At 37.9% G+C, this 72,089-nt stretch overlaps 1 protein-coding gene across 1 annotated transcript; it reads left to right on the top strand.

Annotated features, from left to right (window-relative positions):
* Positions 1-48,513: 48,513 nt before the first annotated feature.
* Positions 48,514-52,515, top strand: LOC121318168 (28S ribosomal protein S30, mitochondrial-like). The gene is made up of 5 exons (XM_041254567.1): positions 48,514-49,163; positions 49,701-49,846; positions 50,108-50,213; positions 50,374-50,550; positions 52,191-52,515. The coding sequence occupies exons 1-5, from the start codon at positions 48,545-48,547 to the stop codon at positions 52,457-52,459; spliced, it is 1,317 nt and encodes a 438-aa protein (XP_041110501.1). The 5' UTR covers positions 48,514-48,544; the 3' UTR covers positions 52,460-52,515.
* The last annotated feature ends 19,574 nt before the right edge of the window (positions 52,516-72,089 follow it).

Raw genomic sequence — 72,089 nt, 5'->3', positions numbered from 1 at the left:
TTCAACTCCTCTTTTAAGGTAATAAAGTTGGTCATAGTTGGAAACAAAAAGAAACAAAATAAAAGGATGATGGGAATTTAGTTCAGGCTCATCATCTGAGAGGTTCTGAAAAGGAATGTGAATCACAGGTCAGGACACAGGTTAACAGAGCATGGATTTCAATTTGTGTTGTCGTTAAAACTGGAAAACTGTTCCAAGTCAGAAGCAAATATGGGAACCAGGTTATAATAGGTCTAGCAAGGCTCAAATAATAGGCTATCCTTTACAATACATGTCCAAAATTGAATATATAGTATATTTATGTATTTGTTTATTTTGAGACAAAGCTATATGGTGGACTAACGCAAATTACTAGAAGTGCCATCTGTCTTTTAAGCAGTAATCCTAGATAGATATGCACCACAAGGAATGTATCAGAATGAAAAATTACCTCTTTGAGCAAGTGTACTGCAAAATCTCCACAAACAAATGTCAAGGAAATTTAGGACTTCTTAATGACAGTTTGAAAGGTTAATTTTGGGTTATTAAAACTACCAGTTTAGTAACAACTGCTAACTATAAAACTATGACAAGCTAGCCACTAGGGGTACTCATAATCATACTCACAAACAAATACTCATACGAATACTCTTACTCGGATCACCATACATGAGGGGGGCTTACATGGAAAGTACCAGATATTGTAATGAGTTGTGTAGTCCAAGATGGGGCTGTGCCATGTGGTCCAGCCTCGCCGGCAGCAACAACAGCACTGCAGGGCATTGCAGGGAGGCTGCTTGAGATCGCTCCCAGGTGTTGCACACGGGAGCTGGAGTCTGCAGTAGTTGCAACAGTCTCCTCTGAAATGGCTGTGTTGATGCTCCCTTCTTTCCTCTCTGGATTGGTTCTTGATCTCTTGACTTGAGATTGACAGTCTAGTTACGATTATCCGTTTATACGCGTTGCTCGGTAAAGGCCTACTAGCCGCTAGGGGGAATATGGAATATCACTAGTGTAAGTAATATTCTAAATTGTAAAGCCTGATGCAGAAATCCAGTGACGTCTGCCATGGTTATGATTTCCATTACATGAGAGCAGGTGTTAAAACATCATGCTGATATCGGGTTCAGCTCTCGCCAAGATAAGCACCAACTAAGATATAGCTTCTTTTACTGTAAACTAATGTGATCCATCTGCGTTTCCTTCCATCTGAATGTGTAGATATCCTTCTGTCTGGTGTTGATGGCTGAAGTGTAATGCTGGCTCCAGGGATCAGCCTATTTTGCCTCCCTGGTGGATCAGTACACATAACGGCTGCAATGCTGGCTCAAGGGATCAACGACACTGCCGCCTCCCGAGCGCATCAGAATGACAAATGTCTGGGCTGAGCTGAGTAGGGTACCGCCCCCCACTCAGCGAAGCCTAGCTTACTTACCTTCCTTTACATCGACGTTATAATCATACACATAAATAACATTAAGCTTTGGAGCAAACTTTTAACCATGGACCACACAATAAAGCCACCATCATCTTTGGTTGCACTAATCAACTATAAAATGCACACCAAATCACCTTAGGGATTGTGATTGTGTACCATCTCTGTCATGGTACATGTTGGCAAGGCAGTAAAAATGCACACACACACACACACACACACACACACACACACACACACACACACACACACATATATAACTCTGTGTGTGTGGGTTATATCAATATGTATGGGTTATATCAATACTTGCAACGTGTAAACAGCCCTTGTGTCGATATTTCCCTTAGGTTCAGCATCCTATAACCTAGTGTATCATATAGGGTTAAAACAACAGCAAACTAACTTCAGACATCATCATGCTCATGCAACTTATCGATGTGATTTACCACGCTTCACTATGAACAGACTTTGCTATACTTTTATGTGGATATAATGCAGAAAACTTTAAAAGGTTTCTATGTTGATTCTCCCTTTTTAAGGGTTTTACTTTTGGAAGTGTTGACACAAACCATACATTAATTCATGACAATCCAATTTCAAGCTCATACAAAGAGGAGAAAAACTACAATGTGTAAAGAAATCTAAGAATAAAAATAAGATGAATGCTTGTGTACAGTTATTTCTATACTATACATGCTGTCCTATAAAATTAAAAATAGTGTATTAAATTAACAGGTCATACATCCACTACTAACTTTAATAAGCTATAACAGATGGATATCTTGCTTCAAGCTAACAGCTCATGTGTCAATTAGACTAGAAAATAAAGAGACTGACCGCTTGTTTATTGTCATCTGCATGTTAATTCTGTTGCTACAAACAAGTGGATATACTGCTACTTGGTATGGCTGACAACTCTAAGTTTTCAGTCAATATTCTGAGTAAAAATTGTTTAACAAAGTATATCATGGTAGTACTTTCACCATACTTGTATCAGGCATATTTCCTGTCTTTTCAGTATGTCTGGTCTGGTGTTTGCTTGAAAAGCTATATCAGGCTGAGGCCTGTTTGTTCCCATGATATACCCAACAGTTAAAAGCTGTCCCTTTGCCTTGAGCCCCTTCTCAAAGTGTCAGTTGGATACTATTTCAACTGAGTAACTCAGCTACTCCAGTTTACACTTCTGAGCAGCCAGATGGTGTGGAATTGTAAGGAAATTATGTTTCTTTTTATAAAAAAGACTGTGGAGGTGATCTTCATGAATTATGTTGCCATGTAGAATAATAATGTATACTATTATAATAATTTAATATTATACTAATAGCAATATAAAGGCAAGATTTTCAAAATATTGTATAACGTAATTATGTTCATATTTTACACTACATTAAAATGCAGGTTTTAAACAGGATATAAAGCAGTGATAACTGGCTGTTTTCAAAGTTTTATATATTGCATTCCTATATTGATTTGTATAAAGAGTTACAATAATTTTTAGAATGAAAACAACAGTCATATTAAACAAAATAGGATACTGGTAGTGAAAACAACATACCCTTAATACATTTTCTAATGGAAATACATTTCCTAATGTACATTTGTATTGAAGATGTGGGTTGTTATCACACTTTAACCAGGCTGTTTATAAAGCTTGTCATTCACCAGCTTTTTATATGAATGGACCATTGAACATTATCATGAAATACAGGAAGCATACATTTTTCCATGACCCAAAAGTGTACTCAAAATTAATTACATTTCTAATACTATATCCACATAGCCACCATATTTCATTATCTTATTATAGCACTGGAATAAATTAAAATAAAAAAGGTTATCCTCAGGCTATATCTAGATATATCCGATCACAAACTAAACTAAACATCAATGGAGTTCACTCACACAGCACACAGACCAAATGAGTGATCCAGTTTTTTTCACTTATGCATAGAAACAACAGCAACAACCACCAGCTTGAAAAGTTGTAATTGTTAATACTTTAATAAAAAAAAATAAAAAAACCTACTTGATTAAAAGGTTTCATGTAATTAAATGATTTTTGCAAAAAGCTTGTCTAAAAGATTTAATTGATTATTATAAAAAAGAAACATAGTTATACAATTAGACAACTGGACGATAATTAGGATTGTTTCTCTAATTTCTGCTAACTATTCTTTTCAGCTTCAGGTATTGAGTCTTATAGAAATGTAATTGATACCTATATATTGCTGTCTTCTGTGCTGAAAGGGAAACTTACTGTCTTATTTTAAAACGTTTTATTTAAAAACATACAGTGAAATGTGCCTATTAATTTTCAGACGAAGTGTACTATAATAATTATACACAAATACAGAATGAAGAAAAATGTAAGAAAATGCCTAAAATAACAGAGCTTTAAAATTGTAATTGAAATACGCAGTACAAGAATGCAGCACTCCTCTTACTCTCCTGTCCTCACCTCACTCATTGTGTATGCTATTACAAGGTAGAATTGATCAGTTTAAACCTGAGGTCCACAGAACACATCTTGGAAAAATAACAACCTCTGATTGATTAAACAGCATCACATGACCGTGCGTATATATAAAGCTGTGGTGGAGTGTCCCGCCCCTATATACATGCGTGCGCTGTTTTATTATTATTATTATTATTATGGTTAGTAATTTTAATGTATATATTAGTGTTTTGTGCTGTCCGTCTTTACTATCTGAGACCAGCGAAAAAGCTGGTCTCATAAAGTGTGGATGGGATTGAATCCTCATCCCTGTAAAGCTCATGGGAATGTGGCTGGAGCCTTAATAAGGTCATTATTTAATAGGTCATTAAGGCTCCAGCCACATAAATAAAAGCCTCACTCCAAGCTCATTGCGGGGGGAGCGTGTCATAGGAGCTCAGTGATGAACGAAAGTGGAGACAGGAGGTAATGAGCATAAGAAAATAACAATTGCTAAAGGTGCTGGTTCTAAAACCAGCATGATACTTGTTATTTGGAATTATTTGTTTGTTTGGCCAACGCGCCCTTTATTTTGTGTATGTTTGTTTTGTTCAATCTGTTTGCTTTGTTTTTCATTTAATAACTATACTGAACGCCACAGCTCAGTTTTCACCTGCCAGCAAAAGCGTGTTTTTTGTTTCTGTTCCTGGTTCTGACGTCACCCGTGCAAAGCAAGCCTGTCACATGGGAAACAAAGACAGTCCGTCCGCACAAAACACAAATACATACATTACAAATACTAACCATAATAATAATAATAATAATAATAATAATAATAATAATAATAAAACAGCGCACGCATGTATATAGGGGTGGGACACTTCGCAACAACAGCGTATAGCACTACTTGCATACTAATGAGCAGCTTCACACTGAATAAATCACAACGCACCACTACATTCTACATTCCATGACAAAATGCCATTTTATTTGTTATTAGTTACAAAGCCACAGCCAAAAATGAATGGCATTGACCTATTTCCTTTAATATATTTGGGGATGAAACTCCACATTACTGATACAACACCAACTTTCTGAGTGAAGACAGCAGTCCATCTGAAATAAATAAATAAATAAATAAGTGCACCAGCAAGAGTAGACACATAACAGTAGATAAGGAACAGCTAAATGAAATTTAAAAAATTAAGAATGAAAAAAACATGCAAAAAAAAAAAAAAAACTACAGCATAGGCTGGTTAATGTAATTAAAGACAAAAATATAGACATTCATTTTATGGAAATGCACTAAGTTCAAAAAATCTTAACAAGATTAAGGGAATTTTATGCCAGTGCAAGAAGTTTAGCTGGGGACCAGTATTCAGTCTCCTCCAGTTTTATAACACTGAGCTGGACTAAATACATATTTTAACAGTAGACGTTTTAACATCTCTGCTGACAACGAGTTTACAACCAGCTATAATGTATTCCTGTCAGTCAGGAAAAACGGTTAGAAAAGTAGGCAAAAACAAGGTCAGACACCACCCACTAATTGCCAGCCTGTATTTGAAGTGTCTGTGGGAAAAATAACGTAGTCTCCTGACACCGCGGTCAGATTGGTACATAAAGTCTGGTTCGATCGTAAACTTAATCTGGCGCGACGGTACCTGACAACTAACAAAAACATATTTTGACATCCAAAAGGATGAAAACATTCTAGAATATGTGTACCTCGCATATAATGAGTTAGCAAACTCACTTCAAGACACTGCTTCAGTCTTCATCGCAGCTGCTCTCCCTACTTCCTTAGTGTCATTTGAAACTCCGCCAATCATTACAGCTTGTACTCAGTCCTCTAGTTTCTAATAAGATTGCACTTTTGATGCAGAATTTCACAATAAACGAACATGTGCAATTTATTTTTAGTAAGCAATGAATTTAATTACATTTTGGACTATATTACACTGCAGATGTATACACAACAAAAGTTTCTGGTTTTGTCTTAATTTAATTGTGTTTTAATTATTTAAATTATTTTTCTTCCCACAAATGACAGGTAGCTGTGTTATAAGTGGTATAAACCACTTCGGGCTGTGTGGTTCCGATGATATATACACTTCTAGGGTGGTTAAAGGCGTGGTATATATCATAGGAATCGCCTGGCCCAAAGTGGTTTATACCTTATATATATATATATATATATATATATATATATAGAGAGAGAGAGAGAGAGAGAGAGAGAGAGAGAGAGAGAGAGAGAGAGAGAGAGAGACAGTTTAAAAAAATGAGAAAAACCACAAAGTGATTTCTATTATTTCAAATTGTTATATTGAAAGATATAAATTAGAGATTCATCTTTATAATAAAACAACAACTTATTACATATCATGCATAAAATGAAAAATAACATGCAAAACCTAATTTCATACTTGGACAAAAGTATTTGGGCAATCAACTTATTTTGTATGAAACCCATTTGTTGCTAATTTTTGACAATTATCATGATTAAAAACCAACACCTGATGATAATTCTAGAATAAACAAATACATAATCATCAAGTGCTGAAAAATAAATTGGAAATTTGGGGTTAAAAAAAGCAACAAAAAAGGTTCAAATTAAAGAGTACAGCAATGATCTCAAAATGGCAGTGATACAACTAAACAAAAAAGGAGCAGCCTGGCAAAATCCTTGGATTACTGCAAAAGATTTGACACAAGAATTGAGAGAAGATGATCAAGAAATTCGTGAGCAAATTAATTCAACGATACCTTAACAAGATGAATGTCCACGGGTGAAAAGCAAAATGCAAACCTTTGTTAAAAACAATACACAAAAGAAAGCGTTTGGAGTTTTCCGTTGAATACTTGAAGAAGCCTGATGATTTCTTCAACCAAACTTTATGTTCAGGTGACTCCAAAATATAGCTTTTTTTTTTTTTTTTTTTTTTTTTTTTTACCAAGAAAGCAATAATATGTTTGGAGGGAGAGAGGATAAGAATTTTTCAAGCAGAAGTAAAACAAGGTTAACCGTGAAATATTCAAAGAATGTTTAAATATTTTTAACTGAGAAAATAAATAACCACTAATTTCATATTAAAATATGTTTTGCTTTGTTATACATGTGGTTAAATATTACTAGTAACAGGCTTAACCAAAATTCTTATTATCCTCTTTAATTACATTCCTGAACAAACACTACATATTGATTTGCTCTTTGAAAACAAATTGCTATTGTTTGTATGACAGTCATCAAATGAATGACATTATTATACAGAATGGTAGCTTTAATATGGAGAGTATGTGCTTGTTACCATTAACCACACATATATCTCCATGTGAACAATACAAACATTGTCTACTTTTTTTAAACATGAACATTATAAAAAGCCGGCACTTCTTTTGCAATAAAATTTGAACTTCCTGTTAAATAACCTTAGATGTGTATTACAGTAATACATTCATCTTGTGACCAGTACAGGATGCATCTGCGAATGACCTCTCATATGCCAAACAGTAAAACAAACAAAAATAAATAAATACAATTTAAAAGTTAAATAGTAAGCTACACAATAGCACTGGAACATGTCCCATAAAAGTTGAAAAAATGCATTTGATGAAAAAAATAAAATAAAATGATAAACACGCCATGGATATAAAGAAATGTTTGTGTTCGTTGTCTGGCTACTAAAATAAGTTATGCAAATTTTACAATAAACAGCAAAATGTTGTATTTCTTACATGTGTGCAATGACAAAATAAAAAATAATTTTGGATCCAATCCAATGTACGTCAAAGGTTTGTCTTGAACTTTAAAATGTTCTGTGTTTGTATCAGTCATGTTTTAGATGTTTTTGGGTTGAGAGTTTTATTATTGCTCATTACATGGTCTATTTTGAGACTAAACTGACATGTTTTTGGCTGTACAACTTCAAAATGCTCAATCAAAATTTAGGTAAACAGAGAAAAAATGTTTTGCTAAGAGACATGTTATAGCCTACCCATAAACTGTACTAGAGATTTAACTTTTTTCACCCCCAGAAAAAGAAAAATATTAATAAAATGTACACTATAGCAAGGTTTCACAGACACCGATTAGCGCTGAGCTTGGATTACCTAATGATACCAATAAAATTGTCATTAATCATGGTGAATTTTTCTCATAATTCTATGGCTATAGTTGTCACAGGTTGTTAGGAATCAGCCAGAAGTTACTAGTAATGATCAAATGGTATTACTGATTTTCCACAGAACTTACAAATATTGTCTATGAATATTAAAGCATCTGTAGTAAAACGAAAATAAACGTTCTCTCTTAAAGACATTGATAAAGACTTCTAAAATGTTTTTGTATTTCTACATATTTTCCCATTGTTTTATGCTTGGTACATGATTTTAGCTTTTAACTTCATTTTTACATTATCAGTGTGAAATTGTGTAGACACACAACCACAGTAATCAGAAATACTGCAAATAAATAAATAAAAAACAGATACAAAATAAATAAATAAATAAAAACAGCCAGCAGTATGACTTCTTTCTCTTCTGTTAGACACTTGCTTTTATGTCCCTGACAATTATAGGCACAGTCCTTCCTGTCCCCGGCGAGCAAAATAGTAATATAGTATATCGAACCAGACCTTGTTTAAAAGCCCAACTGCTGTGTCAGCAGAGAGAGCAGGAAATAGTTTAATTTTGTTTAAATCTGTTTCTGATATCGGAATGTGCTGGTGGGCTGTATCTTTGACAGATTTTCTGCAATTCTTAGCAACAGACATAAAAATACTGTTGGACGATTTAAACTCAGTTTCAGATATAATGTTGACATTTCTACCCACAGAAACACTATTCAGATGATGATTTATGCCAGCTCTCAAACCCCAAAAACTTGAAATGCTATATTAATTTCCTTTATACAAATGTCTTAGGAGTTTATTTAAGTGAACACTTGTTTCAAGCAGTCATTAAAAACATGTATTATTATTAAGGTGTAGTGATATTAATAGATCAGTTAAGTGAGTTAGTTTATGATGTCACAGCCGCGCAGTAAGACAATTATTACTGCATGGTCATGTGATCTTGTTCAGCCAATCAAAGCACCTTCATTTATCTAAGCCATTTTAGAACAAATAATAATATCACTCTTAAAGGCCATTAGTTGGAGAGGTAGTTTGAGAAGTTAGAATAAAGAATGGAGTATAAAGGATAAATAGATTCCTGACCGGCGGAAGCCCTCTTGGCCAGAAGAGAGAGAGCGTCCTTGAAGGCCGGCCGTACAGCAACCCCAGGAACCTGTAAACACATAAGACTGGCCCGCTGATCCCGTGACAGGCTCATTTAGGAGGAATAGGTTCTTGCGCTGAAGGACGTAGAGAAGGAGTGGTAGTAGAGGGAGCTGGAGATAGAGCCCAGTCTTAGTTAGGGCAAGAGCAGGAGCTGCTAAAGAATAGAATGAGTGGCCGGGGGTCCCCTCTGACTCACACGGTGAGACCGCTCCTCAGTGGAGGTGTGGATGGCGGTGGCCATAGAGGTCGGGGAAGTGACCCTGACTTACCCCCCAGAGAAGACCTTTGAAGCAAGGGCAACGTGGGAAGGAGGAGGGGAGGAGGAGGAGAAAATGAACTGAAACGCTAGACAGCAAGCTTTGTGTGATTGAGATTTTAATTACACATTTAGTATTTTATGCACTTACTGTAGCTACATGTTGTTAGGACTGCCACCAGATATACTCAGACACACAGCCTTTGTACCCTAATCCTTTGTAAACCTGTTAGTTATTGTGTGTAGGCCCAGGTGCCAGGTTTGTACAATCTTTGGTGGGGGCCAGATCCTCCTATACGAGTGGGTTATTTGATCCTTCTACACTTTTAGGTGAAAAATTAAAATCCTTGTTTTTAAATATCGAAATGTAACATTTTTAGAAAACCCAACACCTACCTTATGTAAAATGATTGTTGCTGTGTACTTACAATAGCTCATTGTTGTGTCTACAGTGCTTGTCTATGATACATTGTTTGTACAATAAATCGGTATACACAGACGATAAATGACAAAGCTCTATAGAATACGGAAAATATACAGCAAAGCTTGAGTGGATTATTTGATCCTTCTGCACTTTGTTGTGTATTTTAATGTATTATATTTATACCACAAGACTAATATTTAATAATAATAATAATAATAATAATAATAATAATAATAATAATAATAATAATAATATGCAGAGTAGATTTAACACAAACATAATATTGAATACAAAAATAAAATACACAAACACAATATTGAATATGGATATGACAAAAGAAAGTGGATCCTGACATAACCTGACCCTTTCTGGTTCCGTCACTTGGCGAGAGCCGGTGGTATGCGAGACATGAAAGGCTTGTGCAAATAAAAAGGGCTCAGAACTTTCACTTTTAATGAAGGAGAAATAACACCGATTTCCCTGTTAAACTAATTTGATGTGAAATGCTATTCGAGAAATATGATGTTTCTTACTTATTTGATCATTACAAATCTCATGTATAAAGATATCGCTCACATCAAAAGGTACGTACAATTATTATATCTACTCAAACATTGGTGGTAATGGGTCCGCTTTCCTAATATTGGTGGAGGACGGGCTCCACAGGCCCATATAACCTGGCGCCTATGTATATACAGCTAAAATTAAACTAATGGTGATAAACTGAACAGCTGCAAAAATATCAGAAGAAAATAACATGTTTGTTGTGTTCTGGATGAGGCATGAACCTGGAATAAACTGTGAACCGGGCGAAGCTGCAAAATAACTGTGCCCAAGTGAAAGTAATGGCATGGGCACCCTCAACCAAAAACACCTTGATAGTAATTTGAGGAAGACCGTGTTTACTGACCAGTTCCAACAATTAGTAAAAAAAACAACACATTGCAAAACAAATTTTTTGGGAGGCTGGCGGTGGGCCTGCATGTAGCCAATGTACATGTATTTTGAAGTGTCACTTTTTGTCACAAGAAAAAAAGTTTCTGACCCAGTAGGATTTAACCTATTGCCTCACCTTTTCTGTTCAATCTGAGGACCTCAAAGAACAACAACAACAACAACAAAAAAAACAGATATCTGAATTAAAGATACATAGTATCTTGGATTTTAGAAAGGATAAATAAATAACCTGGGTTGAGGTAGAACCCAACAGGCCTACAGTATTTATGCTTCCAATGGGTTACTGCAACAAACAGACAAGACAACATTCCTCTGGTTTTTCAGATGTTCTGAATCTCTAGGGGAGCTAATTAGAATCTTCAGTAAACAACTGGATGAGCTGATGATGAGTTGAGTGCTTCCTTCTCTCAATCATGTTGCAAAGGACTTTTGTGAACCCTGGTGGTCTTTGTTAATATTTATTTGGTAAAAGGTTTGGGAATACAGCAGAAACATTTCATTTTCGCCTTTGGCTCGGGACACAACTCTAGTCTTGGTTAACTACCAAGTGGTAGAGACTTATTTTGTGTATACGGTATATATGTTTGTTTTGCATTTTTATTGCCTGTAATTTATATACATTTTTTTTCTTTAAGTCGCTTTGGATAAAAGTGTCTGCTAAATAATAATAATAATAATAATAATAATAATAATAATAATAATAATAATAATAATTTCATCAGCTACAGTATAACTTTCAAATTATTTTATTCCTTACTTCAAAATCAGATCCTTGAACCTTTCATCTTTTTATGTCCAACTATTGCACTAGCAGAAATATCAATGCATTTGTTGTTTTATATCTTTTTGAGTGGTTCGGAAACAGCAGTCAAAAAGCCAAGAGCAGTAAACCCGGGTTCTAGCTCAATATCACCTCAATATCTAAATGATTTTTTAATGAAATCTTGAACAATTTATAGATGTGTCACATCTGAAAGAAACTGGTGTAGGTCATCCTAAAAGTAGACACGTTAAGTGGAGTCCATGCTGTCATTCAATGTAGGAATAGTATTAATTTATCAAAGGGTAGATGCTCAGTAGGGGTACCACAGTAAACCAATGTAAAACAGAAGACTTATTTCAGTCATAAATGTGCAGTCACCATTTACAAAGCACAATCCTAATAGTAGGCAATACAGACTTCTGTCATGTTAAAGACTATAAAATGTCTGTTCTTGCAAAGGTGTGAATGGTGGGTCACATAATACACTTGAGAGGGGACACAGGAATGTTTCAAAGGGGAAACAAAATGACACCTCTGACAGATGAAAGAGCACATACTAGAGCTCCACCTTCCCTAAACCGCTGTCTTTATCTGATGGATTAATGTGCTGTTACCATTTGCCATGACAAGCTGCTACAAATAAAGCAAACAAAGGTGCCCACTGCATCTGGTTTTAAGACCAGGAAATGAAAAAATGCATGAACTTATTTTTATTCTAGACAAGCTATTGGACATGGTTTATCTTAAATGAGCTTCATTAACACAGGCAGTGGATAGAAAAGTAGACTGCAAGGGCACTTAATGACCTTTTAATGCCAATTCAAAGCAATTGAACAGAACAGCTCTAAAATAAATGGCGCGTTAAAATAAACTCAACAAATCATACCTGCACATTAACAGAATCTCTTAATAAACTTCTCATGAAAATAGAAATTATTTAAAAAATAAATAAATAAAATTTCCATCATTTATCCTTTTATCTCTTAAAATCAAAATATGTTCCACGTTATTATTTTGATTTCCATTACATGAGAGTAGGTGTAAAAACTTGTTGATTTTGGACTCAGCTCTCACCAAGATAAGCATCAACTAAGGCATAGCTTCTTTTACTGTAAACTAATGTGATCCATCTGCGTTTCCTTCCATATGATGATGTAGATATCCTTTTGCCTGGTGTTGATGGCTGAAGTGTAATGCTGGCTCCAGGGATCAACCTATTTTGCCTCCCTGGCACATCAGCACACACAACGGCTGCAATGCTGGCTTCAGGGATCAACCACTGTGTGGCATCCCTAGTGCATCAGCATGATAACCATCTGGACTGAGCTGAGTAGGGTACTTCTCTGGGGTCTTCAAGTGGGCACCTTCCATCTTTGGTGTTTCATCGACTAGCCCATGACACCTTAAGAGGGCTTGACAGTGATTTTGGTGTCCCGACATTTCCCCCCTCGGTCCCCCCCACTCAGCTAAGCCCAGCTTACTTACCTTCCTTTACATCGACTTCGCTTTCTTTCTACTGTACTTGAGGCCCCACCCAGAAACTTTTCTAGCCAGTTACTTCTACTCTCTGCTGCTTCAGATATGCGTTCTTCACTATGCGTCACAACTCTTGACCACTGAATCAGATGTCTCTGAGAAACCAGGTTGTGGAGTGTGCCACAAATCCTCAACAACCCACCTCCACTGGGTAAACCTGGACTCTCCATCCTTGCTCTTCCACTTCAGCAGCCAGTTGAGCGTACCAAAGTTTCTTCCTTTCATATGCCTCATCCACAGCATCCTCCTATGGCACTGTTAACTCTACTAGGTGAACAAGGCGTGCTGATCCAGACCACATGACAATATCAGGTCGATGGTTAGTGGTGGCAAGCTCAGGTGGGAAAATAAGCCGTTGTCCAACATCTGCCGGCATTTTCCAGTTTCTAGCAGCTTCCAGTTGTCCTAGATGAATTTTGGTTTTAATACCTGCTGCCTCCCTCATGCATTTGTTGTGCGACTCTACCAATGTCATTTCCAGTCGAACCTTGGTGCACTTAAACTCCTCGGTTAGAGCTGAGACTGGCAGCTGCAGTATCCCTTTACCATACAGTCCCACTCTGCTGAGGCAGTGTGGAACTCCTAACCATTTCCTGACGTATGAACTGATTAACACTTACAGCTTCTCTACTGTTATCAAAGTAACCTCATGCCGAGTGAGTGGCCACAGGAGTCTTGGCAGTAGACCAAACTGAAAGCACCAGAGTTTAAGTTTGCCTGGTAAAGCGCTGCTGTCTATGCTCGTCAACCCTTGCACTGCTTGTTGTCTCACTTCTCCCACACAAACTGTGTCCTTTAGGTCCCCATCATACCATCTCCCAAGACTTTTCACAGGCTTGTCAGACACTGTTGGTATTGCCTCACAATTAATGTAGAACCTCTTATCCACTACTCTACCTTTAATTATAGAAAAGCTCCTTAACGTAGTGGGCTTGCATTCGTGCCCATTCAATGTTATTGATTAGTTTGGCCATTAACATACATTATTTATCCCTTTGTATGAGTAAAATGTTACTAAACAAATGTAAGCTTTTGGTGCAGTACAAAGCATTGAGCCACAGTCATTATGTATCTGTAACTGTCCATATTGTATTACTCTCCAGGAGAGCCTTAAATGCAGAAACAAATCCCAATAGCAAAACCTAAACAGGCACTATAATTTAGTAGGGGAACCTGCTTAATTAGTAATGTGACAGTGCACTCCCAGGCTGGTTAATGTACTCCTACAACTTCTACAACTGAGCCTGACAACCTCTCTCCCGTTGAGAACTAGCTTCAATCACGCTGTCCATAAGCACACATGCAGACACTATAGGGGGTACCCCATCTGACATGTTGCAATATGCAAGCTTAGTTGAGTTTGATTTTGGTCACATTGCTTGAGTAAGCTGATTATTGATATTGGACAGCTGCAAAATATAATACACTGGTATTTATATTTTTATAGCTGCAGATTACTTTGAGAACTTGATTATCCCCATCTAGTAGTTCTTTACTGGCACACTAGCCAGACATCAAACATTTTCACGGTTCTGTTATCTGTGTTGGTAAATGTAATTGTTAAATAGGCAACTTCACATGAATTGCTGTAGACAACATACATCTGTGTATTGTGTTATTATTTTCTTTGAATCTTTTTCTGTCAGTGTTATGCAAACCATGTGGACTGTAGCGCATATACTGTCTAGATTGTTTAAAAGCAAACATTTGAAACGGAAACAATAGTGGGTGACCAACTATTCAGAACTTTCAAATCCCAGACAACAACTTCATTGTACCTGGAAAATTAAAGAAAAATGGTAATAAAGGTGCAATAAATGTGCACATTCACTCAAATGCAGGTTTTTGTGCAAGCAGTATTGACCAGAACAATAATGGAGACTTGTACATGTTTGATTGATCACATCCTGCAGATTGTGTCTTGTACACTTCAAAACTAGCAAGAAACTACTTCTCTTAGAACAAACAGAACTGCTCTGTATCAGCATGACACTGTTTCTTGCTAGTTTTATAATGATTTAATCCTCCAAGAAAATTAACATTTTCCTTTGAATGAGCTTCAAAATAGGGCCTGTTTTGTTTTCAAGGTTTTGTTTATAAGGTTTTACTTAAATTCTTAAATACTGTATGATACATTTTATTTTGTTTTTCTGCAAATGTATCATATGTAGTCTATTTAAAATCCACACTGCCCTTTCATGGTTTTGGCAATTGAATGCAAATAACAGTTAAAACCACACTTTATTTTATTTTTGATTTGCTATTTTCAAGATACACTGCAACAAAATTTTGAATGGAAAATTTCAGAGCTGGTGTGTTACTGGTTGCAGATGGATGTGCTGGTTCAGGAGACATGGTGCTGGTTGGGGAGCTAGTTAAATTACTCCAAGAAATTATAGGTCCATTAAAAACCCATTCACTGTAAAGTCAAATGTTTGGTGTCTATACTAATACATTCTTGTGGAGTCTAGTTTAGATTAGGTCAAATTTGTGGAAGTACAGTTACAACAATGGACTAGACTTGTGATTTAAACTCAAGATGTAAATTACTTTGTCATTTACTTAGGCAGTGACTTTACACCCTGAGTTTGAATAAATAACTTTCAGCACCTTTTCAAAACTGCTCAAATGTCTGTATTAAATTAGCATTAAGTGCTCATTTAAAAAGTCTACTGATTTTAATTCCAGGTACAGCTGATAGATGTTTGTTTTTAATCATATACAGTACATACTGTATTGGTGTGTAGGTTGTTCAAAGCAAAACATTAAGAGAAACAAGTTTGCTGCAGAGGGTTGGGATCATACCAAATAGATTAATGAATTGCTAACAGACAAAGCAAGAGAAAAAAGTTAACGGTCTAACAAGGACAACCCACCAGGTTTACATTACAGAATACGGGTTAGATCAAATTCCTAGTGTCTTGTCCTACCATTTAAATGAGGAAATAACTCATAATTTTGGTGAAGAAGTTTTGGGGAACACAAATCTGCCATCAACTTGCTCACCAGTGAGTAAGAGTTTTGTTGTAACACAATGACAACAGAGGACACCCCCATTGCATAGCAGCATAGTCTTTTCAATGAATAGCATGCTACTGCCCCCTGCTGTGCCAGAATATAACTGCAACATTAGTACACCGTTGTGCTGCAGCCATCTTTGTCATTTAACATCAAAACAAGTTACAGTTGCATTTTCTGACTCAAGAAGCAAGGTAGGGGGGCCTAATCATCACACAATTTCAGTGATCGATCAAATCTTAACCTAATGTGCATTTAAACAGCTACATTTTCTTACAGCAAAATAATTAGAGCTGTAGTCATCCTTCTGATGGCTGAATAACTGCTAAAATGCAAGCATTTGAGTAGAAAGTGAGGAGGTTGTGAAAAAGGTCTTTCTCAGTTTAAAATGAAAAAACATAAGGTTAAGCAACAATAGGAACCATGTACAAGAAACCATGGGGTGCCATATGTAAAGATAAGTGTTAATATTTTTCTTTTTTTCCAGATTTAACTTAAATCTTGTATTTTTTTTCCCCCAGATTTATAAATGTTGTGAAAATACTTTTTTTTTAATGTGTACATTCAGATATAATTTATAAATCTAATTACAAGATTTAACATTTAGCTAAATATTAACCTAAATCTTAAATCTCTTAACAAGATGAAACATTTAGCTAAATATTTAACTGATTAGTCTGATATTACTCTGTTTTGGAGCAACACACATCTCCAGGTTTCTGCTTAAAGGAGTAATGCTGTGAAAAAAAAACATATTCTTTTCTCTGATCTGCAACAATCTCACCTGTCCACCTTTAATCGTACTGTTTTAGTTTTTTCTGTTTTTGTTTTTTAACTTTAATTGGAGATGTGCAGATTTTTCAAATACAATGCTACAGACTCTTAGTAACTAATCATTTCCCATGCTATAAATACCTTGGTCTGATTCAGTTAGACCATTGCAATGAGACTGCTGTACACCTCAGGAAGTGATTAGCAACAATCTACCCAAGCTAGTTGCTATTGGTGTGCACTCAGCTTCACGACAAACAAACCAAAAAAATAAATAAAATAAAATATTAACAATATGTTTCATTGGCATGCTGTTGTAAAATGTCATTACCTTTTATTTTCAGATAACAATAGGAAAGATTTATGGTTGGAAAGTATAACTTAAAAGTATTTTGTTATAAAAATGATTACTATTATGTATCTGTTAGACAAACAATAAACTATTTAAAAAAAAAAAAAAAAAAAAAAAAAAAAAAAATATATATATATATATATATATATATATATATATATATATATATATATATATATATATATATATATATATATATATTCCTTTATTATGGAAATCTGAAGTTGGCATAAGTGGACTCGCTAGTGCACCCTTGTATCACTTCAAAGGCTTTAGAATTAAGTAATTTACAAACATGTATCTTCAGAGAACATTTGCAGTACTGATAATGCATTTCTAATTGGGGGAATTTCCCACTAACATTGAAAGAAACCTAGAAAAAAATACAGTTGGGAAACCTGGACCAGTTCAGATGCTGAACGCTGAAACATAACATGTTAATCTCAGCTAGAAAGCTATTAAAGAGCAACATGAAAGGTGTGCAGCTTCCCTATCGGCTAAACCTGGTTATAAATAACATATACTGTATAACAACAGGCAATTGATCAATATGTTTATTATGAGGTGTGAAATATTAACACACCACATTTGCTTACATGATGACATCTAAGCCTTAAACATCACAATTTCCTGAAATTATTCATTGTCATTTCTTACTCTGTTCATGCTGTTTATATACGACATGGTCATCTACTTTTTTGCCATACTGATAGCTCTAATTTGGAATGTACAGCCGTGGTGATGGGTATATGTTACTGACATACTCGTTAGTATAACAAAACACACTGCTTTTTGGTTAACTGATAGTTTTACATCATTGGTATATGGCAAAGTAACACATTGAAGCCAACCATTAGTGCTTTTGTTGTATGACAAGCAAAAAATAGAAAACCATGATCAAACTACAAGTTTAGGTGTTAGAAATGTATTGCAAGTTGATTACATTTAAATATGAGATTCCCCTCATGCTGTACTATCTGGTACTGTGTCTGTCACAGTATTAATGTGTATAATTATTTTGGTGGTAAATATGCAGTATCTATCGTTGATAAAATTATGGCTATATCTGAAACACCACTCTAGAATGCATTGATGGTCTGTGATAACAACAATTAAAGGCTAATTGTATCCTGATACTTACTTTAAATTTTCATCAGTGGCATTGTACTGTAGCAAGAACATGTCATAAAATACTGCCTTCAACTTCCAAACTTTGATGAGGTGATTGTGTCTCTTCCTGGTTATATAACAATTAAAGGTATATGTCACATTACAGGCCTAACTATACTTACCTACCGTTAAGTGATTTAGAGAGGAAATAATAAACATTAACTTCATACACTTTCTGCGAAAAGGGGAGGGGTGGGGTGGTGATTATATTCTGGAAGCTGGGGATAGTTCACCCAAATTTGATCACAGGCAAATTTAAAGACCCTCATTTGTTACATAGTACGCCGCATAAGTGTTCCACAAATCAAACAGGATTATAATTTGATGATTATTATTACCTGGAAACTTTCAACTAATGTCGACAAGACCACATCACCAAATAAAAATAAGAACAAAAAAACAGGACTGCGGCAGGGCAGAAGCCCTGCATGTGTAAATAAATGTATACTTTGTAAATATTATGTGTAAATATGATACAAGTGTGTGTTAGATATGGCAAGGCTGGAAGTTGAGATTCCAGCCCTGGTTGTTTTGGGTGTGTTTGTGGTGGTGGTTGGCAGGGATGGGGTTAATTCCTATCCCTGCCAAATACATGTGCAGAATGTGGCCAGTTGTTGATTGAATTATTAATTGTCAATCAGCCCTAGCCACATGGTATTTAAGAGAGGTCTGCCTGCCTGCGATAGCACTGCTTGGGTGAGGGTTCTTATTGTTTGTTCATTTTCTGGTACGTGTTTGTTTTGTTCCAACCTTTATTTTGCTGTGTGAGCTGTGGTTTGTTTTATTATTTTTGTTTAATAAACATGCATCCCAGTTTTTAAAACCTGCAGTTACTGTCTCCAAGTCTCTATCCACCCAGCCATCCTATTACAAGGACATCTCCTTTAAAGGCAGAAAGGAGAAGAACTTCAGAACTTTGATTAACCAGTAATAATAATAAGGTCATCAAAACCCTCTACATAAGTTTCTGTAGTTATATGCCCTGAGCCGAAGGTGAGGGTGCTAACGGAAGTCAATATCAACTACCACATGGCAGAGCCTTCATTGAGAGGGATCTATCGCTATTAGAAAACACATTTTCTCATTATTTTCTTTAAAATAAAACAAACTTTATTCCGATTGAGCTGCTGTTTGAGCTGATCTCGGGATACCATACCTATCTATCTTTGACCTGTGAGCTTATCTTTGACTCCCATGACTAATACATCAATGTTATTTTGGAATGTGCATAGTTTAGATTCCTCTAATAAGTGTGTTGCTTGCCTTGATTTATTGTGTAGAAAGAAGATAGATGTTGCCATGATTCAGGTGTCCCATTTGAAACAACAAGACATTCCTAGGCTGGCTAACAATTACACGGCGGCTTCTGCCTCAGCAGAAAATAAAATGAAAGGGGCGCTGATTTTAGTTTCGCTGATTTTAGTGTTCAGATTACTATTTTGGGATCCGATAGGGATCGAGATGGTAGAGTGGTTTGCTTGAAAACTGTTATTTCGGATAGAAAAATTGTCTTTGTTTCAGTCTATGCCCCCACGACATTTGATGTAGACTTCTTTAATTCACTGACCAAAGTACTATTAGACCCATCAGATTTCAATGTAATCGTCTGTGCTGAGATGAATGTGGTGATGAGCACTACTGGACAGATTAGGGCAGCACCACTGCAATACACAGTGCAGTGCTGTTACATCCACCTCCGGTTTAGCTGTAGTCCATCTTTGGCATGTATTTAACCCCTCAATTAAAGAATTAACTTTTTTCTCGATTAGACATAGGGCCCGATCTTCAAAAGGTTTACGCACCGTGCAGAGGGGTATGCACATTGCAAATGGCCGTTGTGCCAAAATTGTGCCAAGTTGCCATATTCGAAACGTCCTTTTGCGCGTCACAATCCATTCTGCGTGGTGCAGAAATAAAATGTATGCATCGTGCAATATGGGAGGAGTGGCCAACAATATGCATGATCCTGGTATATTCGAAGGTATACACCAAGCACAAAACCAGGTTTGTGATGTACAGAATAAGGATTGTAAAAATACTGCGTTAACTCTGCGCACACTACCATTCCAGCACTGACTACAAACAAGAAACAATGGGAAATGTGGGTAGCATGCAGCTTGTCCGTCGACATGTGGATGTGAATGATACAAGGCACACCCAACAACAGCAACCCCGACATAGGCAAAGATATGCTGAAAGGGTGCACCGGCCTCGGCACACATATGAGGAGCTCAGCAATGAGCACATCATGTCCAGGTATCGTCTCAACTTATGGATGCCACATGCTGCATACCTGGCCAGAACAAACCTGCTCAGTCATGCTTTGTCTGAGCAATTGGTAATGTCTATCTGTATGTGTATCCTGGCTACCGGGACCTTCCAGAAGGTAGCAGGTGATACAGTGGGGATCACCCAGTCAGCCTTGTCCCGCCACCTCGACCGGTTCATAATCGCGTTGCTGCGACGTGTTGAGGAACATATTAAATTCCCCAGTACCACAGCAAACAGGGAGGAGATAATGCAGGGTTTTTATGAAGTCGCACGTGTGGTAGGTGCAATTGACTGCATCCATAGTGCTATCCGGGCACCTGTTCCAGTTGTCCTATTTTATCAGGATTCCAGTTATATTCAGAATAGTGGGACATTTGAATAGCTATTCCATGCCATGTAAACAGGGTATTCCGAATGAATCCGTCCATATTCTGGATACCAGTATTTCGAAAACGAGATACTAAATACCCACTTAGTATTAGGATACTATCGGAATACTAGCCCTTACACACCTTATTCAGAAAAACATTTTTTTTCTAGACACACGAGTCGTCGTTTTATAATCTACAATATATAAGACGACGGCTTGTGTGCCCCACAAAGCCTTTTCAAAAACTGTGCACAAATATAATAGTACTTGTATGACCCCAAACTGGTTGCCGACTATGCAATATCTTCCTATTTTTTTTTAAAGTTTTTTAGTAGATCAGCAGTCAATACCATGATATAATTTATTTATTATCCTTGTAGTCACATTGAGATTAAAACCTCATTTACGAGTGAGACCTAGCCAAGCAGGTAGCAGCAAGTCAATCGGACAACAAGAACAAGTACACAATAAAATACAATTAAGACACAGGCAAATCACAGTTAAAACAATAATCAAAATACGTTAAAGTAGTCAACTATTTAAAACAATTACAACTCTCAGTCATGCAGTTTACTCTTAAATTGCAATAAAGATATCTGGGTCTGCAGCTTTAGTTTGGACTGGAACTCATTCCAGGACCATGGGGCATAAGCAAAGGATCATGGACATTCAATATGCACATAGCACAATCAAATTTGAATTGGGCGAAAGCCCTAATTTGTCTGAATATACCAATATCTGCACGATAATTGTGATGCGCTAATACCAATAACTGCGCACCGATGGCTCAAAAGTATTGGGGTAACAGTCCACTCCGGAGTTGGGTACAATAGTACAAACATACAACAGTATAGAACCCCAACCCCTGTAGTATGTTTACAAATACAGTTATATGTGTTCTTCACTGCTCCACAGGCATATCGGCATCCAACGTGTGCCATCAAAGTATAGAAATAAAGATTGAGAGAAGGATGAAGAGGGGAGGGGGGTCCTGCCTGTTATCTTTGCTGTGTGTCGCCACACATCTGTAAATTAATTGTATAAATACGTCATACACCCATCTTGTGGCCCATTGCTTTATTTGGCTATTCCATAGGTTGCTGCGCAGTATGGGTGTAGGGGTGGCCAGCTGCAGTTCAGAGAGCCAAACACCATCAAGGCACTCTTGCTGTGAAAGGCATGCTAACATTTTCCTAAAGTCAGACCGGTGATACGATCAACCATTCAAAGACCTGTATTTTCTCTGCAGCAGTCCAATCATAAGTTAGCTGAGGCGGGACAAACAGTTCTGTTAACTGTAATTTCTGGCCGTGTTTATGCAGTTGTCCAGTCTGCTGAATGTCAGAGACTGTTCATTTATTGAGAAATCATAGTAGGCTACATTTAACATTGTAGGAGCGTATTTAGAATTAATTATTATTCTTACAAAAAAATGGCATAACGAACAAAATCCATTCCGACGACACACAAAACCTTACAAACTGGGCTTAATCATGATGTTCAAATGGGTGAGTAGAATGAATAACATAACGCATTTCTGTGTATTGTGTATATAAAAATGCTTGATTGATGTTTACTTTGCAGGTGAATGAACTCATTACATTTACAAATCAGAGAGTGTGCTACCACAGTAGACTTTGTCACGGCACAACTTATATAAAAACAAAAAAAAATCATTCAGAAAAAAAAGAAAGTATCCAAAGTCTTTTTTAAAATGTTATTTAAAAAACATACAGCTATGTCGGATCAGCTGGCCTTTAAAGAAACCTATATAGTATTTCCTTGTGATACAATGCTGTCAGTATTCAATAAAACAGTGGCGTTATAGGTTCATTAATTTGAAAATTCGGCGCCTAGCTATGGAGTCAATTGTGTATTTCTGAATGGTCCGTATGTATGTGTGTACGATATATTGTGTAGTCTCATCGGCTGTCATATCAGTACATACTGTGGCAACACCAATGATAGCAGCTTGTCGGGGTAATGCTTTTACTAATGGTGACTGTCCATCATTCTGTATTCTCCATTGGCTGTTGTGTGCAGTTGCTATATTGGTAGTGAATGCGCAGACAGTTTTGCGAGGCACAAAATTGCTAAAAAAATAACTGCTATATTCCAATGTCTAGCAACTGCTTTGTGCCATTTTGGAATATCTCTAATTTTGTGCCAAAGAACTATTTTTTTAAGAGGCACAAATTTAGCAAGGGGATTGCGTGAAGATCGAAGATCGAGCCCATAAATCCTTCTCTAGGATTGATTTCATTTTTGCATCAATTAATTTCTTAGCTTTAACAGTGACTCTGTAGATGGTCTACTTATTTTATGGGATTCAGTTAAGGGATTTATTAAAGGTGCTTCAACTCTATTTGCCTCTAATCTCAACAAATCGTGCTTCAGTAAAATTAATAGCGCTGGAGACTAAGCAAGGCATTTTAGAATATGCACTACGAAACAAATTTTCTGAAACCATGGAGCTGGAATTAAATCTTATTAAAAAAAAACCTCAATCTCCTACTTGGCCAGCATGCAGAGTTTCTTATTCATAGGGCTCGATGGCATTACTACTTTAATGGTAGCAGAGCTAGCCACCTTCTAGCCTTGAGGCTCCACCGTAATGAGGTTTCTCAGACATTCTGTCTCTGAAATCCACTCAGCGGAATACATTGTCTGATCCTGTACAAAAAAACTCTGAATTTTGTTACTTTTATTTTAATCTTTACAGTTATGACACCATATGACAAAGATAAATGCATGCATTTACCACGCCTTTCATACGATGAGTCAGTTGCAGGAGGCGTTGCAAGACATGAGTAAAGGTAAATTCCTTAGGTTTGACAATATTCCATCTGAACTTTTTCTTAGTATCTGGAATCAATTAGAAAAAATGTTGCTATTGACAAGGGCTCTTTTTTCGTAGAGATGTTAATTGGGCTATTATTTCCTTATTATTAAAGAAAGATAAAGACCCCACTATGTGTGCGTGCTACTGACCTCTTTCATTGATGCTAAGGTGTTAAGCTATATGCCAAAGTATTATCGCGTCGCCTGGAAGCCCATATCACTAAACTAATTCATTCTCATCAAACAGGTTTTATTAAGACTCATCTAGCCTCCGATAATTTTTGTCGCCTTCTTCATATCATTCACATGGCTATAGACGTTGACACCCCGTGCGCTATTCTCTCATTAGATGTCAAGGCGTTTGATCATCTGGAATGGGAGTACCTCTGGTCAGCTCTAGACTATATGGGTCTGGGTGCTGAGTTTATTACTATGGTTAAAATATTATATGCCAATCCCTCTGTGATGGTGTTCACGGGCATCAAATGCTCACCCCAGTTCGCCATCTCCAGGGGCACTCGTCAAAACTGTCCACTGTCCCCGTTGTTGTTCGCCCTGTCACTTGAACCATTAGCCCGAGCTGTCCGTCAGTCTGCCATTCATTCCCGTATTACTCTTATTGACATTATATTTAACTTTATGCCAATGATGTATTACTATTTTTAAATTATGTCTCCCAATCACTTCTCCATCTATTATCTATTTTTGATGATTTCAGTTCATTTTCGGTATACAGATTTAACTGGTCTAAATCTGCTCTAATGCTGTGATGAGGGGCATAGTTCTGCCTGTGAATATTTCTGTAGTCAAACATTTTAAATATTTTGGTGTAGAAGTCTTTCCCTCCTTGCAGGCCACCGCACTAGCTTTTTTTCTAACAGGTGAAGACCGATTTAAACAAATGGCTGCATGTCCCTATCTCACTTCAAGCCTGCATCTCCACAATTAAAATGAATGTACTTCACGCATTTTTTTTTTTTTTTTAGCTCTGTGCTTCCACTCTCTCCTTCTACTGGATATTGGGATAAACTGCACTCAATGATCTCTAAATTTATATGGAGGATGAAGCACCCACATCTTAAATGCTGTACCTTGCAGCGTGAGAAATCTGCTGGCCGTTTGTCTTTACCAAACTTTAAGTATTACTTTTGGGCATTTGTGCTCTGCCCGATTACTGTTTGGCATGATCCTGATGTTCCTGTCTCATGGCCATGGCGACCATTAGAGAAAAACCTAATCTCTCCCCATAGACTTCAAGACCTGCTTTATTCTGCTGTTCCTCTCAAGTGATGTAAACAACATTTTGGCCGTATAATCTTTCATTGAATTACGATTTAGCACTTAGTGGAAAAACATACAAAAATGTCAAATGAAATGACTCTCTCACTCACCTATCTTCCATAATTTTACGCTCCTTTCAGGTGGTTGTCTCTTTTCATTTCCACAATGGAGAGACAAGGGGATACATACTAATTGATAATTGTAAAGATAAACACCTTCACATATTTCAAGATCTACAACAACAGTGTAACTTAAAAACAAATGGAACATTTGGAGAATTGTTACTGATGTGCTATTTTTATTGTTGTAATTGTTATATAATGTCCCTAATAAACATCTGATCACAAAAAAAAACCCCAAAAAATCTTTAAAGCGATTCCTTTGTAAACTAATGATCAAAGGATACTTCAATAAAGATTTATGTCAAGATCAAAATCCTAAATTAAACTTCAGTATAACAGTAAACAATACTGGTGTCAAAACGGATCGGTACCCTAACACAACAACACTCATGATATAGCTGTTACAGATGTGTAAGCATATATGTCCTTTAATTATTTTCACCAGACTCTTTGAGTAGAAAACAATAAACTTCAATGTAATACCAACTGAATGAATAAGTCATTGCTACTTCTCTTTTATGTTGAGTTAAAATGAAAAAACAAACAAACAAAAAAAAAAAAACCTGAGCCAATCATTGTCTGTGTTGTTTTACCTGTAAAGTGGCTATGGCAACACGAGTTCTCTCGTGTTTTATATGACTTCAAAAACATTATTATGTATGCAGTTTGGTGTACATTGTTCCTTAAACCCATAGATCAACTTCAAGTTTTCTGTATAGGTACCAATGAAACCCAGTTTACCTACAATTTGTACTTGGAAGGTGAGCCTCAGTTTTTTTTTTTTTTTTTTTTTTTATCATTCCACTTCATACAAGATTGTACAGAACTTTGAATAATGTGGGTGACAAATTAAATATATCCCAAACAAACCTGCTCAGTCAGTATTGCATGTAGAAATGTCTTTGATGTTACATCCAGCTGTAAGCTAGTTTAAGCAGAAGTCTGAAAATGTTAAAATGTGTTACTGTAAACACTTAAGCTTTTGAAAGACTAGGTAGTTTTATATGTTGACATCGTAAAGGTGTTAAATAAAGGTGTTTCTTTTTGGAACGAAAAAATTCTCCATAAAAAGCGCCTTTCTTCCTTTAAATAATAACTTAATCACATGCATCTGTGGTTAACAGCTGTATTGGAAAGTATGCACATCTGTTCAATAAACATGAGTTATCCAAAATGTTCTAGTCTTTTAAAGCAAGAGTATGAAGATAATACGTTTAACTGTAACAGCTGACTTGCTTTGCTAAGTTTATCTGTAAGAAGCTTCACATTTAATATGCATAATTTTTTTATAAGACTGTGTTAAGACTGTTGAGGAGGGGCTCTTCTGTTCTAAATTGCCTTCCAATGACATATATAACATAGCATAGATCAGCCAAAGTGACTTCACAAAAGTAAGAGTCAGCAGCATCTAGTTGCCTGTCACTTTGGATCAAGTTCCCTTTATGATCAGAATGTACAGCTATGGCCAAATGTTTTGCGTCGCCTAGAATGTTACGAATGAGACCTCAGTTAAAAAATAAAAAACTATAGGAACATAATTTAGATATTTTATTAAACACCATGGAATCAAAGAAACTACAAAATGACATTGCAAAAGTCTACCAGAAGCTGTAATAGTAGTAGAGTATTTCATGTTTGATTTCAAAATGTCACTTTTTTCAGTTTTTGTCAGTTTTTCATTAAATATGTGGAAACTACAATATGGTATGTAATTCAATATGTTAACATAACGTTATACAGCAGATTTTATGAAGCAAAATTAGTTCATTCTATAGGGTGATGCAAAACCTTTGGCCATAGCTGTACTGCTGTGCACTATATGATTCTGGCCCCTTGTAATATGAAGACACTGTATGATATGCACTATGCCAGAGTTTTCTTCTTTAGTGTCACTATTAGGATACCTTCATTTTTATGGTGTGGGATTATTCTAATGCAGGGGTGTGCTGCTGCAATTCAGGACGGAGCTGCCCTTCAGTAATTCAAACAATACTGCCACTGAGTTCAGTAAAGAAATGCCAGCTACTGATCTGCCTGCGTCTGACTTATCAAACTGCCTGTAGCTTCTTTATTAACATTGGTAACAGTAGAAAACAATGTAGAGGTTGCAAATTGAGAGTTCAAGATTCTATCTAGAAAGACAGTTGCGAAGAGGCCAATAACAGGGTTCGAAATTAATCCGCATTGAAGAATAGTCTGTTGAAAATTAAAGGAAAAATCCACCAGGTAAAATAATAAAAATTACACATTTTATTGCTACTAATTTAAAATATAACAGAATATTGAATGATCGTTTGCGGTGTACGGTTTTTATTCACCTGTGGCAAAGTGGGTAAGTGTGCGCAGGTGAAGGTAACACAGCAGTGCAGAAGAAACAGACAGATGACATCCAGGTGCAAGGGTGTTTATTAACTGTTATTTTGTCCAGAGCCTGATGGCAAACAACTGTAAACAATAATGTTGTAAAGTGATACAGCGGCATGTATCACTTTATTTATAATCCCCGGGTTTGACCTGTAACCAAAAAGTCCCGTCCTTTATACACCCACACGTAACACAAAACACATGCAGTTACTTTAGTGAGTGAATTAGTGTTTGTGGTGCAAAATACAGTTCTTCGTGAAAACAAGGGAAGTGCTGGTGTCCAGGGTTGATGCTGGCCTTCGGCTACAGCTCCGGCTCATGTTAGTAAATACCAAATAACAAGCAAACAGTTTTTACTTGACAAACAAACAATTTCTAGCTCTTTCTAGGTTGTTTCTAACTATTTACAAAAGAACAGATCACTTTACTACATCCCCTATGTATACCCTCCCTCATGACCCCTTGGTTAATGAGTGCATCCGCTCCTCCAATCCATGAATGCCACACTGTTTTTCCGTCTGGGTCATTGAGTTTGGGTACCATAGCTCCTCCCCTTTTCTAGATGGCTGATTTCCACCTAACCCTGGGAATAAACTGTCATGCCATTTAGTCCAGGGTTCTCTGTTCCCTTTACACAGCGCCCTCGCAGGTCGGGAGGGAGATCTAACACAAAGAATCATTCTGTCACATCGCCTTAGGAGTGTGTTTTTACATAAACCACTAAAATCCTAAATCACAGGTGATCCCAAACATTTGCACATTACTGTTATGACTATTGCAGGTAACTGGAATGGAAGAGCAGCTCAAGAATTTATAATATTATAATACAATTAATTGAACTAAGAGCAAAACACACTTTAGTCCTATCCTGTTATTTTTTTCTTCCAAATATTACTGTTATGCATTTAATACTAAAGGCAGGCTTGCATTTTATAAACAACAGGAACCTGGTTTATTTCCAAAGGGGCTTCAGGCTATTAAAAGGAAACGTTTGCCCTCAGGCCTATGAATTTAATGGCAACTTTTTCCTACTAGTTGTGCTTCTTTTTCTTTCTTTAGTAAAAACATCGGGCTTCCATTTTAGGTTACTTGGAGCTTTCCAACTGGTATATTTTCATCTTTTGGAATCTGGCAAGTCTTGGTCATAGGATATACATACTGTAGGTTTTTCAATGTGGATGTAATCTGGACAATATGGTAATTGTATGTGTTTCAGCATAAATAACAATGACTTTTTTTGCTGGTTGTTGCCATTTTGTGCCATGTATTATTTATTTATTTATTTATTAAATTTTACTATTACATGCTTAGGTCATCTGTTTGTTCTGTCTTCAGGGCCAATTAAAAAGTCATAGGGATTGTGATACACACTGATATGTAACCCTTTAAATAAATAAACAGAAAGCAGCTGATCCCAGTCAGACCTGATTCTTGTAGCTTACAGTATGCTGCAGAGCCTTTTATCACATGGAGCAGGTGGCACTATATGTATGAAGATAATTATTGAAAAAAAAAAAAAAACATGATTTAGTTGTATTTAACCAAAGCTGTCATATGCACTGGCCATATAAAGTGACACATTTTTTAAAATGGGAGTCAATATCGTCAACTTGTTTTACGTCAAACCAGGAACAGATAATACATGGTTTGTGTTTGGTAGTTACCAATTTCATAATAAAAAAAAAAGAAAAAAACATATTGGGAAACTGTGAGTGTTCAGGATGCACAGACTCATACAGAAAGAATCATCATTGAAAATGTAAACATCGCTCTATCAAGTCTTCTGGCTGGCAAGAAGCTGGCCCTCGAGATTTCCAGGCAGTGACAGAACCATCCAGGCTGATTAATCACTTCCTGGATTTTGTTTGTAAGTAATCTGTTTGTCTCCATGTATCTCCACAATCTCCTGTGATACAAATCTACTGCAAATACACTTACTACTTGAGAGGGCCATAATCATATGCCATCCCATATGAATAATGCCTCAGAAATCCCAATCAGGAAGCTTTATTAGTGTGCAGTACCACATGGTAGATGTTCATATTCTGCAGAATGTATAACATTAAACTTACTGCTATTAGAACATAGTTTTGTTATCAAAAGAACTTTTAAAGTTTTTATTTTTTGGTGCTGCTAAATAAAATCATTTCTGTTTTTAATAATAATATAAAAGTTCTTCATAATAGTCGTGATATTGTGTTCCATATTTTTCTTCTCTATTTTTCATTAATCTTGGGTCTGGGTGTTGTAGTATCATAATTTTCCAGTTTCCTTTCACCAGCAGTCGACAGTGTCTCTTTCTGCTTATTTTTTTTTTTATAATAATATTAAAACCTGTCAACTACCTTACACACAAAATCAAACTCAGTTCATGGTTTGTGTTCCATTTGTGTACCTCAAGTCTTGAAAAAAGTAAGTGAAAAATAAAATACTTTGAAATGTCCGATTATGTTTTATCTCCTCACCACAGCAAGTCCCTACACAGCACGGACGTTCTGAGAGCGATCCCACAAGCCTAAAGCCAGAGTAACTTTTACGCTGAGCAATCCACAGGTGGGTGGGCTACCGATTCCGGAAGACAGAGATCAGCATTACTTCTTATCCAATCTGAATATGCTTGGTGTCTGGCCAGTAGGGTTCAATGTCGCGAGATGAGGAGAATAAGTCCCTGCCAGTTTCCCATCCCCCTCCCTGGGAGCATCAGAGCCAATGTGACGCCTCCTTCGGAGTCCCCAGCAAAGTTCGGCCTCTTTGCACTGCCTGGACGCGAATCGACACTGGCGAAGCTGTGTGACTGATCCTGCACTCCCTGTGGCAGTGTTTAAACTGGATGAGCCATTCGGGGACCCAAATAAAATACTTTTAAATGTGGAATTGAACAATAAATAATGCTGAAATGAACACTGACTTTGAAAAGGTTTTTACTGTATCTTTGGGTCTGTCTGTCTCTTGATCTAAACCTTATAAGCTTATCATGGTAAATTTGCATCGTCATTTTGTAGTTCTATCATGCATTCTCTATAGTTCTGGTTGTTAATGTACTTTACTAATCCTCTTTATTGTGCTTACTTGTGCTTTACCAAGCTTAACAACACTATGGTTATTGAGCATAATATTCACAAATTCTGCTTGACTGGAGGATCACCTGCCTGTTTAAGGATGCCCAGAGAAAGCCTTCAAGACGTCAACATGTTCAGCTGTCTACTTTTGTCTTGACAGGTAACCATGGTTATCAAGCTCTATTTTAACAAACTTTGATCCTGGCTCTAGATTATTGTTAAACTGTGTGATACAATTTCCAGTGAAGCAACCTGTGCCTGGTTTGCTACAAACATTTAAATATTCATCTTTGTGACTGCCATGAACGTTTGTATTACTGCGGTGCCACACTGAAAACGTCACTTTTACTAGTCTTTGCTAAAGCATTTTAGAACACACAACAGCCAATAGTAAAAACACTTAGATTCTGAAAGGAAATCATAAAGCTGTTGAAAGTGGTCAGTTTATGACTGCATGTGTTGTTAGTTTCAGAAACAGCACTGTCAAATCCTGATTAGTTATATTTACTTTGTGCATTTTTTTTTAACCAACCTCCATTAAACCTCCATTGCCACGACATCTTACTTACTAAGATTTCAATTTCAGGATATAGGAAGTGTGTTTTTTGTAGGTTGCATCTGTTACAACCTTTATTTTTAAAAATATATTTAAAACCTCTAGTTGGGTCACATAAAATTATGAGACTTATCGTCAATGGCACTGACAAAGTTTAGGAAGTAGTAAACAAACAAATATGTAATGTTCTGTATTGCTATTTTACTACAAAGCGCATCTGGTAACAGACACAACAAAAGAGCCTTTTTGGGATTCTGTTTCAAAAAGCAAATGAACTGTGGTATAAGGTGTTGCTTTTTAGAATAGATCAATAGAATAAAATGTGACATGAAAAGAAGGAGCCCTCTTTATGAGGTGAGACTTCTGACAGCCGACTCCAGTCATGGGAAGACTCTACCCCTGAAGGGGTGACACAGCTGCTAAAGAGGCAGAGGGAGGAGAAGGAGGAGGAGGGGGGGGGGGGGGGGGGGGGGGGTTACAAAGACAGAAAAGGGAGGTCTTCAATTTTAAAATATGCATTAGATAGCCAAGGCTCACACACATAATCAGGTATCACACAAACACAAGAAATAGAGACTTTTGTTGTCCCAAAATAAGGTCACAGTCTGCAGGCTTCTTAAAGTAGAGACACAGCTTTCCCTGATACAGACACAGGCAACTAACGTGAACAGCTTACTTCACAAACTGTTCCTACAATCCTCAATGAGTGTCCCTGTGCTGCTAATATGCCAGGAGCAGTCCTTAATTTGTTAATTAGGGTCAATTAGAGCATTCTGTAAACACGTAGCTTAAAATAGCATTTTCATTTTTGTTATTGTTCTCTTTCATGATGTTTGCAAATTATGATGGTTCCTATTGCAATATCTCAAACACTATTTGTTCTATTTTAGTTCATTGGTACCTGATAAGGTGCTTTGACTATAAGGTCTGGGGCTGCTCTTCAATTCTAGTTGTCTGCCATAGACATGTGAAATGAAGGCAAGATCAGCCAAAAGTGTCTTTATATTAGTAAGCGCCAGCACTGTTATTTATTGACAGAAAAAATTCAAAGTGGCAAATTATTAGATACTTTGGCTGATATATCCCTGTGGCAGAGCAGAGCTCTGCCCTGTATAGATTGGCAGGGATGGGGTTAAATTCCCCTACCTGCCTGGATTTATTGTGTTCAGGTGGCTGGAGGTTGATTGGAGTAATTAACAATCAATCAGCACCCAGCCACCTGACATAAAAGGAGGCCTCAGCTTCCCATTAGAGAGAAGAGGGAGCTGGGGAAGCAAGTTAATGTTTGCACATGCTGTTGTTTGGTTTGCTGGTTTTTTTTTTTTTTTGGGTAGTATTTTCTGGTCCAGTGAAGGCATCGGCCAACCTGGAAACCTTTATTTTGTAAGTTTTGCTTTGTGTTTTGTTATTTGTGTTTAAGTACCTTTGTTTTGACCCTTGTGCCCTTTTATTTTGTGTTTATTTGTTAATAAAAATATTTTTTTGAACTGCAGTCTGTCTCTGGGCCTCTCTCCACTCGTCAGCCTGTCACAATCCCATTTTACATAGTTCTATGGCAGACAACTAGAACTGAAGAGAAACTCCTGAACTCAAGTGGAAGCACCTTAACATAGATTTATATACATAAAGAAAAAGAGTAATTACAAGAAGTGCCAGTCAGAATGACAGCAAAAAACATAATAAAAGCCTAACATAATTCAATTGTATGCTACTTACTCTTTGACTATTCATCACAAAGTGATTTACAGATTTCTGTATAATATCCTTGTCCATATACTCACAAGACTGGGCACATTAAAAACACACAATTAAAAACAATAATGGCAGAAAGCTGCTTCCTGTTTTATGGGAAGCTCTGATGATCTGTTTACAGTACCAAAAACTCACACTTGCCATTGTTACTGTAGTTACACCCATGTCACCATAACAAGGGACAGGGGACCATGTTGCAGGACCCCCTTGATGGAAACATTGATGTTAGTTGATGCTAGGTATTTTAGATTAAGTTCAGTGTTGGAGCCCAATGCAAATAATGTTATTAATTAATAACAAACTTTATGTATTAAATAAAAGTAGATAATCTTTTTATTTCAACATTCAGTTTGATCAGGTTTATGCACGGGACGGCATCATTTTGGAATACAAATGGCTTACTGAGCGTTTAAGCAAGTGTTTGAACACTTACAATACTTTATCAATATTTATCTTGCATCCATTTTAAGAGTAGTAGACAGTAAACAAAGTATGGTCTGGCTTACTACTCAGACAAGATTCTTCTCAGGTGAATTTATTTGTGCTGTGAATCGTGTAGTCCAGAGCCGAGGGCAGGGAATTTCCAGTATTAGTAAAGTGTTATGTCATTAATATCATGATGTCATCTGTTTTTAATAATAGTTTTTGCATCTGTTTTGCTTTATATGTTAAGAATTTTATGTATAATGTTAGGTAAATCTTTTGGTAATAATTGGTTTAATAATGATCCATACAGACACACTTTACTTGTTTCCCATTAAGTAAAACTAGATGCATATCACTATGTGATTTCTTCATGAGAGTTTTGCTATCGACTGTGCAAAAGGCAGAACAGCAGTTTTCGGTGAATATTACCATGTCAGTTTTAATAGTGGTTTCGACTTCAGAAATGAGACTGCATAGAATTATCTAGATTATCTAATTTGTTACAGAAATATGCATATCAACTGACTGTGTACTTGATGTAAGCCTTTATGTGAGGTTCGAGGATGGGAGCAGGGACTCCAGCTTTACCCTATTAATCAACTAACACATTTGATTGATACATTAACACCCTATACGTTAATTACCTACCTCACCTATTTAAAGCCTAAACACAAGCACCTCTTTGTCTAAGTGGTTCAGTTTTTGAACAGGATACAGCAAGAACTCTCAATTTTTTTGCTATTTCATAGTAAAAGACAAGCCTGCTATCATATCTAACAGCCGGATTCTTACCTTCTCATCCGATTTGTACGAAAACCAGCAGCCAGGTCCCTCAACCGCAGCCATCCAGCCAGTGATCCACCCCCCAGCTCGGCAACTTTGCAGATCCAAGCAACTGGCCGATTGCAAAAATCCTGAAAGATCTCTTCCGGTTTCTCAACCCAGGTCCTTACATTTGACAATCCAACATACAATCTGGCTACAGCAACAGTGTCAGGATCACAAGCAGCTAACACCACTAGATGCCACTCCTTGTCTCCAGCACTCCGCTGTAGCATTATAGAAGGTAAAGACATCAATCTAATTTCCATTCTGAGAACCACATGAGAATTCTTAGACCTCCAGGTTGTTGACTGTGGGGATTTATTGGTAACATTAAAATCTAAGGATCCACACTTGTAAAAGGTCTTGGGGGGAATTTGCGATGGCTTTCTCAATTTACCGGGACATCTTCTACTCGGTTTACCCTCATCGCCAGATAGAATTGGACCAATACATGTTTCACTTTATGGAGCTGTCAGTGAGATACAAAGGTACCATGTTTTATGTATACCATAAATCTTTTTCTGCAAAAGCTGCTTCTATCCTTGCAACAGATAGGCACATTACTGATTAGTCCTGTCCAGATCCAGACCTGTTTATGAGGGTTTTCAGTGGTCTGCGAGCCAACGCCTGCAGAGTGTGTGCATCCACTGCCCCCGACAGCCACAGACAAATACGGATGCAACGTTAACTTTGCAGGCAACAGGCAGATCTGCAACAACTTTACTAATACAACCTGTCAATCTAGAGCATGTAGGCACCTCCATATGCACATTCATAAATCATCTTTCCCATAAACCGGAAAATGACAATAACTTTCTTTTCCTTCCAGCATTTCTCCTGCGCGTATCCACCCTGATAAATGTGGCATCTTTAGCTGAAGCCCTTCATCACCATCGAGATAAGCAATTTGTTTCCTACCTCATCGACAGCCTCCAAAATGGATTTTCCACCGGCCTATCTACCTTTCATCTGCAACAACCTCCGCTCCGCTACCAGTGAATTCACAATAACCAGCCCCCTAATTGAAGCAGAAACGGACAATGGACTCATGGTCAGTCCATTCTCAGCACCTCCTTTTCCCATGTACAAAATCAACCCAGTAGGCATAGCTACTCACAAGGTCGCAGGAAAAAAGAGGCTGATTATCGACCTTACAGCCCCCTGAGGGAAGTTCACAAGCAGCAATAATTAATTGATCTCTCACAAACAATGTTCTCGCAATACATCACAATCACCGATGCCATCAAAAGCATCAAGATGGCATGCCACAGATCCTGGCTAGCAAAAGCCGACATTACAGACACATTTAAAGTTATGCCTATCGACTCCTCCCTCCGCCATCTATTCAGAATCTGCTGGCAAAATAAATACTTCTTCACTACCCAACTCAGCAGCTCAAAAATATTCGACTCTCTCTCTCTCTGAAGCTTTGTGCCGGACGTCTCTCAATTCCTGTCACATATCATTTCTTCTCCATCTTCTTGATGACTTTCAACTTCTCGATCACCACCTTTGGATCCCTCAAGATATTACCAGGCTCAAATCACTTTTTTTTTCCAACACTCTGAGTCCTGCTGTCAGAAGAGAAAACAATCAGGCCACTTAATTGCATTGAATTTCTAGGCAATACGCTAGATATTTTAAAGTTCAAAGCTCATCTGCATCCTGCTAAACAGGAACGCGTTCGCCTACTCATTGATAGCTTCCAAATCTCTACAACTATTGGAAACGAGATCTGCTGTCTCTTCTCGGCCATATTAACTGTGCAATCTGAATCATTCCGCAGGGCAGAACTTAGTTCCACAGTGGCAGCAGAACCTTCTAGCTCAATTAATTAACAAAGGACACTCAGGGACGTCAAAATGTAAGAAATTAGATATATTACTAATATTACAAAAAGGAAAAGTGATTGTTTAGAGATATTCATGAATAGTATACAGTTCATTGATTTCTTAGTCAAACGATTACAACAACCACCACATTATTAGCATACATGGTTAACATATTAATATTAATTATGGCTGATCACAAAAAGTGTCTACTTTGCATTAATATTTTCAATACTCTTTTCATATCAAAATGTATGAGAATTAATTCAACTTCCCATTCACAATGGAGTCCAACATTCCAGTACCTAATTTAGCAAATTAGTTTTACTGTGTTTGTTTAGTTTAGACGTGATCTACCAAACTAATAATATGTTATAAACTCAATTGATTATATATTAACTCAGAAATGGGGCAATGATCAAATTCTCTGCATTTATGAGGCAACTCCTTTGAGTTGCATATTTTCAACAAACTATATACTTTTCTTACATACTCTAAAACAGGAAGTTATATTTTATTCCTAGAACAGTTTATCCACTAAATTGATAGCATTTGCTACAGTTAATTTCTGAAGTTATAAAATATTTAATTTTTGATATGTTGAATACTTATCAATTTTCATCAAATAAGTCAATCTTCTTTGGTGATGAACGCTGCAGCTTCTTTCTCTGGCTCTGAAGTTCACTGCAAGAAGATTACTTTGCTTGAATTACACATTGTATTGTGTTGGCTTGCAATAAACAAATACACCCACCGTCATTATATCGCCCCTCGCTGTTCAGATATATCATGGTCCTGGAGTTGGCTCCCCATTTTTAGAGTCTAACTGTGCATGCCTTAGCTCCAATATACATAGACAATTTCACTTAGAATTAGTTCATTTTATTTTGTACTGCACATCACAAACAAAATATACAGAAAAATTAAAAACAAAGCATTAATATTTTACTGTTATCATATACATACGCATTGCAAAATAACTTGCTGAAGCACTTTTTTAAGCAATGCACTAGCAAAAGTCACAGGGCGGTAGCGTCAGCTCCCTAGCAACAAGCCTATGTTGGGAATGGATTCTTTCAATGCAGCGGTTTGGGCATTTGAGAAAGGCGAGGAAGATGAAATTAATTAGAGACTTAAGTTGATGAGAAGCAATTACCCTCCACAGTACGAACTGAAACAGTGTGCTTCCCGACAAAACGAAGGAGTGGTTGTACAGTGTTTGTTATTAGCCTATTTGCTTTTCTATGGGTCTCTTGCTATGTCGCATCACTCAATATATGGTGGATATGTATACACCCGCGATGAATCGAGTGGGTGGTGTAGTTCTTTTCACTTGGAGATGAGCATGTTGATTTTCAATAGTCTGCAGGAATATTTTTGACTTGTTGGTAGTTTTACAACTGGAAACAATAGCACTGACCAGAAGTAACTCAGTTCAGCTGCAATTGAAGGTGATGTAGTTCGTAGAAATGTTCTCATTGCAATTCTTCTGTACGGCCAGTACATGACTTTCGGCCCAGCTGCTGGCTATGCTTCCATTTGTTTTGTGCAGCGACGTAGAAACCAAGACCCGCTTTCAGATCAAGGCAGTGTCCCGTTTACTGGTTCAGTTTCTCGTAGAGCAAAGAGCTAGGGCTCTCTTCAAAGCTGATTTCAGCCTTCTCAGATCATGATTTTAACCTGTCTTCAGACCATAGATTCTCCCATGGTTCCAGCATACTTTCCCATTGCTTTCTCCAAGCTTCAGAAACTTTCTTTAGAAGAGATCGGCTTCCATTTCATTTCACAGAACTACTTCCTCTCTGCAACACTTTCTTTGCCTATCCCAGTCTTTTTTAATTAAGCACCAACCCATTGTGATTGGATCGTTGAATTCATGGGTGGTGTTTATCGTCACGCAACATGCTTAAACACTAGTTAGGTCCTCTCTGAGTCACTCTTTGGTCTTGCTCATGATTGACGGTTCAACCAAATTTCCATTATCTTGTCAAAAGGTAATTGACAGCTCACCACACACCAGCGACCTCAGTAGTTTGGCCAAGCGCCTGTGGGCTTGCCTCTAAGCTGCCCAGAGCTGTGTTGTCCTCCAATGCTGTAGTTCCTGGGTGGCTGCATGATGAATCTGCAGTGTGTAAAGAAGCGGTCGGCTGACGGCACATGCTTCGGAGGACGGCGTGTGTTCATCTTCGCCACTCCCGAGTCAGCGCAGGGGTGGTAGCGGTGAGCTGAGCCTAAATAATAATTGGGCATTTCAAATAGGGAGAAAATAACAAAAAATTATTGGCAACGACTAAATCTTAAAAAAAAGAGAAAAAAAACATTATCTTGAAACTCTCAAACAAGTTTAAACAGTGTATATTACATCAAGCAATAACCTGATTTGACTGTACTGTCTGCTACACTATTCCACGACAACCTAATTTCACACAATATATCCTGGTTCACTGATGCTTCATTCATAGGATTTGGAAGCTATCTAGGATCGGAATGGTTTTTAAGCAGATGACTGTTCAAGATACAAAATTTATTCCCCCACCATAAAGCCTCGGCTCTACTACAAATATCCACCTCTGTTTCAAACAATTTCATTATAGAAGCCTGTTATCTGCCAGGCATTCACAATAACACAGCAGATGCTCTTCCTCGTCTGCAGTTCCCCAGATTCTGTCAACTAGTTCCGCAGTGGCAGCAGAACCTCTACAAATCCCTCGATTCCAGGACCTGATATTCAAATAAATTCAACAGTCTCCAACCTGCTTCAAACTGCTCTGAGCTACATGGCAGCTGCCTTGGCGACATCTACAAAGCTTTCATACTCCACAACATGATCTACCTACTCAACGTTCTGTGCCCAAAATCAAACTCAACCCATTAAGTTTAACCATGTCTGGATTTTGGCTTTTATAGTCCACAGAAGAGACTCACTAAACCTTGCACCAGCAACCATCAAGACATACATCGCCGGCATACAATACCACTGTCACCTCATGTCTGTACAATCTCCAACACTATTATCAATCCCAGCAATCCAGCTAATGCTTAGAGGGATAACAAAAACTTCAGCCCCTGTTTCCAAGTCTCGGCTACCTATATCATCCGACCATCTCTTGCTGATTCTGATCGTACAGAAAGGTTGTTTTTTCCCTTTTCAAAGATCTACTGATGGAAACCCTATGCCTTACCATCTTCTTCGGATTCGTGAGATGTGCCAAATTTTGTGTTCCATCAGTCTCCACCTTCCCTTCCCTGGGCATTCATTCAAGCAAAGTTACCCTAGTGCATGACTCCCACTTCATCATCCTCCTTCACACCTCTAAAACGGATCAGTTGCACCAAGGACAATTCATACAGCTTTCCAAACTTAACTCCACAATATGCCTGTATGAATTAATGTCAAGGTACATCTCCCAGAAGAAACCTTTCCTCCCATCAGGTCCTCTGTTCATCAACAGTAACCAGGCACTAGTTCTCAACCTAGCCACCTTCATCTCTAGAGCAGGGCTACCGCCTCAATTCTATACACCCCACTCTTTCAGGATTGTAGTAGCCACCTCAGCAGCTAAAGCTAACATCAATCAACATCTCATAAAAGACATGAGGTGCTGGACATCTTCAGCAGTAGAGAGCTACATTCGCAGCCCACCGGTGCAAGTAACCACTCTACTTCACCTCACCGGGATGAGGTTCTATTCTAGTTCCCTTAATTGAATTCAGGACGTGGCCTGCTCTTGCTATTAGTCACAAACTAACCTAACACCTTGCTGTTTCCGTCCTCTTTCTGACGACATGCTCAGGGAGCTGGACATCTGTTATGTGTTTTCAGGGCATTTCTGGGTTGCGGGGACAACCAGCCTTGAAGGCAGCACCTCTTCCCAGCATGGCTCCTGTGGCAAGACCCTCTTTCCTATTCTATCCTATCCCACGGGGCTGCTCAGCAGAAGCATTCCAAGCCTTGAATATTTGGCCGTTAAGTGGAAACAGCCTAAACTCTTTATAGTCCCTGCTGTAGCCTCATGAACTGCTTTTGATTATTTGTCATTGACTTGCTGCCATGCCTACGGACATGTTTTTGAGAGCACATAGGTGCTATCTTTTAATGATCTCACAATAAAAAAAGCATATACAGCTGTGTTCTTTACCAAATTGGTGCAGCATAAAGGAAAATTAATAGCTAATACCGTAATGGAAAAAGATCTGATTACATGTGTTGCACCTCTCCTATTCTCCAACCCAATAATAAAAAAATAACAGACTTGTATCACTCTTGGGGATCTAGTTATTTTTTTGTCAGCACTACTGTAATAAGTAAAAACAGTCAAGGAAAATCTATTTTTTATTATTACATATTTTACAACAGTATGGGAAAGATGAGTGAGAGATGCTGGCAAACCTTTAAAGTCTTTAATGACCAACTTCACTTTTATCCTCAGGGCTATTAGAGTTGCAGAGAAGGAAACTCTGACACAGGAGCTACCAAGAAAGGGACAGAGCATAGCAGAATCTGAGAGGACTATGTTGGCATTACATCTGAGACAACTGTAAGAATTTCCAGAAACTAAAGGTCATTTATGTTTCAAGACATCTGAAACCTATACTTACAATGTAAGAGCAAAATAAGTTGCCAGCAGACAAGCTGTGTTGTATATAAAATACCATGTGTGGAATGCAATTGACCCTATTTTGGAGATACTGAGAAGTGTAAAAGTGCATGCTTGAAGGGTTGTCAGGAACAGGTGATGGATAGCAATACCATTCACAGTGCCCTGGCAAAGCACTGGGCATCAAATTGGTATACCATTACATGAAATCTAACTATTTTACTGGGAAAGGGCCAATAGAAAACAAAATCAGATATTTGGCAAGAACTTTCAATAGCTTGAAACAACAAACAACTAGCAACAGAAGGGAGGCTTCAGTATAATCCTTTTAATATATCTATTTAAAATTTAGAGGTAAGTGCCTCCAAACCTTTGATAGTGACATTATTGGTTCCATCTGTTTTTTTTTTTTTTTTTGCTTATTTTTTTAAGTTGCAGCCCTGAAGCACGGTCATAGTTTGAAATAAACTATTCCTTTTAACACTTGAACAGAATATTACAGTACAAGCTCCAAATTTGGAAAGGAGTGTATCTGACCACTAAAGAAAAATAGAAACTGCATTTAATTTATCAAGACTTTATTAGCTTTATCAAAAGTAAAGAGAACAGGTCTGTTTTTCATGTCTGGAACACTATAGGAAGCATGGCTAATTTTTGCTACCTACGGTAGTTGAGAATACCAAGAAAAGCGACTGATTTGTTTGTTGTATCAGGAAACTCGCCAACTGCTAGCCAGAAGTAGCACATTAATAATATTTGGAGCGAGACAGTGATATTTTACAGTTGCCTTTTTAGAAAGAATGATCAAATATACACTTCGAAAGACCAAATAGTTCTAAAGACTCAATACAGGCAGATAGGTGAAATGAAAGAATAAGTAGCTGGGTTCTGAAAAACGATACATGTCCCCATGTGTTTGCTACCACTGTTTAAACAATGTACCTGTCATTTTCTTTTCATTGTAAACATCCTGACAACTTTTTACATATAACTTTTGTCAAAGCTATTGACAATGGCCACTCTAGTGCACTTGGGGTTTGAAATCTGTCCTGTAAATCACTCCAGGAAGAACCATTAACAAAGAAAAACATAATACCAAGTGCTCTGGCTTTTCAGTTCCGTACCACATCATGGATCAGTGTTGCTGTGTTACCTGTTTGACAATGTGGGCAATAATCCTTACACTATCAATGCACTAGAGTGGACATTTTGAAAACAGCTTTGCAACAGACTTTAAAGTTATAAGTGTAAAAGTTGTCAGGATGTACAATGTAAATAAATTGCAGGTTCATTATTTAAACAGTTGTAGCAACACATGGGGATGTGTAACGATAATGATTTTATGGAACCCTGCTACTTACCCTGTAGGAGGGGGACTCAGTAGGAGGGGCATATGTTAACTGCATACTTCAGAGGAATTATTTGGATAGATGTCCATTAGTGTGCAAAACCAACAACAATACTGGGAAAATGTGAGTCAGGGTACTTCATGTCCCCAGAGATGGTCTGACTAAGATTTAAACAGAGATTATGGGCCCATGGTAAAACATAAACACATCATTTATTTGAAGATTTTTTTTTTTTTTTTTTAAGTATGCCTTAGTAAATTAAACAAAGCCTGGAATTACATTGTAAAGAAACCAAAACACATTTAGAAAAGTTCATGGCTATCAAACTTTATTTAATTAATCAAAAACTGATGAAGCACTAATAAATAAATAAATAAATAAATACACATAAAAGGAAACTCTAGGGAAAAACATGAATTAATAATTTTTTTTTTTTTTTTTTTTTTTTTAAATCACTTGTGAAAGTGTGCTATGAATTAATATTTCGGTACTGTAGTTTAATTGGGATCAAAAGCTCTTGTCAGCACTACTGTCAACATTTAGTTTTTCATTTATGCTTGCTGTAACTACATGATTTAATCTTTAGTAAAACGATATCTTATTTTTTTTACCTTTCCCGAGTTGAACTAATTACAAAAGGTGATATGAACTTATATTGAAAGTTAGACATTTTCAGAAGGTTTTATTTTTTTTTTTAATCTCACAACACATGTACAACATTCCTTATTATTTTCTAATGACTAGGGCTGCAACTAATTGAGACATTTGCTCATGGTTAACACAAGCTGGAGGAGGGGAGGACGTATAGGAGGTGTAACACAAATTAAATAATGAATGACAATTCATTAAAAGTTAGATTTACGCAAGTATCGAATATTGAATTTTAGCATCAAATAATAAATACTAGCATTAAATATTAAATTAATGTATCAAATGTTAAATTTGAACATAATAAACACAGGGGATACCAAATTAGACAGCTGACAATATCTTAGTCTATGGCCATACTATTTGGTATCTATTATGTTTCTCACTGTAAATACAGCCAATATCAATCAAACCCTTTGTGTGTGATAATGGGGCACAGGTAGACATACTGTGCAAGTTTGACATTTCTAGAAGTCCCACTGCCTAAATGCACAGGGGATACCAAATAATACAGCCATAGACTGATATTGTTAGCTGTCTAATTTGGTATCCCCTGTGTTTCATACTGTAAATACCAATCTTGTGTGTGTACTGTATATAAAAGAAATATATAAACAAATATATGTAAAAGTTAATGTTATATGTAATACATTATGCATTTTTAATATAATTTACTCGTGTTTATTCCATAACAGCACAAACCACAGAGCAACAACATTCGAGATCATTTACTTTCAACTTTCAGGTTTTGAAATCTAAAAAAAATATATAAAAAACAGGCTACTTTGAACATTTTTTAATGAAAATAAACTCTAACTGATTATACACATCACAAAGAAATCATGCCGTTCTGTAGAGAAAGTTAGTAAATGATTGCAAAAGGCAAACGACAACTGTTGCGCGTGCACATTACTCGTATTTTACCTCAGACACGAGCAAAAGAAAAATCAGACGTGGGACGATCTTATTTTATGCATGCGCAATGCTCCAGGAGATACGGGTTTCTGAGGGGGCACTGAATTGGTTTTAACACCCGCAAACTGATAGTTTCCAAGTGCATCCATCAAATGTATAAAAAGCACACTGAATAACAAAGTGCATACCGAATGGATAAAAGCCACACTGAATGTATAAAGCTCATATTTAATGTTTGATGCTAGTTTTTAACATTCGACTGTTTAATTTAACATTAGATGGTAGCATTTAACATTCAATACTTGCATTTAATAGTCAATCTTAAAATTTAACATTTGATACATTAATTTAATATTTATTGCTAGTATTTATTATTTGATGTTAAAATTCAATATTTTATACTTGCTTAAATTTAGCGTTTAATGAATTGTCATTCATTATTTAATTTTTGTTACTTTCACTTCCCATATGGACGGTGCTCAATTTTTTCGAAATTAAAATTATTAGTGTTAGCATATATTTTGTATGTTTAAAACAAATTCCACCATAGCACTTCTCTTACACTGTCTTGTACACTAGGTTGCTAATACATATTTTACTGAAGCACTACAACCGCTATAGGTACCCCCCAGTGCTTTGGATAATATACCCTGCTATAAAGTTACAACATATAACGATTTGGTTGGATTTTAATACAGCAAAGTAATATGCATTATAACAATAAAAAGATTGAATTGTGCATGACATTTAATGTGTGATTTATGGTATTCACACATTGTCAAAGATTTCTGCTAACAGAAGAAAAAAAAAACAAACATTACAGTGCGTGAATGGTGTCTGACGAACCAGGTTTAAACAAAGTTAATTCCTGGCTAGTGAACGAACCTTCAAACCTTCTAATACAGCCCTAATAATGACACTGGCTTCAATCAGAATCACTGCTGGCAGGCACCACAGAAGCTTCTCCTTATTACTCTGCTACAGTACCACTGGGAACTGAGACCAGCAAACTCATTTCACTGATGACCTGAGCTGGATAAAAATCCAGGCCGCCAGGTATTATTACTGCGTGACATGGATCAACATGCATTTATGCACTACCAGTACTATGGGACGATACTAACCCTTTTATTTTTAATAGAATAGACGGAGCAATCTCAAACGTTCCAACTTGTGCAAATATGTCACCATCCCAGGCACAGCTTGCAACAACCAACTGACAACCAATTCACTTTAGCAGGGGTGGGGAAGGATAGGAGTGTAATAACACACCCCAGGGTGTTGAAATATGGCCCAATAACAACACTCCTAGGTGTGCTAATATTAGACCATAAGAACACCCTGCCATGTGTTAATACTTTTATACTCAACCTACTGTTTTCATACTCAATTATCCACATGCTCAGATAAATAATTATACCATGCAATTGTCCGTTTATGTATGCATACACTATGCTATCAGAATTCAATGCTACGTCACCTTAGTCATAAACTGATTAATGAAGGCAGGTGGCTTCTGTGGCAGTCCACAAACAAAAACAAATGTCCACAAACAGCACAAACTGCTACAAGATACCAACCAAACTAGGCTTTGATAATTTTGAAAAGTGAAGAAATAGATGGAATTGTAGATTTTACTCACAGAACCCCAAAATACCATCAATTATCTAGGCTATGAGAAGACATACTTACAGATTTCATTTTACAAAAGGAAGGAAGGCAACTACTAACCCATCTGCACCATTCCCCCACCAAAACACAGTTATTATACTCCTACTACCAGGTGGTATATTTGCAGGAAGTGTTTCATGTTGTGCATCAACACACAGATTTATTTTGTTTGTTTTTAAACCTAAACTAATTAAATTACATTGGTTTGTTTTGAGGGGCATTAAGGATTATTTCTCTATTGCTTCATATACAGGTAGTGGACAAAAATTGAATCACCTGGGTAAATAAGGGACACCAAGTATATTGAAAGCAAGAGCTTCCACACAGGTGTGACTCATCCGTTAATTAAGCAAATAACATCCCAGCATGCTTAGGGTCATGGATAAAAATGCTGGACAGGCCTGGTTGCCTATAATTATGGCTAGCATGGCTGCAAGAGGAGACCTCAGTGACTTTAAAAGAGGGGTGATTGTTGGGGCGTGTTTGGCAGGAGCTTCAGTGACCAAGACAGCTCAACTTGCTAATGTTTCACGAGCAATGGTTTCTAAGGTGATGTCAGCATGGAACTCAGAGGGAGAGACATCATCAGCAAAGGGCAACAGTGGGCAGAACTGCATACTCCGGGATTGTGATATCAGTGCATTAATTGGAAGTGCAAGGCAAAACAGGCAAGCAACTGCAGATCAATTGACTGTACATTTCAACCTGGGATGCGAGCAGCCAGTTTCATCAAAAATGGTCCGCAGAGAACTCCACAGAGCGGGATACCAGTCGGGTTGCAGTGCACAAACTGCTCATCACACCTGGCAATGCACGTTTGTGTTGCAAAGAGCACAGGCAATGGACTACCGAGCAGTGGAGAAATGTTATGTGGTCAGACGAATCATCCTTTACCATGTTCTCAACAAATGGACTAGTGCATGTTTGGTGCCAACCTAAATAACTCTACAGCCCTGAGTGCTTGCTTCCAACAGTGAAGGGTTCTTGTGGTTCCGTTTGGGTGCACTCATTCCCTTAGAAGGCAAGGTCAATCCTAATCGCTACTTAATGGTACTGAGTGATCATCTTCACCCCATGTTGCAGCATTTCTTTCCTGCTGGGGGGGGGGGTGTCTTCCAGGATGACAATGCCCCCATCCACAGAGCATGTGTAGTCGCCCAATGGTTTGATGAGCATGACACTGGATCTGAACCCAATCGAGCATTTATGGGATATTCTGGAACTACGCCTGAGACAGCGTTTTCCACCGCCATCAACCAGGCGTACGTTGATTGACTTTATCATGGAAGAATGGTGCCGCATCCTCCTGCAGAATTCCAGAGGCTGGTAGACTCTATGTCATGGCGAATATAGGCCTTAGTGGCCGTACGTGGTGGCCCAAAGCCCTATTAACCCTCCTAATAGGTTTCGGGTCTATTTGACCTGACTCTAGTTTCCAATTAGCTTAAATGCTATTTTTCTTTTCATTTGCTGCATAATATTTTACGACTTTTCCTAAGTTGGGGTCAAGAACTTATACACAGAAAACAGCACCTTTGAGATGTTTTTTTTTTTTTTTTTTTTTTTTTTTTAAGAACAGCTCATGTATTCAAATAAGATGTTTTGGGTCACTGTGACCTGTGGCATTTATCTATGTAGATTTGTGTGCAGGAATAAAGCAAACTTCTTTGTTGTTTTTATTATATTATTATTATTATTATTATTATTATTATTATTATTATTATTTATTATTATTATTATTATTATTTTATTATTTCCTTTAATGGCCGCACCTGTCCAGAGATATTATTTAAAAAAAAAAATAAACAAACAAAAAACAAAAACAATATATATATATATATATATATATATATATATATATATATATATATATATATATATATATATATATATATATATATATATATATATAGAGCCTAATTTTCTCTGAAAGTATTGCAACAGCATCTCACAGGTACAGACATTCTAAAATGAGGAGCTCCCAGGCTGGCAGTCAAATAAGTTTTATCACAGCTCCTGGACTAAAAGAGCATACAAGTGTAAAACCTTTGCAAATAATTTTTTTTTTTTTTTTTTTTTTTTTTTTTTTTTTCAATTTAAGGCTGTTTAAATTAGTTTGAAATTGCGTCGGGTCAATATGACCCAAAACATAACAGATGCACCTACATTCTGAACATAATAAGAGGGTTAAGTGACTTTACATCGGTTTTTCCATTTATTTGTCCACTACCTGTACAATGAGTTCAATATTCAATGTGTTTGTTTCTTAAGTTGCATAGTGCTCCAGCAGCATCACCTGCTGTTCATTTTCTGTATTGCCTTATTTCAAAGCCCAGTTGTTGTTATATCAAGCTACTGATATGCTAAACTGCCGGTTTTTCCCAATACTCCCTGGAAGACGGTTAATAACCCCAGTCGTTCCGTTCTGCTGCTCTCTTGCTCATTGAAAATAGTATATGGTTGGGGAAGTTCTTTGCATTCCATTCCAAATGTACCAGTACAGGTCAGACCACTTGAAACACACAAACTGTACAGCCACATTTACTTAACAGCTATGGCCAAAAGTTTTGCACCACACAACACAATTAACTAATTTTACTTCATAAAGTTGAATGAAACCTGCGGAATAATGTTACATTAACATACTGAATTACATGCCGCTTTGTAGTTTTCCATATGCTTAACGAAAAACTGACAAAAAATAAAACATATGACATTTCGTAATCTAATATGAAATATTGAAATACTGTAGCTTCCAGTAGACTTGTAAGACATCGTGTTAATCGAATTAAATATCTAAAATGTGTTTATATATATATATATATATATATATATATATATATATATATATATATATATATATATATATTTTTTTTTTTTTTTTTTTGTATAATGTGTATAGCGAACGTTTTGCATCATCTAGAATTTTAGGATTGAGATAATCAAAATTATATATATATATATATATATATATATATATATATATATATATATATATATATATATATATATATATATATATATATATATATATAATTTTGATTATCTCAATCCTAAAATTCTAGATGATGCAAAACGTTCGCTATACACATTATACAAAATACACACAGTATTCCTCCTGTTGACAGAAAGCTCGTGGTATTCTACAAACAGAAGTTTGACAGGAACCCGTCTCTGTTGTGATCTTATTGGATATTGGGCTCAATACCACATTTCTATTGATCTACTCAGATGTCGATCACTAACATCGCGTCTCGCGAGATTTAGACAGTTGCCAGATGCCGTAGAGAATCATGGCTGCGCCCAGTCGGTTGCCCTTACTGCAATTTTGTTCTACAAGGGTGTTTTTACTGAGGTGCACACAAGGTTTTCATAGTGAACCAGCGGTGCAAGAACCTGCTTATCCGCCCGTGATCCCCTCCCGGACTGCCAAAAGTAAATCGGCTAAGAAGAGGAGAGAAGAAGATTATTACAACCAGGTACGCGCTGCAAGCTCAGTGCAAGACAAACTTAGGCTGCTTACCAAACTCCAGCGAGAAAAGTATGTAGTGTACCCGCAGACGTTTACACTGAACGCTGACCGCTGGTACCGACACTTCACGAAGACGGTATTCTTGCCTGGGCTCCCTGAAAAATGCAGTGTTGGTAGGCAGGTAGTTGATCAAGAGAATGGCAAGGTTCCTCCTGCAGCTGGCGGTGTGGACCCGACCGTAGTTGATGAGAATACCTTCAGTGAGCTGCGATACCTGGTGGGTAATGGCATTTTACAGGAGAACTTTTATTTGAAGAAGAGGAGGCCTTTTCTGCAAAAGGAGCAGGAGCACTTTGTTGCACCCTTCCTATCAAACTTGGTGTCCAGCGTCACCAACGCATTAGCCAAATACAACCCGCTGTTAAAAATGTCAAGTTTGGGTAAGCGTAATCTCTCCCTGTATTCTATGTTATTGTGTGGGTGTTGTTTGTTTACTGTCTTACACGTTACAGTGGCAGAAGAAACAAAAATATGTCATTCTAGTGACCTTGTATGAAGATTGAAAACGGTAGAAAAGTCGATTGGAAGTCTTAACACACAGCCCACTGAAGTGTGGGTGTGGGCAGTTTTTGGAATGGATGCTTACTGGCAGTAATCCTTGTTGTCCAATCTGACAGTACCTTACTACTGTTACCAGATAAGCATATTGGTATATTTAACTGATATCTGGATATAGTTAAGCGATTTAATGCTTACAAAAAGCAAGTCTCAGAAGCTGACTGGTTTGTGTGCTGCAATTTACCAGTTAGAGGACCTTGAGGTCTATATTATTGATGTACAGTAACCCCCCTCCCTCCAAAAATGACTCCCCATTTAATACAATGTTAGCTATTGTTTAAGTATAACTTCAATGTGGTGCATGTGCTTTTAAGAAAATACGTATGTGATTGAAAGTTTTTTTCTTGTCATTTGCACAGATTTCAATCCTGAAGTGAGCTTCTATTGGATGCGAGGCGAGAGAACCGTTCCGCGTGGACACCGCAGAGGTCGAGCCGACCCAATCAGATTTCAGATTAATGATCAGCCTCACTGTCAAATACGAGTGCCTCAACAGCTTGAAGAGGTATGATAGTTATTTGACTTGATTGTTAAAGTAAAACTAATCAAATATAACATAATTAAAGAAAACTAGACTATGTAGCTACATGAGTGAAATGTGTGAGAATAACATTAATTTTGTGAATAACCATTATGCAAAAGTTGATATTAGTTCATCAATACCTTTTGCTAATGCATTCATATACCCCTTTTATTTATTTACCAGTTTTCTCTTGACATTCACCGTACATGTTTTAATTGTAATCTGGTTTGTCCTTTGTCTTAGTTTTTGCCTCTACAAGAATCAGTTTCTGCCGAAGTTCCGGTGGTACAGTTTGAGCCTAACAGACTGCCAATGTTCCAAAGACAGTACGATAACAACATTTTTATAGGTACGATTTTATTTCTATTTAAAACTTTTGTTTCCTAAGAAATTTTAAAATCACAAACTGACAGCCTGACAGCATGTTTTTATTCCGTCATCAAGTTCAGTTACAATGGCTGCATCTATAAACAATGGGGTGCAAACACAATGCTGATTCATTTTTACAGGGTCCAAGGTGACAGATCCATGCAGCTATGGCCACACCCAGTTTCACCTCGTTCATGACAGATTTAAGAGAGACCGTCTTTTAAAGGGAAATCTTGCTGACCAGATTGAAGTCCGTTTGCGAGCAAATGCCATTGCAAGCCTGTTTGCCTGGACTGGAGCCCAGGCAATGTATCAAGGTAATTTTGGACCAGTTTGCTATGTATGGTTTACATATTGCAAAGTAACTTCAAACAAGCTTAGCATGGGTTGGTTTGACAATGTATGTTTTTTTTTTTTTTTTTTTTTAATATTTGGTAACTATAACAAAAACTTCAAACCTTTAAGCAGTTTCAGAATACTTACCTTGTAAATTGCACAATTTACCAAGTGCAAGGAGTTAAAAAGTAAAGGGGACAGACTAATGTAAAAAAATTGAATAAATCTTAAATACAGGACAGCTCTGTTTGTATTATACGATTTGTGAAAGTTTAGTATGATCTCTTTGTACAAATTACAATAAAGTATGTGTCAAGGTCAGACAGTGTTAGCACACATTTCTCATACATTTTCAGAACATCTTTTAAAAGCAAACTTTTTAATCCAGCCTGAACTGACTAAACCCCAGAGTACTTAAAAGGGAACATACTGTAGATTATTTGAAATTGTACTTTGAAAAATGGGAACAGTGTGATTTATTTAAAGAAAATTATAGAGAACAAATGGATGTTAGAAATGCTGTTGCTAATAATTGCAAGAGTACATTATGCAAAGGCTGAATGGAATGAGTTATCACAGTATGTGACTGAAAAACAAAATAAATCATCAAATGCTGGCGGGTCTCCATTGCAGACTACTGGAGTTTGCATAATGTAGGAGTGATGAGACACTACTTAATCCTGCTCTGTGGAGTGCAAGAGTACCTGAGCATAATTGAGTGCCATTGCTTTGTGAGTGTTTTGATGTGTTTTGAAAAGCCCAGCTCCTTAAACATATAATTTCTCTTGCGCTTCCTCATTACGACAAGGTTATCTCCATGACTACCAGTGTCGTTCCTTGAACCCTTAGATAAGTCACTCCAAAAATCGGATTCTGTCAGTTAATCCTGTATCTGATCTATTAAGTACAAAGCAGACTGGACAGTAAATTAGATTTAAAAAAAAAAAAAAAAAAAAAAAAAAAAAAAATCATTCAAGCAATGAAGTGTTATAGCACTGTGGATATTTACAATAGGTTTTACTTGAATAAAGTGGATATTTACAATAGGTTTTACTTGAATAAACCTGCGGTCTCCATTTATATATATATATATATATATATATATATATATATATATATACACACACAGTGCCTTGCAAAAGTATTCAGACCCCTGACCAATTCTCTATTACCGAATTACAAATGGTACATTGAAATTTCGTTCTGTTTGATATTTTATTTTTAAACACTGAAACTCAGAATCAATTATTGTAAGGTGACATTGGTTTTATGTTGGGAAAGATATTTCAGTTTTTTATTTTTCTTAAAAATATTTCCCAACATAAAACCATATATGTTAGAGGTCAAACTAAGTGGGTGGACTTTTCAGAACCATTCAAAGAACTTAAGTTCTTGCACACACACACAAAAATAGCAATTACACTCAGAACTATTAAAATACAATCTGAAGGTAAGTGCTGTTAGTATAATTTAAAGCTATGTGTTTTGGTCTAAAATTGGTAGTAAATAAGACATTGTTTTTACAGTTACTACGCAAGAAATTCCACTGTAATTACAGTGTGTCCACACCTATGTTATCATGTAACCGCTCACTACAGTATGTTCCTTTTATTGTATTTAGGGTTCTGGAGCCATGAAGATCTGACACGCCCATTTGTATCCCAAGCTGTTGTAACAGATGGACAATATTTCTCCTTTTTCTGTTATCAACTGAATACCCTTGCTCTCACAGTTCAGACTGACCACAATAACCCCAGGAAGAACATATGCTGGGGCACAGAGAGCATGCGCTTGTATGAGGCGGTGAAAGATGGTGAAGTGGTTGGGTTAAATGATGATGTATTGAAACTACTTGTTCATTTCCTGTTGAATAAGCCACAGAAGATGTGAAGATGGAAACTCATGTTTACAATTGCCAGTTTGTGGCAATGTTTAGTATAAATGTCTAAATAAAAAACTGGTTGTGAATAATACCTCAGGTTGTTTGTGTTTTATTCCTCGTGTCTTCCTTTGCTTTTATTCAAGGGACACAAAGAACAATTCCTACAGTATTTCTGTCCCTTGTTCTCCTAAGTATTTTTTGCCACAATTCACAATACATGGGTTTGTAAATCATAATTTGTCAAATTTGTTTTTATATTAGTCTATTAATTGAAAAAACAAAATATTTGTTGTTGCACTTAAAAAAAAAAATAAAAGAGATTGCAGTTTCTCAAGCAAGTAAAGTTGTACTTGGTTTAATGTAAAAAGCCCATACAACCCATCTAAACTGAGACACTAGGCGTATTTGCCCATGTCACGGGAGACGCTGGCGTAATTGTGAAGAATGTAATACCACTCTAAACTTACCAACTACTCGCAAATTAAAAATGTGCAAAACAATATAAATGCATTCAAGCTATCACTGAAATAAATACTAGCCTGTGTGATAAGTAACAAAAATCCTTATGGAGAGAATATGCAGTGTGTATTGGAAAAACATACTACAGGTCTTTCTTGATTATTGCAACCTGGGTGTTACTTACTGTACAACAGCATTAAAACCACCTAAAATTATTTTGAAATACCAGCAAAGAAATGGGTTTTCTAGAAATGGGAGACTTAAACTTACTAGCAATATGTAATGTACATTTTTGTGACAGAAGACTTTCAGGTGGCTGATTTGTTTTTCACATTAGTATACATATTTTCACATGTCAAGTCACTTTGTCATAATAGGCAGGACAGCAAACCTAACTCACTTGAATTGATGGTAGATGGTGTTATTTGCATTTGCTTTTGTATCCAAAACTGTAAAAATAACCAATGATTCAAAAGGATCAGTCTCAAAAGTGGGTCATTGTTGAGAGTGATCTTTAAGAAGTGTATTATACTAATTAAGTGCTCATTTGCAGATAGAACTCAAATCTCGATTGGCACTTCTATCAATTATGTAACTTGTCCCAGTCTTTTTTTTTTTTTTTCAAAGAACAATACATTTACAGTAGTTAATAAATACATTACCTTTAGCTGTCACAGTTTAAAGATTTCAGTGAGCAAGCCGTACCCCACGAGCAGCAGCACCCCAAAATGTAGCCCATTCTAACCAATACAGAGTGCATCCCTAGATAGTCTATTGATACCCCTTTTAACCCCCTTAAAGATTTTAATGAGCAAGCTGTACCCCACCAGCAGCAGCACCCCAAAATGTACCCCATTCTAACCAGTACAAAATGCATGGGGCACGTCTTTCGATGCCCCATTTACCCCCCTTAGACACATTGCTAACTAAATATCGAGGTATCCCTACATATGCTATTGTCTCCTCTTTGCAAAAATTAGTGAGCAAGTCGTACCCCACTAGCAGCAGCACTCCAAAATGTAACAAATAAAAATACATAGGAATCCCTTTGCTCTTGTTGATAAACAATAACTTTTATCTTCTTTCTTAAGCTGTTTTTGTTTGGCTGAGAAAGTTTATTTTATTTGTGTAAAATGCCACGGCTGCAATGGAAAATGTTGTATTAATAGTTATATCTATGCAGGTAGCAGTCAACGCTGCTAAGAATACTTAGTAGAGAACTTGGTGAAATTCTTTTGTTTCTCCCACTGCACATAAATATAACGTTGTAAGATTTATGTCATTAAGTGTTTTCTTCTTGTATTTTCAGTTTCTTTTTCTTTAAACATTTGTTTAAATTCTTCTTTTATTGGGGTGAACCTATTTTATTTTTCAAATTGTCCATATCTTTGTTTTGAATGTAACCTATTATTGTCCACTTTATACAGTGCTTGATGTAATTAGTGATACATGTGACAGCTGTTGATGTTAAGCAATGCAGACAGGCACTGTACACTGAAGAACATGATGACATAGTCTAGTATGAACGTAACAGTAGGTTACGGATGTAACCCTGGTTCCCTGAAAGAGAAGACAACCACCAACCAATGCTTTTGGGATATGCCTGCCATAGGTCGGGTATTCACTGAGCATTTTATATCAAAGCTGCCAATGTACCCCTCCTTGGAGTGACGTCCTTGGTCTCACCTCACCAAGGTAATAAATAGTCACTACAAGGAGAACTCATTCTCTTCCATTGAACCCGCAAATGCGAGCGAGTTGGGTGTTTCAGGGAACCGGGGTTTCATCTGTAAATTATCATTCCTTTCAATTCGAAGACGACCACCACCCAATACTTTTGGGAAAGTATACCAAAGCTGTCGCAAGGGAGTATGAGTGGACAGCATATGAGGAAAAGCTCGCTACCGCCAGCTAGTGTTGGTGATGTGAGTGTGACCCTCAAGGATCCTTGAGCCTAAAAGCACAGAGGGATCTGCCACATTAAGTCACTAGAACCTGGTGAATGTATGCAGAGTAGCCCAGCTAGCCACAGTACAAATATCAGCGAGTGAGGCTCCTCTAAAGAGGGGTCATGACGTAGTCACTCCTAGTCGAATGCGTAGCCACTGTCCCAGGTGGGGTAGGCCAGCAGCAGTATATACAGTCAAAATTGTTGCCACAATCCAGTGGGACAGTTGCTGCTTCGAGAGGGCTTGACCCAGTGTCCTTTCACCATGATAGATGAAGAGCTGGTCAGACTGACACAGCGCTCTCATTTTGTCCACATAGCTTCTCAATGCAGAGGAAATTCAATCTTCAACCCTCCTCCGAAGCAAAAGGAGGGGGAGGGAAAGCCTCAACTTCTACCGATTGGTTCAAGAGGAAAGCCTTAACCTAGTTAGTGAGGAAAGTGGGGTTCATGCGCAACAATACCCTGTTTCCCTCTTCTCAAATACGCATACAGGCACTGTGCACTGACAGCCTGTAGCTCACTAACCCGCTTAGCAGAGGTGATGGCTAACAAAAAGGCTATCTTCACAGAGCGAAATTTCAACTCAGTTGGAATGAATAGGCTCAAATGGGGGCTTAGTAAGAACCTCCAATACCACACCCAGACTCCACTTGGGGAGGGCGTCTTTTCTAGGAGGACGTAGCCGCCGAGCACCCTTTAGAAAACGGGAATATGAGCACCCGTGGAAACTGAGTCAATAGGGAAATGGCATGCAGATATAGCTGCCAGGTACACTTTCAGAGTAGAAGGGGACCTGCCCTCCTCTAACAGATCTTGCAGAAACTGTAGGTTAGTTGCTATAGGGCAATAAATGGGGTCATGGCCTCTGGTCATACACCAATTTTGAAAATAATTCCACTTATAGGCATACAGTGCCCCCGTGGAGGATGCCCTAGCATTCTGAAGTGTACGGACTACCATGTCTAAGAGGCCTATGGCGGACAAGCGGTCCCGTAGTGGACCAATGCATCGCTGGAAGGAAGACCACAGGGGGCAGTGAGTTGTCTCTGCCGTGGCAAAGAGATCGACTGGGCCCTCTGATGGGTGAGGGCCCTCTCTAGAGAGAAGGCCCAATTCACCACTCCCAGGAGATGAACAGCCCAGAGGGACAACAAGTGCCTCTTTACCCAGGTCCCGGGAACCAAAGTCATCCCTGGTGGTTGACATATGCTACCATAGATATGCTGTCCATGCAGATAAGGACATGTCTCCTCTGGAGCACTGGGAGGAAGTGCTAAAGAGCAAGATGGACCACTCACAGGTCCAGAATTTATGTGCAGGGATGTCCAGTGGCCCAACCAGGATCCACGGACACCTCTGCCTTCCCAGACTGCATCCCAACCCGAATTGGATACATCTGTTGTTACCACCTGATGGTTGTGGATTACTCCCATTCTTACACCTTCTCGCAGGTGAGGCGGTAGGCCTCCACCAGCGTAGGCCTACCAGCATATGCGAGACACGGTCTGCTGACGGTGTCTGTCACCTTTGGGATGTAGCTGGAAGGCACTGAGCCACATTTTGGCCGGATGCATGTGGAGCAACCCTATTGGGATGGCTAATGAAGTTGTGGCCATCGGACCCAACAGTTTCTGACACAACACCAACTGTACTGTGGATCCCTGTTGAAACAGGGCTTGACAGTTCTGAATGGCGGCTACTCTGTTGTCCGACAGGTAGGCTCGCATTGTAATCCAGCCGGAGACCCAAGTAAACCATACTATCACTGTTGTTAATTGACTTTTGATGTTGGCTGTTGAAATGAAGAAAGAAGTTTTTTAAAAAGAGTTCAATTGCGCAGCATTTGCTCAGTTCTCAGAAGCCGAGTTACTGACTCCGGGAAGTGGCAAGCCGACTTCCAGCAATATTTGTAATAGAATTAACAGAAAACTTGAAGTGAGAGCTATTTTACAAAGATACAATCACAGAGAGGTTAAACTGGAGAGGTTAGTTATACCTACCTTACCTACCTGATGGTGAAAAGCAAAAGAGAATGGGTTCTCCGGGTAGTGACTAATTATTACCTCGGTGAGGCGGGACTGAGGACGTCACTCCACGGAGGGGCCTATCGCCAGCTTTGATATAAAATGCTCAGTGAATAAGTATTGGTTGGTGGCTGTCTTCGAATTGAAAGGGAACTAATATCAGGATTTATTTTTCCCAGTTCAGTGGTCTGCTGCCATGGTAACATAGAAAGAATATATTATATATATAATATATATATATCTATATATATATATATATATATATATATATATTAGGGATGACATAGGGTACTTCGGTATCTGGGTCACCTGGTTCTTGCGATATTACCCGAATCCATTTTCAGGATTTGATTCCTCTTCGAATCCCTTTTGCTAAAATCGAACATCTCAGTTTTCCATGCAACCTGTTGTAGCAGAGCCACTTGACTTGACTGGCTAGACCAGTGGTTTTCAACCTGTGATATGCATACCTTTACTGGTACGTGACAGGCTTGCCACTGGTGTGCTCCAACAGTTCTTTATAACAATATGATTCCTCAAAACACAATGCTCTATCAATCACACCATCGTGTATCAATCTGTTTGTACCACTGAAGCACAGAGAAATGAGAAATCATAATGCAGAGCTGCAATTAAAATGGTTAGAAATGCAAGAACAAAAAAAAACCCCCAAAAAACATTTTGCCAACTTTTTAAGGGGTTAGGCACCAAAATGCCAGATCTCCCTTAAAAGCTAGTGTCAATATTTACGAATGCGAGATGACGTTGGTCTGATTTTGTATATATATATATATATATATATATATATATATATATATATATATATATATATATATATATATATATATACACACAGACACAGACACACACACACACAATGAAAGCAAAGCAATGCAGCAATACAATAGTTCAAATTTCTTTCAGCCAAACTAAATTTAAATGGTTTACCAATTAAAATTCATCATTTTGCTTAAAAGAGGTTTAAATACTTGACTAGATTTTTCATCAAAACCTCTTTATTAATTTAAAAAAGGACAGAGTTGTAAAACAAACGTGTTTCGACACTAACGTGTCTTCATCAGGTATATTAACACCAGCAGAATACATGAAGCCCAGTTTCTTGCAACAGTTGTGATGGGGACCAAATGTGTGAGTACTGTTGTGTAAAAAAGTAGCTTAAAATGAACAGTTGTTTGTGAAATGTAGAACAAGAACAGCAACAAATAAAAATACCCTTAGCCCTTTGAGGTCCTATGCCAGAGCCTGTCCGACATCATCAAAAAGACATCAAGCACAGGTCCCTAGTCTTTTTTTCTCAATGGCTGAGTGAGGCCGATAGAAGCTGAAAAAAAAAAATGGAGGCAGATCTGAGCAATACGCATAGATAACACGGACATAAACAAACAATCACCAGCGCTCCAAAAATATTGCAGATATTTGCCAAGCTTTTTAAGATATTACAGTAATAAAATAATGACTTGGGTAGCATTATTGAGGAGTTTGGTGATAAAACAAGTGATCAGGAGATGATTTATCAGTATGCACTACTATGAAGAGATATGTGATAAATACAGCGAACAAGGAGGGGGCAGGGCTGGAGATGCAGCACTGAGTGTCCTGTTGATATGCAGTGCCTTTTAAACCTGTTTTACTGTGAAGAAAATTACTTTTAAACAGCACGTGGGAAAATAAATTGGACCTGACACGCCTGACAGGCGCTGAATAAATGGACCGCAAAGGGTTAAGGTTTGTGTCTTGTACACCTGCCATTAACAAAATGCCCTGAAAACTTAACGTAATTAATGAAAGCTGTAATGCAGCAAAAAGAGTAAGAATTAAACAAACAAGGATGTGAAAAGCTTACGTACCAAGCTGAAAAAAAGTTTTTTGTGAACTCCAATAAACTGATGTTCACCAGTCAAATCGTAGAGTTCATAAATAAAGTTTCAATTCAACACAAATAGATTTTTTTCGTCTCTTGCGTCTTGCATCCCAGTAGATTTTGTAACATTGTTTACAGTCAGGAGTTAAGTGATTTGACTGCACAAGATTCCATGGTTAGACAAAGAGCTGATAATATCTCTTCAGCCAAATAATCAATTTAAGAGCAAAGTTACCAGTATGTAAAAAGAGCTTTGTACTAAAGCAGGGCCAGCTGTTGAACAAAGTTTATTTCTCAAACTGACCATTTAAAAAATGTGAAAGCAGAACACACAGAAATTAATGTGGTCAGCTGGCTTGTATTCTATTCCCTTCTCCCCTGCTCTGGCCATGACGTACAATGACCTTATAACTTGATTATTTCGACCTACAGCCACAAGCATGCACACATTAGTTCATAGTGCTTGAAGGGCAAAAACGGTGTAATTAACCCTTACTAGGAATTGGGGAATCCGGTTCCCAGAAGGTCTAAAACCAGCTCTGAATTCTTCTACCTGATGTCATGCTTGAGTTCAAGACTATATGGCTGCTGCCATCGCTCCATCCGCTCACACCTCCTAGGCAACAAGCTGGTCTATCTTCACTACCTTATGCAAACAAAATCTCACCTTCACCTTTCAAGCTGGTTTTGCCACTTATTTTCATTGTCAGTTTACAGCCTTGGTATGGTAGTACAGCAGTAAAAAATGTCTGTGCCCTGGATGAGAGGAAACATTTGCTTCAAGATGGTTTTTAAAAACACTTAATGTGGAAGTTAATTGCCATTGATTGGTACACAATTGTAAAGGTGAGGGAAGGGCCCATGTCAACACACCATATCTTATACAGTAAACTTACTTTCTAATCACCCTGTATATATAATTAACCTTTATTTCTTTTTCATTGGTGGTGCAGTTATGGGGACCGGGGGTCCTCTTTTTTTTCGGGGGGGGGGGAGTGAAGCTCACATCCAACCTTAGAGGCCTAGTTATGCCGGCCTCGTCCTCCACCAGGAAGGTTCTGAGCAAGCCCGAGGGGACTCCCGGCCAAAACTGCCATAACTCTCTTTTGTTTTCCCATTCTCTCACCTCTAGGTTCCCCCTGGGGAAGTATCAATTTCTAATGCATCAAGCACATTAAAAATGTCTCCAAACTGTATGCTTTTCTGTTTGAGGTAGCTTTTCTGCTGGAGGTCATTGAGCAGAGTTATAGAATGTTGCCTTTTTTATACACAGTACACGCCAGCTAAACGGGATGCACTTAAGTGGGATGACCGGTTTAGCGAGACGCTTTAATGAGAACCGATTTTCCTCTATTAAAAATGTGCAAGTCAACTTCAGTTTGTAGGCATGATAACAAAAACTACATTTCACTTTAGTGGGACAATTGGCAGGCTTCTCACCAGTGTTGCGCAATACACTGAACAGCAGTTTCAGCACAGAAATGTCTCAGCATTTTGACAGGGTAAAGGTTCTGGAAGCTCTGCTGCTCAATTCTACATCTCCAAAAGCCAGGCAGGGAGGATAAGCAAAAACAGATGCTATTCTGGTTGAGTGGCGATCAAATGCAAATCCCAAAATGAAAAGGAAACGCAAGGGGAAAGAGAATAATGTAGAGGACACACTTTTCGTTTGGTTTCAGCAGAGTGTTGTCAAAGCAGCTCGTATATCAGGGCCAATGTTTACATCAAAGCTCAGGACCTCGCTATACAGTGTATAAACCAAACAATGGATGTATTTCTCATTGGAAACAAGGACACCATGTGTTTAAGCGTGAGCATGGCGAAAAGCAGGATGCTGATTAAGCAGCAGCTAAGAACTGGTTAACTGAGATCCTCATAGGTCTAACCAGTAATTACACTGCAGACAACATTATGTACATGATGTATTGCAGACACATGGTGTAAACAGGACAGGATGTGTTTTTGGGGGCGAGAGGGAGACAGAGAAGAGAAACACTGTTTTGTGAAGTGCTGATTTAAAGGTGCTTTACATTACTGACAGACTGTGTTACAAACTGTATTCTGACTGGGTTTACGTTTTTGGATTATAAACAAAAGACCACTGTTTTGTTTGAATTAAGGGATTAAAGGCCTATCATTTCCCGAGATAGTTAGGGGAACAATGTTAAGTTCAGTCAGAGCTCAGAGGGAGCTGTTTTGTTTTCTGTTTTCTGTTTTGGTTTCCTGTTACAGCCATCAATAAAAGAGTGTCAAAAGACACTAAAATGTATAACAACTGTCTGTGACTTGCATTTGTGGTGGTAAGTGACTGGCCATTGTGACAATTGTGCCATTTTACCACAGCTGCAAACACTACATGTTTTCCTTGTGTAGCTGGAGAAAACTGGAATACACCATTATGAAGACTGAAGTACATAAAAACACTAATTTCACACAGGCAATAGCCATTAATGTAAGCGTGTTTCATGAGTTTCATCTGGTATGTCTTTGACTGACTTTCCCATTTCCTCACACCGTTTCTCACGTGTCCAGCTACAGGCATTGCACTTGTCAGTTACAGTTTACATCTTTTCACCACATTGAGGAGTTCTGTTTCTACAGTGTGCAGCTTTCCATTGTAATAATGAAAAACATTATTAAAATGAAGACGCAGTCCAGAGTACAGTACTGTGTATGTGTGAGGTCAGTCCATTATATTTGTGTTTGCTGGACTTTTGCTTTTATTTACATTACATGTTACATATTTATACAGATTTCCTGAGACATAGGTCAGTCTATTTCACCCAAAACCAGCCGGTCTCCATGACTGGTTCCTCCTTTTTTCTTAACTCTATCCAAAAAAATCACTAAAAGCTTGTTCAAATGATTACACCCTCTACCCACAAATAGTGCTTTTGGAATTGGTTAATTTATAAAACTGATTTATGTTTATTTAAACAAATACTATGGCATTATATAGCCTTATGGCAGCAAACATTAGAATACTGCATGGGATGCAAACAAATATATATCTTTTGTCTCTACTAAGCATCTGTTGTTGTCCCAGTGATGTTTGGGAAAAAAATGCATAGCCAGCAGTGTCGCACACCTGTGTAAAGTTAAAACCTAAGCTGGTTAAAAGACAAATGACTCACAGCAACATCAGGCATCTCACTTAAAACAGCAAAAAATGCAAAAAGCCAAGCAAAAGCATATTCAGGATAATAATAATATAAAAACTGTCTGGTGAGAAAATCACTTCATCCTGCTGCAATGAAAAAACTATTCCCTGCAGTGCAATAAAATCTGCTTGCTTGGGACTGCAAATTATGGGAAAAAAAACAACTAAAACACAGGGGTGATGTAGCCTGTACCTATGAGCGTTACATGATTCGAATCTCATTCTTTTGTGTTTACTAAGGTCATTTGTAGGGTTTATATAAGAAAACAACTTTCACAGCTCATTATTGTAATTATATACACCCATGTGATTGACAATACATACTGTCAGTTTAAAAAGAAAAATCTTTGGTGCAGAATACGTTTACAATTGCTGCAGTTTCAATAAATTATTAGATTTGGTGTGGAAATATTTAGCAACATTATAATTCATTAAATTTGGACCCTACATAAATATGCAATCTACCATGCTCCCTTTTTGTGGTGCAAAAAATATTTTAATCTGTCTTTAGATTTCCCCTTGGCTCGCAGAGAACTGCCCTCGCAGAGGTGAGATCGAACTGATCGGCCCTCAAAGCTGGGAAGCCAGTGTTACTTCCCCCAAGGGGAAATGAAGAGAATGATAGTGGATAGATCAAAGAGGTCTAGAATTCTCTAAGGATCGACTAAGCTTAGGGAGGTTGGCATGGCCAGACTTCCGAGGCGGAGCCACGCGGGGAGACAGGAATGCTGAAATTTCAGGCACCCAGCCACCATGATGTACTGAGGCCCAAAATATCTCTCAACTGGCCTCAGAACAGCCTCAATTTGTTGTTGACTCCAATGCTTCCCACAGTTGTGTCAAGTTGGCTGGTAGTGGATCTCTACTCCTAATAGCTCATTCCATCTCATCCCACAGATGCTCAATTGGATTGAGATCTGGTGACTTGGCAGGCCACTGCAGTAAGCTGAATTCACTGTCATGTTCGTGGAACCATTCCTGGACAATCCTAGCCTTGTGGCATGGGGCATTAAGCTGCTGAAAAAATCCATTAGCAGATGAATACACTGCTGCCATGAAGGGATGCACCTGATTGGCAATGATGCTCAGATATCCTGTGGCATTCAATAGTTGCTCCACTTTTATCAAGGGGCACAGTGTGTGCCATGAAAACACATCCCACACCATCACACCACCAGCACCATCCTGCAATGTTGACACGCAGCATGATGGATGCATGTTCTCATGTGGTTTTCTCCATACCCTAGTCCTCCCATCAGTGTGAAACAGCAGGAGCTGGGATTCATCAGACCAGACAATGTTTTTCCAATCCTCCAGTATCTAGTGTTTTCGTTCCTTAGTCCGCTGCAACCATAGTGTTTTGTGTTTTGCTGAAAGAAGGGAAATTCTGTTAGGTCGTCAGCTGCCATACCCCATTCGTGTCAAGGTACGACGAGTTGTGCATTCTTTTTTGGGTCTTTCGGGACTAATGTTGTACTGGACTGTCAATTGACTAACTGTAGCCCGTCTGTTGCTCTGCACAACTCGTGTCAGCCTCCTTTGGCCTCTTTCATCAGAGCCATTTTCGACCACTGGCCTGCCGTTGGCAGGATGTCCTTTGGGTGGTGGACCATCCTTGATACGCACAGGAACCTGTTGAGCGTGAAAAACCCAGCAGCGTTGCAGTTCTTGACACACTCAAACCGGCACGCCTGGCACCTACTACCGTTCAAAGGCACTTAATTTCTTAAGGCATCTTTTGGTTTGCCCATTCACCCTCTGAATGGCACACATACACAAGTCATCAAACAAAGCCGAGCTGCTTGAATTTTTGCACCTGGAGTGGCATAAAGTCACCCAACATCAATGTGAAATACTGGTGGAGAGCATGCCAAGACGCATGAAAGCTGTACTTGAAAATCAGGGTTATTCCACCAAATATTGATTTCTGAACTCTTCCTAAGTTAAAACATTAGTATTGTGTTATTTAAAAATGAATATGAACTTATTTTCTTTGCATTATTCGAGGTCTGACAACACTGCATCTTTTTTGTTATTTTGACCAGTTGTCATTTTCTGCAAATAAATGCTCTAAATGACAATATTTTTGTTTGGAATTTGGGAGAAATGTTGTCAGTAGTTTATAGAATAAAACAAAAATGTTCATTTTACCCAAACACATACCTATAAATAGTTAAACCAGAGAAACTGATAAGTTTGCAGTGGTCTCTTAATTTTTTCCAGAGTTGTATATAGCAATACAATGTGTACATTTCTTATATTAAATCAATGAATTCAGGGGTTATTGTACCTGCCGGATCTTTACTTTCATTTTCACTAGACTATGCTTCGATGCGTATGCATTTTGAACCCTGTTTATGGCCTTTTCACAATTCTTTAGATAGAACCTTGAGCTCTGTCAATATGCAGCCTTTCTTTGGTTTCCTAACATTACCGGTGTTAATGAAGGGGCTACAGCCTACTTGGGTAAGTCAGATGCAGGCAGATCGGTAACTGACATTTCTTGACTAAACCTTCTCAAGGAAATCGGGGTCAAAATCAAAAGCCTTTAACTCTTTGAGTAGTACGAACGTACTGGTACATTCTGCAACTTTAAACTTGAATTACTGAGCCTACAAAACCCCTGATTACATAATATGGTATCACTAGTGTAGCAGGGGGAGATCTGTGCTGACTCGGCTGGTTTGTTCATAGTGCTGCAGGAAGGGGGCAGCAGTCGTCCAATAAAAGCCTGTGAGTCATGGCAGTGACACGGGGAGGTGCGAAAGGGGGTGTGTGGACTTTTCCTCTCTCTGAATGGCTGGGAGGCGGGTCTTGGGGAGATTGTTAGCCCTATAAGATAATGCTCTACTGTTTCCTCAGGTCTGCCCTTTTAGACGCTCTGTATGTGCGGAAGCGCTGGTCGAGGACCAAGAAGCAGCTGGGAGAAAGACACCAACCCACAACCCAGACAGTGACAGCAGACTCCCAAAATATTGTTTAGAGCAGGCAGGGAGCCGCTAGAGTAGGTCGGTGATCCGGGTCGTATGGGTAGCGGCGAAAGGGATAACGCTGCCGAGTGCAGCACCTTTTATTTGTAGTTTTATTACTGTTTTATTTTCCTTTTTCCTTTCGCCTTCTGTTTTCATTATTATTTTGAGCACCTGCGAGTGTACCCGCAGTTAATTTATTTGCCAGCTTTGGTATTCCCGTGGTGCTGTCTATCATCGTTGACAGACAGGCCACGGGCAACAGTGCCCTATGAGGGTAAAACGTGTACTTGCCGAAAATAAAACTGGGCACCAGTGTGGTGTTTCAAGTACACCTGTTCTGTCTCCTGTGTCAGTGAATTACCCACCACCCTTCCAAAATTAGGTTTCTGCAACACCTTTTATTGGTCTCTTGCACCCTCTGCCAGATATTGACTGAATTACATATAATAAACCCAGTTACAAAAATGTCAACAGTGTTTGTAAACCTGCGAAAATTGGAAGTATTAATAATAATACTCATTTCAGGTTCAGATTTAAATTCAAATACTTACAATTCTTCAACTGAATTTGATGTCATCGAGTGTGTCAGTGAAGATATAAATGAAGAATAATTACCATCAACATCAAGTGACAGCGAAGAACTCACTCCTGTAGGGCCAGCAGTGCAGCAGTTCCGATGGGGCAGTGGGTGTGGTAGACTTGTCAGCTCATGAAGTGGAGGCTATGTAGGCTTTGTTGGTATTTACTTTTGCTATATATTTTGGTACAATTGTAGGCTATTGTGGCAGGACAGCTTTGTGGTGACGTATCCAGACCAGGAAGTTGACTCTGGCACACGACTGCGGGTTGATGCGCTTGTGCACGTTTTTATTCAATGACAAAAATAAATAAAAAAGTCAGACAAAAACCACAGCTCACAGAGCCAAACAATAAAAGTTTGTACAAAAACAAATCTCGAACACAAACAACAGTGACACCCAAACAAGCCCTGTGCTTCCTGCACGCATAGCAATTGCTTTTCTTTTCCTTTCCTTTCATTTTACTTTATTTTCTCCTCTCTCTCTCCCACCTACCTCCTCTCTGTACACCCACCCTGAACACACAAACTCATACGTTTATATACAAGTGGCCATCTTTGAATTAACAACAAATGAATCAATCTGGAAACAGACACATTATGCACGCATTTGCAGGGTTGAGATTTTTAACCCCATTCATGCTGCCACACAATAACAAACAAAAAGGCTTGTTATAAATAAACATTAAACACCTGTTAAATCATAACAATACAACAATAACCCATTATTTTTAAATCAACCCACAATAACACATTTGTTTTCAAAACCATACATTTTTTTAAATAACCACAAAATGCATTAACCAGCAGGGCTTTGCCCTGCACTCTATTTACACACAGGGCTCTACCCTGCCACATATTCCCCCCCTTGTGCACAACACATATGGCCCCAATGGCCACCTTCCCCCTCCCTTAAAAACAACCACCCTCAAGTCTCCTACTGTCCTCCTTCTCCCATCCTCGAGGGAGGGTTAGTCCTAAGTCTAGGACTGTCTAGGAGCCCCCATTGAGGGATACAACCCCCGGCACTGGTTATGGCACAGGGGTGGTGGTCATTGCTGTGGTGATGGTGGTCTCCTCACCCCCTTCTGTAGCCAGTGGCTCCCTCTTCTTGGGCTGCAGAATCCTACAGAAACTGCTACTGGTGGAGGTGGTCACCTGACCTCCTCCCCTTCTCTGTAGCTGGCAATTCCCTCCTCTTGGGCACCGGCCACAGGCATCCCCAGGCGATGACATGTAGGCACCCCTACATGTATGGCAAGCTGGCATCCCCGGGCGATGGCAAACTGACACCTCCAGGGAATAACGAACTGGTATCTCCGGGTGATGGCAAACTGGCATCCTGGGGCAATGGCAAACTAGCATCCCCAGGCGATGCAGGTTTTGCAGCCCTAGGAGTTTCTGGATGCTCGGGCTACCCCTATCTTAGCGCTGGACACTGTGGCCCCCCCCACTTGTACATTGGATGCTCTGGCTTCTCCCACTCCAGATCCGTGTCTGGGTCCCAGCCTCTGGGCAGCTTTCCTTCTCATGCCCATAGCAAAGGCAGAAGGAGCACTTTGGGACACCGGCCCGGGCCAACTGGACCCGCTCCACCTCTGGCTCTTCATAGACCCAGTTTACTTCCTGGGTCATCCTTTACAATGCTTCCAACAGCCTTGGATATCCTCGGCTGATCCCCTTCAGCTGGTCCTGGCTTCAGCCTGATGAAGTCCAAGAGAATATCCAGGTGGCTGTCCCCCAGTAGCTGTCTCCCCTCTGTTCTCAACCCGCAATATTTACATGCAGGGCTCTACCCTGCCACAGCTATGTATGTAACACTTCATTATATATTTATGAAGCTTTTAGAATTATGATAGAACTCCCTAACAAGGATGCATTGCAAATCTGCAATCACCTGTAAGGAAACTTAGTAATCGTATGCCCTTTTGTATACCAAGATTTAATTATTTACTCTTAGGTTTTTATTTGTATACTTCAAATAAAATCTACAGTAGAGGTCAGTTGTCATATAATGTATGTATCCAGAGTTCAGATAGGCGACATTTGCATTGATCATTTCTTGGTAGTAACATTACACTGGGTTCAAATAACAGCATATCATTTTGGCAATACAACAAATGTTCAGTAAGGTTACAAATGGTTAAAACAAGTGAATACATCTCATGCATAACCACAAGTATAATATTGACATAACTACACATATTGAATTATCTAGGTACTCTTACAATACTTACCTACTAATCTGGTGTATTGGGTATCTGAAAGTGATTAAACACAGCTGCTTGTGTCAAAATGTAAGTCATGACAGGAGCCAGGGAAATTTACACATGCAATCCAGATGTTATAGCATGCATCACAGATCACCTGTGCTCACATGTATAAACATGGTGCTGCAGAGATTTGAGTACAGAGTGTGTGCAATCAATGGCTCCCATTATTCTGGGAAATCCAGCAATATCATAAAACTCCATTTTAATATTTTGTAGCTGCTCCTGATTAAGTGGGATACTGATATAATCATGAATCCTCTTTATCAAGTCACCCATGACCCTTTGAAATAACCCACAGACATAGAAGGACAATTTTGCCAAGCCAACACCTTCATATGTGGTTTTACACACAGTCCCTTTTAGTAGGTCCATGCAGGTACATGTGAAGCCACCTTGAGTCAAGGAATGCAATTTAAAAGTTTAAAAAAGGGGCCAAAATGTAAAAACAAAAAATTAAACAATACACACACCTTACGTAAACAGTTGTAGCAACACATGGGAACACTGTGACAAAGTGATTGCTGATTGTGAACAGGTGCACAGGTGATGCAGTGCAGGAATAATCACAGACACAGTCTGGTGACCAAACAATGGCTCCAGCAATACACACCAATGTTTAAAGCACTTAAGTAGAAAAGACGGGGATTGCAGCCCAAACAATAAATATGTGTTATCTGCCCCTCAATAATACTAGACACGGTCACCAGTCCGGGTGTGTGCAGTAGTGCTCGTCATGGGTGATAACAATTTATTTAGTGACTGTCGTGGAGTGTTGGTCTGGCTTTGTGCTGGCCCAAGGCGACAGCTCCAGATACATGTTAGCTGTCTGGTGGTTCACAAACAAAGACAATTACTAACAGAAACAAACAAACAAAACACTCACAAATACCTTTTTCAGTTTTCACTGGGTCTCTCACAGTCCTTCCAGTTCTCTATACAAAAACCAAGAGAAGGAGTAGATTGCGATTCTCCACCCCCTTTTATGCTGTCACGCATGACCCCTTGATAAATGAGTGCAGCTGTTTCTACAATCTCTAGCTGCTACGTCGCTTCCCTTCCGGGTCAATACTTTCTTGCAACAGAGTCTCGCCTTCTTCCAGCCCGTCCAAAGGACTCTACTTCCGCTGCTTAACGTCTTCACAGGTTGGGAGCGAGATTTACAACCAAGATTAATTATATTTCTGTCACAGTACCCTTTAAGATAATAATATTATTTTGTAAATCAACATAATTTCGGAAATCATATTTGAAAGTAACGAAGAAAGCATAACGACCGTTTGAAAATGCCAAAATCAATGCTACAAACTGATTTGTTGATTAACACTGGAGTTATCATTTATTATCTTTTGAAAATCCTGCCCATTGTGTCTAACATCAGTTAGTTACCCAGCAGTGTAACTATGTATTTCTCATTTTTTTTTTTTTTTTTTTTTTTTAATTTTACAAAATCACATACTGATTGGGACCAACTTAAAATACACAAAAAGCACTAGAAAATAAAGATAAATGTTGTCAAGGATGACTGTTTCTTTGCTATTTTTCAAATGTTGTGTAATGTTAAAAACAGAATATAATAGTATCATTGTGTAATGTTAGAAAACAGAATATCATAGTTTCATTACATGTACAACTTATTATGTTTTTAAATGGATATTGCATATTTAAAAAATGGAGAAAGTACAAAGGGGTAAAAAAAATGAAGAAGTACCCTTCATAAGTGAGTGAATTATTTGTGATGTCATAAATCAGTAGTAATTGTATTAATAATGAAAAAAGGCAATTGAGAATCTGTTTGAGCTTTGATTTATCTCCACCTGGATAGCAATGGCTCTGCTTTCCATTTTGCTCAATATTTGCAGATGGAAGGACTTTTTTCTCTTTTGAATATCATATGAACCTGCAATTAACTTGTATTGTACTTTAATAAGTCAAATAAAGAAGACTGTGGAAATTAAACATGGTTACATGTGTCTTCTATATAAGGAAAGGAGTTGATAATATAAACTCATTTGAGGGTATACATTTGTTTTCACAGAAAAAAAAAAAAAAATTGTGAAAAAACCTGCCCAATTCTATAGCCATATCGGTATCCTCTGGAATGTTCTTCCACATGTACTTAAGACAAAGTATTGTCACAGCTTTAGAGTATAAAGATGACAGATACACTGCAAAGCCATCATGAGGACAGAGGCACCTGGGAGGTTTTAATTAACATATAAAGGGACTGGTAATTGTGTGAGGGATTCATCTCCGCTTGGCATCTCATGATTGTCAGCAGTCTCTTCTGTCAGTTCAACTACAGCATTGTGTCCCCTGCTTCCATGGGGGAGAGATTTTGAATGTAAACATGTAAAACTACAGTAGTCTCTGGCTGAGAGAACACCCTTTGGGAAGCAAGTGAAGTGTTCCTATAGCAAAAGTGTTCTCTAAGGCAGAGTTAGCCACCAGACACAATACGAATCAATAAATAAATAAACACATATGTATTACTTGTCATGACGCAGGTGCATCAACATATGAAATTAACTGAATAAGTAAAAGCAAAACAATAGGCAAGTGTATGTTAATAAATTATAATAATAAAGAAACAGACAAACTAATGTTAATAAAACAAAGCAAAACAACATGGTCAGAAAGCTTAATTGCTATGTACTATGAAATTAGCTGGTGGGTGTATTACAATGGCAGGGGCAGAAATAATGGAAGTTACTTAGGGTTAACAATGTTGATGAACTAAATTAACACATCACTCCTACACACGTTACAAAATGCAACAGCACTACATAAGACATGCACATTTTTTAACAGAATGGTGAAGCAACTTACCAAAATGGACAAAATCCAATTGCTAGTCGACCTGTATCTGATTCAAGTTTTTTACAAGAGCTCGAACAATTTCTAACAGTTTTTAGCAAGAGAAACAGCGGCGCATTTTGCCGTTTGTTTACATGACAAATTGGAAATCAGAATACAAAACAATTAAATGATATGACGGTGGCTCTGGAAATATTTAATAAACCAATCAGTGTCCCTCAAGACACTCTTGCAATGACAAGTTGCTTTTTTACAAAACAGTACTGTATCCATGGTGAACGAATTGCTGTCAGTGCCAAGAAGGTATTCTTATAAGAGAAGTTCCTGTTTCTTTAGCCAGAGCATTTACAATAGGAAAAATCTGTTTCACCACAAGGGTGTTCCTTTAGGTGAATTGTTCTCTTAGGAGGTGTTCCTATGCATCGAGACTACTCTACTACATTCAGCGAAAAACTGTTCTGTGGGAAACAGAAGGATTAAAACCATATATAACAGAAATCTTCCTCCATGCATATTAAATAAGAGCATGAAAAGTTAAGATAATTCACTTTTTGGTTAGACCTCTTGAATTGGTTACAGATTTTGATAATTGAACTATCTGCATTTTCACTCTAGCATCAAAATGGCAAACAAGGGGCTTGTTAAACTGACAGGAGGCAGTTTCATGGGTTAACTTGAAGCTGGATACATAACTTCCACAATTAAAGTCACTTATGCAATAAAAATAAAAGTTGGTCTGCAAGAAATCAATTAACTTTTCGATATTAAGGGAAAAAAAGAATATAAGATGTGGCAGTAAAGGGGTTAAGGATTCCCATCAGCACCTCAAAAAGGAATTACAATGTTAAACATGTCATTCCATCAGTTGTTATATTTATCAAAGCTAGTGCAATGCTAGAGTCAGAACAACGGGCCCCAGTCAATCTTAAATCAACTATTCTCCATATAGAGAGTTTGCATTCCTTCAGTTACCTACCACTTGTCCTCTGAATCCTTTGCAAAGAACCCCGTCTGGGGGCCACCCCAGCTTGGAGGTCTGGCCAACCTCTAGAGGGCTGGACAGTGGGCCAAATTTTACTGACCAAATACATAACCAACCCTTCACCACAATGCATTTAAGAGGTTTACAATGTACAGTATGGAAATTCAGTACAGTTGTGCTTTGTCAATGTCATTAAGATACAGTTGCTGAAAAAAGTCAAACAGATTTTTTGTCTTCCCTACATTCACTTTCTACACAAACTGTATTAATGGAGTTTAAAAGGAGAGGGCATGTTCATCACAGAGGAGATTTGATCGGTTCCACAAAGGTAAGCAATTTCAAAAACATGATGTCGTCCTGTGATTTCATATATGAACTAAACGCCTTTACTAAATATTAGGTTTAGCCAGCAAATACTGTACTACTGATGTATTGGGATGCTTTTTTTGTCAACGTTCGGCATTGGGTAACACGACTCATTTCTGGTCAGCTTTAGACTCAAAAGACCAGCTATTATAGACTATATATATATATATAGGATATA

Source organism: Polyodon spathula, chromosome 1 (genome assembly GCF_017654505.1).
Source record: "Polyodon spathula isolate WHYD16114869_AA chromosome 1, ASM1765450v1, whole genome shotgun sequence".
NCBI lineage: Eukaryota > Metazoa > Chordata > Actinopteri > Acipenseriformes > Polyodontidae > Polyodon > Polyodon spathula.
The sequence above is the reverse complement of the archived record's forward strand: the minus strand, read 5'-3'. Positions and strand labels throughout refer to the sequence as shown.

Bases quoted from the DNA above. Each gene is read 5' to 3' on its own strand.
- LOC121318168 (XM_041254567.1), top strand. From the start codon at position 48,545: ATGGCTGCGCCCAGTCGGTTGCCCTTACTGCAATTTTGTTCTACAAGG. The intron at 49,847-50,107 runs GTATGATAGTTA...CCTTTGTCTTAG, and splicing joins TGCCTCAACAGCTTGAAGAG to TTTTTGCCTCTACAAGAATC. The intron at 50,551-52,190 runs GTAATTTTGGAC...TATTGTATTTAG, and splicing joins AGCCCAGGCAATGTATCAAG to GGTTCTGGAGCCATGAAGAT.